Source organism: Anopheles ziemanni, chromosome 3 (assembly GCF_943734765.1).
Source record: "Anopheles ziemanni chromosome 3, idAnoZiCoDA_A2_x.2, whole genome shotgun sequence".
NCBI lineage: Eukaryota > Metazoa > Arthropoda > Insecta > Diptera > Culicidae > Anopheles > Anopheles ziemanni.
Window position 1 is genome coordinate 63,416,499 of NC_080706.1, and position 72,089 is coordinate 63,488,587.

At 43.3% G+C, this 72,089-nt stretch overlaps 1 protein-coding gene and 1 pseudogene across 1 annotated transcript; one reads left to right on the top strand and one right to left on the bottom strand.

Annotated features, from left to right (window-relative positions):
* The first annotated feature begins 11,862 nt into the window (after positions 1–11,862).
* On the top strand, positions 11,863–23,762 carry LOC131285225 (uncharacterized; annotated as a pseudogene).
* Positions 23,763–62,190: 38,428 nt separating this feature from the next.
* Positions 62,191–63,713, bottom strand: LOC131287414 (GDP-Man:Man(3)GlcNAc(2)-PP-Dol alpha-1,2-mannosyltransferase). Its single transcript, XM_058316463.1, has 2 exons — positions 63,694–63,713; positions 62,191–63,616 (listed from the first exon to the last, which is right to left on the bottom strand). Exons 1-2 carry the CDS (start codon positions 63,711–63,713, stop codon positions 62,200–62,202), a joined length of 1,437 nt encoding a protein of 478 aa, XP_058172446.1. The 3' UTR covers positions 62,191–62,199.
* Positions 63,714–72,089: the final 8,376 nt, after the last annotated feature.

Consider the following 72,089-nt stretch of genomic DNA (forward strand, 5'->3'; position numbering starts at 1 on the left):
CGACATCGTCCAACACATTGGGTCCAAGATTTTGCTCTACGCCGACGATCTAAAAATGTATGTTCCCATTGACAACGTTTCGTCCTCCGAACTTCTACAATCTTTCCTTGACGATTTTAATGTATGGTGTTCCCAAAACTGTACGTAGGTTGCTTTTTAAGTTTCGGGATTTGAAAAAACTGGTGATGCAATCTACCAACTAACAATTTTATCGTAAAGTTTGATGTTTTTTAGGTTATACGTACTAAGAACGTTTTGACATACGAGCGGTTTTTGTGTTGTTAAAAAAATGTTGAAAGTGTCAATGTCCACCAAATTGTCGAATTGGGTCGTGGACATTTTCGTGCGATTATTTTTTGCAACTTTCAACGTGAATTGCCACAGCAGTAGTGCATGAATGAACTTAATTCAACTTTTGGCGATGAAGCTCCATCAATGATCAGTATTTATCGATAGTTTTGAGAATTAAATCGTGGTCGGAGTTCACTCCAAGATTGATTTCGTGAAGGTCGTCTAAAATCAGTTGTCGTTCCGAAAACAATTGATGCTGTGTGTGAACGGATATTGCAAGATCGTCATGTGACTTTTTGTGAGATAGAGACAACCTTAGGTATTACTGGGACCAGCATATACTTAATATTGCATGAACATTTAACTGTCAAAAAAATTTGCTCGTGTTAGATTCCACACAATTTGTCAATCTCTCAAAAAAAGACTCGTGTCGATTGGCCGGAAGAAATGCTCTAAAAATACGATTGTGGTGCTTCAAAACTCGTCTTTAATATCGTGACAGGGAATGAGTCGTAGATTTACGCGAATGAGCCCGAAACTAAACTGCAATCGACTGTATGGGTGTTTCAAGATGAGCCGAATGCAAGAAAAGTTGTTCGCGCACGAAGCACTTCCAAGCAAATGGTCGCATGTTTTTTCGGAAAAACTGGATGTATCTCAACCAAACCTCTAGAACGACGCAGAACAGTCTATTCTGAGTGGTACATAACAATTTGTTTGCCAGTTGTCTTCCAAGAAATCAGGAAATTCAACCGCTGTCGACGGATCACCCGTCACCACGACAATGCGAGCTCTCACACATCGGCTCAAAGAACTGCATTTTTGAGTACTCAAAACATCGATTTGATGAGTCATCCGCTATATAGTCCTGGATCTAGCACCAAATGACTTCTTTTAATTCCCGTACGTAAAAAAATAAACTGAGAGGTCAACGTTTTTCAACACCTGAAGAAGCGAAGATCTCTCAAAAAGGACTCTTGTCGATTGAAACTTTAAACATTTTTTTAACAACACACATAGGGTAACTGTACCAATAGTGGTGCACTTAGTAATGTAAATACCAATTAGGTGTTATTAATGAGTGTTAAGAACACAATATTCTACATATTTGAATCAATTATGATAGAAACATGACTTTTCTTCTGAAAAACATCTATTTTCACCGTAAACCATACAAAATACAGGAAAAAAAGCGTATTTTTCTCCCTAGTCGGTTGCTCCTATTATGGTGGTATGGTTCCTATAGTTGTGGTATCGTGTTCCTATAGTGGTGGTAGTACGAAAAACTTGAATATATTTTGACTATTACTTATTTTTGAAGCATATTTCAAACAGAACGGTAAAATACTCCTTGACCAATGCGTTGTCATTGAAAAGACTGTATTGTTTTACCGAAATATGTCCAATTTTAATTCATAAAAAATGCTCCGAATATTACAGCTAAAACTATAGTATATGCTTTATAGCGTATCCTTCGCCCGCTTTCTTTTTTCTGTCCTCTGTTTCTTCTGCTGAGCCTTCTCTCCAGTTCCGTTTTGTTTATTTTGTAGAAACAGAATAAAATCACTAAATTTACCTGATTATATTGGTAAAAAACCGGAATAAAACTAAAATATACTTGTGAAAAAATCTATGGCTACTATAGGAACAACTCTGGTTTTTGTGCCTATAGTGGCACTATGGTAAAAACTATAAAAATATAATAAAATTTTGCTACAATGCACTAAGTTCGTGTAAATCAATTATATTGGAGTATGTAAGTAGCGAAATCATATAGTTTTAATGATTTTGCAGTGATTTATAGCCTTAGGGAAATCATGATATTCGTTATAGATTCTTAAGGAATGCAGCATGTTGGGACAACCTGTTTTGAAAATATGAATTTTGGAGCTTCTTTATTACGGAATGAGATGGTTCATCTTTTGAACACTTTGCAGAAGATCAAAGAACATTTCATAGAAGAACAAACAAATCCATTGTTTATATATCGGCGTAGCGCTAGGATTTTATTCCACTAACACCACTATAGGTACTAGCTCCACTATGGGTGCACTTACCCTAGCGTTCGTATGTCAAAACGTTCTGAGAACTTCAAAAACATCAAACTTTACGATAAAATTATTAACTAACAGATTGCATCACCAGTTTTTCCAAATCCCGAAACTTAAAAGGAACCCCTCGTACGTCCGTTAATGTATAAAGTGTAGTATTATCTCCCTGACCAGAAAACGCAATCCGATTTTGTTCCAATATACAGTAAGCCTGTTCCCCGTAGTGAATTAGTTCGTGACTTAGGTGTTCTTTTGGACAGTAAGCTTAATTTTGGACAACATTTAGATGCAACCATTGCCAAAGCTCTTCGTACCTTAGGATTTGTTCTCCGTGTTACTAAAGACTTCAAAGATCCGTTTTGTCTCAAATCTGTTTCCTGTGCGCTGGTTCGCATCTATTGTGTGGTCTCCGGACCAACAAGTTAGGATAGATAGGATTGAAGCTGTTCAAAAAAAAAAAGCAACACGTGTGATGTACTACCGTATACCTTGGTCCAACTCACAGCCTTGTCCCTCCTACCAGACGCGATGTCTTCTGTCCGGCTTGGAGTTTTTGGAAAACAGACGGTACACAGCTCAATGTATATTTATTCACAAGTTAATGAGTGGTAATATTGATTGTCCAGTTTTACTTAGTTTGCTAGATGTATCCGCTCCTACGCGAGAGCTCAGGCCTAGAGCCTTGTTTAGACTCGGTTTTCGAGGAACCGTATTTGGAGCCCACGATCCGCTCATGCAGCTAACAAGAGCCTATAATGGTCTAGAAGACCTAGTAGATTTTAATTCTTCTGTGAGTGACGTACGGACGTGTTTCAAGAAACTTTTCAACTTAGGTAGCACGGTCAGGGAATTCTATTGTAATTAGCTTAGTGCAGGGTATATTATAAGTTTAATTATAGTTATGTAGGCCAGCTGGGCCAGATAATTTAAAATCATAAATAAATCAATAAAAATCGAAGGTATTCGTTTTCGATGGATTGTGCAAATTTGTTCTAAAGCAAAATGAAAACACACCTCTATGTCCATGTACCGGCCACCCTTGCTTTGGAAATAATCAATGCATTTATTTTATATGCGAAGTAACTGAGAATCAAGCAATAATCTCGGAATAGAATCGCTGCTGCAAGTTGGAATCTTGTTCTTATGTTTTTTTTTTGCTTGCCGTACTCCTGACTCAAGAGTTCTTGATGAATTCTTTAACAGTTCTTCAAATAAACTGAACATTGAAATAAAAACCAAAACCTGTGATATGCACAACAACGTATCGGCTCGTTTGATATTTATCTCATCTCCTACAATGCCAAAAACCGGCATATCCCTTCCGGCGACGTACTTGCTAAATTGTTTGATAGATTTCCCTGAATTTAAATACATAACATTCATATGTGTTTAGCAACAAAGCTCTCAGCTGCCACTCAATAAAATACATTCAACACCTATTAGAACCAAATATACGTGATCTAGGCGATCACTTGTTGATTAACCGAGATGAAATTATTCGATGATCTGTGAATTCGTACTCATGATTTGTCACAATCGCTATTGACAAGAAGGAAATAAAATCATTCCAGAACTTCGTGGTCAAGTGGTTTCTTAGTTTTAGTTATACACCGTATATTTGATTTGATTGCATGGAAAATGCAATTTTTACTAATCTTTCCATTTTCCAGCTTTTCCTTAGGGAATATTGAAGTTGTCTTTTCTTTAAACGCCATATTTAGTTGCTTTTAAATCGCTCATAAGAAAAAGTCAGTACGCATATCTGCCAAGGAAATAGCCAAATCAAAGGTTAAACCAAAAAGCTTAGCCCCAACCAAAACCAAAACCATGACCGAGGAAGGAATTACAATGAGGCCCAAATTGGACATTAACTTAGCTTTACAGCCTTTTACGATGGATAGCGTAAGCTGAAACGCGTTCATCGCCTTTGTGAACTCCGTTATCGCACCTTGCAACCGGAATATGACATCTTGCAATCCTTCATCGCGTTTGTGACCTTCATTAATGATTCTATGCACTCGAATATGATATCCTTAAACTTCATTATCGCCCTGTCAGATTGCAGGCCGGTTTGTTTTGGGTTTCATAGATGCAAATTGTGTACACATACATATATAGTCAACCATTCGGAAAAGACGCACAGAGGCGATCAGCTTTTTCTCTTTATTGCTGGTTGGTATCTGTATTTTATATTTTGTCAAGTCACCATTATAATGTACCTGTTGTTATTTACCGTCCTTGGCAGCGGACCTACCGTATCAAATGAAATAACTTCCAGTTGCCAATTTCCATCCATAGTGAATAGACGCCAAAAATCACGTGAAAACATAACCACAAAAACCACACAAAACATACACAATTCATACACCAAAACAACAGTAACCAATAGAAACCAAAACTAACCCACAAAACTCACACACATTAACAGAACCCACTAACTCAAACCCACTACATTCTATCGGACAAATCCACTACTTTCCATGTCCACAACGACATGGACAACGACACAACGACATGGAAAATGAGCATCCGTGCCAATACCATAAACATTAACCAGGCCAACGTCCCGAAACCACCTTTTCAGATGATTCACGAGATGGTGGCAACCCAGCTAGGACTAGGGCAAGGCTAGGTAGTCATGTTACAATGCTGCCGACTCGAACCGGTAATATATGTCAAAGTTACCAACCTGGACATCGCGAACAGGGCGGTCAAAGCGGGCCAGGGTACAGCCCTAACAATAGCAGGAGAGACCTACGTAATTCCGGTGTCCTTGGCTGATGGGGCAGTAAAAGTAAAAATCAGTGACGCCCCGGACGAGGTCACCGAGAAAGAACTTAGGAAGCTACTGGGTGCGTACGGGGAGATCAAAGAGATGAAGGCTCTAATGTGGGGCAAACAATGCTTATGCATGCCTTCCTCACAAAGACGGGGGAATATGCAGTGCAGATGATCGTAAAAAAACAAATCCCACAAACGTTAATTATAAACAAAGACAGCAAAATTAAAATTGAGTACTGTGGAAGAAAGGTGCACATCGGACAGTCGTGTGCATAAACAAAGACTTTTGCAGATGTGACCAAGGATCAAGCAACAAAAACACCGATACAAAAACCCAAACAAAAAGTCAAGCTGACGTTCCCATCAGCGAAAACCATAATGAAAATATCCGGGGGCGGGGGTGTAGCCCCGGAATCCCAACAAGATAGTGAAATGAGGGTGATCGAAAGCGCTAGACCGAAACCCGCAAGACCGTTCCCAACCAACATTGAGGAATACACTAAAAGAGGGAAAGGATCGGACAACAGAAGAAGCAATAGTCGATCGAACAGTAGGGAATCGAGCAGCGAAAGGCTGAAAAACAGAAACACTCACAAAAAAAAGTCTGTAAAACAGAAACTCCCAGCCTCAATCGCACACTACTACACTCAGGCTCCCTCACTCCGTCTTCGCCGCGCGCTTCTGCTCATCCCGATATCAGTGCGACCATCACAAAGAGACGATCCCCACCTCTGCCTAACGCTCCGCCCAGCAAGCGACAAAGGATGCTGACTCGCAGTCTAAATGCACATGAATCGAAGAAACCCTTTCGTACTTAATGTGGGCCCACGCGATGCGCTAACACGCCCGGAAGTGCACCTTTCCTACCAGAATGTGCGCGGTCTCTGGACTAAACTGGATTCTTTTCGCCTGGCCGTCTCCTCATCCGACTACGACGTAATTATACTTACCGAGACATGGCTCGATGATGCCATTCCATCCTCGTTGCTGTTCGACGATGCTTTTGTTGCTTTCCGCTGCGACCGTAGCAGCGCAAACAGCACTCGCTCCCGTAGCGGCGGAGCACTTATTGCCTGTTCTTCATCGCTCGTCGCAACCGAAGCCTGCTCTCCTTTCCCGTCACTCGAGGCTCTCTGGGTACGCATCACCTGAGCGCTTCACCGACGGGATCACCGCATTTACTGAGCAGCTCAGCCCGAACGACTTGATTATCAAAGCCGGTGACTTCAACTTGCTGTCGATTGGCTGGGGCCCCGACCCCACCGCACCTTCGTTCTTCCGTTCAATCTGTTTTGCCCAGCGTGATGCAATGTTCGTTGACGGATTAAACTACAATGGGCTAGCGCAACTATCCGGGATTCATAATACTCATAGACGTTAACTAGACCTGATACCCCGGCCACCGCTGCCTGCAGCACCATATCTACCGTGCCGCCTCCCAATTGCTGCCGGAAGACTCGCATCATTGTGCATTAGACCTATGCCTCACAGTCGACCTCTCCTTACCTGGACCCGCTAGTCGCCCTGCACATCCGCAAGCTCGACCGTGCCAAACTTGCTCGTCTCATCTCGGAGCACGACTGGAGTTCCCTGCTCCCATGCCTCCGGGTTGAACACCACAATGCAGGCTTCTTAGTTGATACGTTTGCAGGCACATATAAAAATTAAACGCAAAATAGTTCAAAAATACATAAGAATAGCTTTAAAGCATAGCAAAATATTTTTTATTGTTCTTGGAGCTCTACAACGTATCATGATTACTTTGGTTTTTCCTTATTTATCGGCTTGAAGCAAGCCAGATGCGTTAGAGACATAAGGGCCTATTACGAGACTCGAACGTTCGAGAATTTCCGATTCGAACGACACATTTGCATTATGCCTCATCTTTGAGTTTCCGTTCGGCTCCCGTTCGAGAACTTTTTTGTCGATGAAAGTAATCTGTCGAACAATTTGGGAAAAAATGGCATTACTGTTCTCGAACGGGATCTCGAATTTGACAAATTTTTATCCGTAGTGGTCTAGTGCTACGGAAAGTGCCAAAAAGTTCAATCAAAGAGACCTCACGGGAGTTCCAATAGTAAATTCCGATACATAAGATATACTTGAAGTAAAATATGGCGTTTTCATAATGCGAAGGTATCTTTTCGCTTTAAATTAAATAAGAAAAAACACGTACCGAACTCTTCACAAATTTTTCATTGTTTACAAAATGCAACAGTCGATTCACTCCACTTTGACAGTTGTGCTTGGAAAAAAATCGATGAAACTTTCATCGACTCGAACAAGTGACCGTAATGCAATTTTCTCTAACGTTCGAGTCGGCGGTTTCCGTGTGATGAGAGAGTTGTTCGAGAACCGTAATAAGCCCTATAGTCAGATGAGTTAGAGACAACTGTCAATGAGCTATTTCAATACCAGTTCCTTTAGAGACAACAGTTGATGAGCTATTTCAATCATCGGTGGGTTAGAGCTGAACATGGGTGGCAAACCCTGTATCCTCCTGTGACAGGTCACCCCTTCACATTCAGAGGCTTACTTGCTCTTTGATAGCTTTGACAGTAGAGTCATATCGCTTGGTTGTGTATATTGTGTCTTTCTATTATGTTTATAAGCATTGTTGGAGAGGTTCAGGGCTCGCCCGTTTGAAGTGTGCTCTGTTTGAGTTATGTTCCGAAAAGGTTTCATGCATCCTGCATTAGATTTTTATGTTATTACTATCCATGAAGTCAGTTATTGCTCTTATCGTATCTCCGGATTTGTCCTTGCAGTGTCTTGTCAGTCTATCGATTGTGCAGTATTTGTTATTTGCTCTTTCTGGTTTATATTTTTTGCAGTAGAAAATCAGATGTTCTGCTGTTTCTGGGGTTTGGCATATGGCGCAATTCCCTTGAGGTATGATGTTCATTTTTGCTAGTCAGTAATTTGAAGTATCATCACTTGTTGGCTCTAATTTTTAAATAAAGTCGATATTGGCCTACATGTCCCCCTGAAGGTAGCATGTGAAAAGTTCTTAGGATTTCATTAATCTCTTCTCTTTTTGTTACCCACTTGGGTGGAATAAACGCGATAATTTCACAACCGGAAATGGCTCTATTAGAGATTTCCTTTATGGTTTTATTCGCATAGTTATTGAATATTTCGTCTTATAGAGAGATGGCAACTTTATTTCTATTAAAAGCAACTATTATTTCTATTCTGCCGACCACTGCTTTATTGTTTTGGCCAAAACGGTTTCAATGCTTGATAAACTTATCAAAAGAAAGTTGATGGTTTTCTTGAAGTTTTATTAAAAATCATTGTAATCAGTTCAGTGTTGCAATGCATATATTGTTCGAGGATGTTGGGAAAATAGAAGTAAGTTTCATTGGAACCTTACCTAATGGCTGTTATTAACACTACATAGCAGATAGAAAGTTTTCGTCATCACAGTGTCCATGCTTGAAATACTGCCGAAATGCATTCGCGTAGGATAAAAGCGTTTCTCAGAACGGTCCATTCATTCAGAGATTAGAAAGTGAAGATGAAAAGACCTACGGTTCTTAGGTTTTCAAAGTATGGTTGAATGGATAGTAACCTATGCTATTTTTCCCATGATTGTGTAGATTCAGTTGGTAACAAAATGTTAAGTTTGAACCATTTATTAACATATTGAACCGTGTAAAAATATCTTTGTATATTACACTAGCTGACCCGTTTGATGTTGTTAAAAATTGGTTCAACGGTCACATTATATTTCTTAAGTACATTAATTTCGTTGTATTTACACTTTTTACGTCGTAAAAAGCTTATAGTGAGGCTGGTAATGATTATCATCCTTATTTTGTTATTAATCAAGCAGACCAATTGAATGAACGATGTTTTATGTACGCCTGGTAAGCCATGTATGACGTACATGTTAGTTTTCTAAATTGGGTTTCTATTAGAGCTTTTTAAGAATCTGCTAAGGTGTATTGCCGATGTCTAATAACTGTTTGGAGAAAGTAAAAGCTGATGGATCCTGTAGCATTTGGACGTGCCTGTTTATGCTTAGTTAAAGTTTTTCAATATTGCTCCACAACACCGATGAGTAAGGCAAGTTCAGGTGATCTTATCAGCATAGGTGGATCGTGGCACTACGGGAAGAGTTTGCCTGAAATCACCTGAGAGGAGAAACACAGTACAGTTGGTCTCCGCAGTACGCGAATGTTTGGGACCGAACGCAATAGCGTATATCGATTCGCGTATTGGGGATTTCCTCTGCCATATAATTTATACTTCATATTGAAGAGTTGACACTGAGAGGGAACCGCTTATTTAACATATCTTTTATCCAAATAACTAATAAGTGTTCCATTTTTTCCATTGTTTCATTATATCTCTGTTAAAAAGTGCATATTAAAAACTTCATTCTACCAAAACAAAGTAAAACTGACTAATAGAAGTCGAGCAACCCTATGGGCTGTCAGTTGTAAAAAATTGCGTATTGCGAATTCGCGTATATCGAGAATAGCGTACTGCAGGGATCTACTGTATTACTGGAACAATCTTTATTACACTTCACGTCTTTGAGTGTTCTGTACAGCGCCTCAAGAGAATGCTTCTTTGCCATGGTGCATTCTTCCCAGATAATTATTTTTCACTGTTGCATGACCTAGGCCATGAGTGATTGATTTTTGTTGTTTCATACGGCTTTTGTGTTCCTATTGATGTTTCGAAGTAGCCTAAATGATGAATGCGTCGTTCTACCTCCATTTCCAGCTACAATTCCAGATGAAGCAACTGGTATTGCAATGTTATTGTTTGCTCGCATTTTGGAAAGCAAGAGCGATATGAGAAATGTTTTGCCAGTTCGGACTGGGGCATCCAAAAAAAGATACCACTTTGTCCCGTTGATACTGCCATGATAATGCGTTCGTAAACATATGCTTGTTCATCAGTCAACATTGATACGTTGTGAGAAACGATATCCAACATGACTGCAATATTATGCTGCAGTTCACGACTTATTTCAGTGTCCATCAAATTAAATGCACTTCGATTCGGCGAACCTAAAACATAACAATAACTTAGCGGTAAATTTTTAATTACCATGCAACGATCCTCGATACTAATCATAGCTTGTCGGACTAAATTCAGCGACATTAATGTTTGAACACACGTTTTGTTCTATCATGACTATACGCCGCATTTTGTCCTGGTAACAGTAAAACTTACGCCACGTTGGATTGCATGTAAACGTGACGAATAAGCATGCTCGTCCCTACTCGCGAGTTCATAGCCTCGCTGTAGTAACTATACTGAAATTCGTTTTCACAACACTGGTAAATGAGAAGGTTTTCTCACTGCTCTAAGCAACAATAATTTGAACACATATTCTACTACCACCAATTAACAACATTAGTTATTATTACCAAAAATTAACAAAGATTTTACTATCGTCACTTATATGAAACGACTTGTTTGAATTAAATTCACCACTTTTGTATTAAACTCACCACCACAGTATGTCAAAAGGCATGTTGCTGTGTCCGTTTATACTTGTTGTAGTTCACTTTATGTGTCATTGCTGAATGTAAACAAAACAAACAAACCAATGTATGACGATAGAAAATTGTAATTAATTAAAAAAGTATAAAATTTACAGATATGAGACATAGTTAAAAACCTATTCTCATACCTAAGGAACGTGTGTGCAAAGTTTGAGTTTAAATGGTTCAGTCGTTTAGGAGGAGTTTGAACACTAACACCGTGACACAAGAATTTTATCGATATAGATAGATTACACATGGATGTTGATAGTATCATGTTGGGGATTGTGTTTTGGCGCTTTAACTTATCCACCATAAACTGACCTGCAGTAAACCTGTGGTCACAGCTTTCCGCAACCGCATGCGGTTGCGTTTTTGATCTGTCAAACGAGCACAGCTTTTTGCCAAAAATAATACTTTAATGTTTGATTATACCACTTATATGAGCATACAATCTCATTAAAGTCTACTAGGAACATTATTTACTGTTGACATATAAAAACGCAAGAGTCTGCGGCAAGAATCAAACTCGTTTGATTTTTTAGTACAGAAACCGCAAGGTCTTGCGTCTGCGATGACAGCCCATGACAGCTCCTATCTCTCCCATGGGAAAAAACGCAACCGCATGCGGTCACGCTGCACGGGAGGTGGCAACCGACGAAACCAACCGCAGCCCTCTGACTGCAGCGGAGGAGGCGGCGGTTTCGGAGGCCACCACGTCTAGTGTTGGGTAATGTGCGATTGTGCGCGCTGTGCGCACCACACACCTTACTGTGCGCACTGCACTTCGCGCATAGTGCATCCTGCAATGATGAATCCGACTTCTTCGACTTTTCCGATTCCGTTGGCAGACAGCACCCTCTCAGTAGGCAATGGCGAGGAACAAAAATCCGAAAAGCAGACAATCGTCATACCGGATGATGAAGTTATCAGCATAAGCAGGGATGAGTCGGTGGAGGAACGTGAAAAGTTTATAGCATTTGTCGAGGAGCAATCTGAGGATGATTCCAAATACGAAACGTTCGAAGTAGGTTCCGAAGACGAATTTGCCCTACGATTATGAGGATGGCCAATACCTGAATTAAGCTGTGCTCGGTACTCATCCACCAATTCCAAGCGATTGACATCGGGAAAGCGATATAATTACGAAAAATGAAGAACAACAACTTCTGCACCAGAAGAATGCGATCGCCAAAAAATCGAAAAAAGACACGTGCCGAGCCATTGCCAAGATGTCACCGCTGCATCAGCAACAAGTGCACAGGTAAGCAACTGCGACTAAACGAAAGAAAAAACAAAAAACCGCGCGATTGCATATGCCTAACGAAGATTCAACCACTAAGGAGCTTAGGAGAGAAAAAAGGAATGCAATCTAAGTGTAACGTAAAGCAAAAAGTAAAAAAAGGGTTTGAACGAAACTGGGCGTCTCCATTGAAAAATGCTTCCAACATAAAGCACCTGGCGCCTCCATCCCAAGCGGAATTGCCATCTGTGGTAAGCAAAATCGAGAGGTTGTTCATTCCGCTCTGCGGCAGTTTTGCACGAGACTAAACGTTCCGCTCCCACAATACTGAGATAATGCCAAAAAGAATACTCATTGCATATTCAAATGCTCTCGCCCGCACAATGTTGAACTAGTATGGAACAAGCGAACATTTGAGGTCATTATGATTCATGATCTGTCAGTTTTCTCGACGCTGTCCCATACAAAAGGTAAACAACACGTTTAGCTTCGAACTCACCGGTGTTCCAATATGATTTCAATTTCCCATATACTTTGGACCGACTTATCGATCGATAAAGTTACACCCGTTTTCACTTAGGGTGGAATCGCGGCCGACTTCTGTGCAATGGTGAGCTACAACGGTGGAAACGCGAGTACCGCGCGCATGATGAGCGAATCGCGTTTGACTACTGTTGAAATGCGGACGCGGACAGTCCGTCCGTGTAAGGGGGAAAATTTTGACGGCCGCACAAGGTCTGTAAATGTGGGAGGTCGGCTCATACCATGGTATAGCAAAAACCTGCCGAACTACCCCATAATCAACAAACTGACCTTCTTTAAATGATGGTACTGTATCATCAAAAATGAATTTTTACCTCGCTATCGACTAGTCCATGGCAGTGGATAGTATGTCGATCGATAGCGTTCGCGTTTGACAGCCATTGTACGTAGCCACTGATGTATCGATGGATTACTTTCAACGTTCGCGATTGCTTAGAGAACCAAGTATCCCGAAAATGAACACTTGTTGGTCGATCGATAGAGAAAAACGTATCCGATAGCTTCCAACAAGTCTCTTCTGGTCTGCATGACTTGTTGTTTTTAGTTTGCCGCGCAACTTCAGTCGATTATTCGAAGTGTTAGTATGGTTTCGCTGGGGTTTCCAGCAATGATGACGATGTGCCACGATACGACCAGCATAAGGTAGGTAATCCGACAACCCCGATCCCCGCGACGAGCGAGCACACTCGCTGTAGCCAATGGCGAGGAACAATTATCGGAAGAACAGGCAATCGTCATACCGGATGATGAAGTATGAATGATTCGCGATTCGTAGCTCGTAACAAAAACGACGTAGTAGACTTTTCTAAGCACCAACGAGATGGGCTAATTATTAAAATTAGGTCAGCTTGCCGCAAGCGTCGGTTCGCGAATGACCGAAATTTTGTTTAATTCTTTTATTTTTTATTCTTTCTGGATGCGCCAGGGCCATCTGCTGGTTTACGTTTGTCGGTGGATCGTCCGTCATCGACCGAACTCCATCGAACGTCAATAGTTTTGTCAACAAAAATACCAACAAAATTATTGACACTAAAACCGGCGAAACCGGAGGCTCTTTGATAGCGCCGAAAATTGTATCTCAAGCAACAGGTTTGGGGCGTCGATGTGGTTATTAACAGTTGCTATCGAGTGCTCAAACCGATCGGATGCGCTTTATCGGAGCTCCACAACGAAGCAACAGAAAGTGCCAGAATAAAGAAAAAAAACGAATGTGCCTATTGTGCAGAAATAAGGCAAACCGATCGTCCGCCTCGCGCGACACACATCGAAAGTTCCGAGGTTTCGAGAATGCCCGTGCTCTGAGGTGCTACGGTAGCGTTATAGCGGGCCGGACGGAGCGTGGCCTTGAGACAACAGGCCCGGACGAGCACTTGAGGAGGTTTGCGTTGGAAAAAACAAAACGGAATACCCAAGCACCTGTTTTTTCGCTTTCCGTCAAGCTGTCCGTCTTGCTAACAGACACAGCCGGAGTCGGATAGAAAGATTCTCACTATGGCGGTGAGTCTGTTGGTTTGACGGAAAGCAGCAACTAACCGTCTGCCGACTAAAGTCGATATACCGGTTAAAAAAAAATTGCCGTCCAAGCTGTCAGAACGTGTGGAGGTGGGCACATACGCGCACCTAGGTTCGGACTCGCATCGGTACGGATCTGAACCCAGACCAAGTTGGTTTTTGCCACTATCATGTGGGTTCATTTTGGCTGCAATGTTGGTTCGTTCATAACCATATGATTTTGAACTTATGTATTTTTGGTGCCCCTCTCTATTGTCCCAATGTTTATGATGTGTAGTGCTTTCGTGATGTTTCCCTGTCTGTGTTATGGAGTATGTGAAAATTTATTGAATAAGTTATGTCGTGTTTTCGAACTACCGAGGTTATGGGGTATTTACGTGACAGCTGCAGAAGACCGGTCAACCATATAGGCCACGGCGGGTGCCTTGATTGACCTGTCTATTGCAGAAATATAAATGCAAGCATCTCGACACCAAGATGCCTCAATATTTATAAAACGGTGTGTAAAATGTTTACTACATGGTGATTGCACCAATTATGATTTTATTGTTAGTTTCACCAGTCTAACTTATAACAACCAAACAATTAATTTTTATAAATGTGCATGTTTTCCCGGTTCATACCAATAATTCAATCAATAGCACCCCATAACCATTGTGTAGTTTGCTGCGATCAAAAAAGTGCATTTGTAAAAAGTTTAGTTTAGCGAGAGTCGTCGATTGCTCAACGATAGGTATCCACGACGCGCGGATGGGCAACGGCGGGTGTGCGAACGGTTTAAACACGAACACTTTCAAATTCTCTATAGTGAGAAGAATTGCTCGAGTCGGATAAGCGTCTCACCAAGTGCTTGGGTATGGGATGGCAGATGTTAGGCAGACAAAGGAAGAGGTGACGCGAGTGTTGCGGTCCCGTTGGCACCCCATCTATGCGGTCCCCCCGCACGCTATTTTCGCAGTAGTCCAAGTCATCCTTCGCCGCAGCAGGGCGCCAGTTGGCGTGGGAGAAAAGGGTGGACGTTGCCCTACTCTCGGAAGTTAACAGATGTCCACCGAACAATGAAAACTTGGCAGCGGAGATGGCGTTACTACCCCATCCAGCGAACGGTGAGTATCGTGGAAGGGATGGTGGCAGTCGTAATAAAGGGGGTACTCTACATAAGCTGCTACGCACCGCCATCCTGGAGTCTCCAGCGGTTTCACGAGCTGATGGAGGCGGTAATAGCGGCAGCGCAGGGGTGCCCCCAGGTCGTTCTGGCTGGTGACTTCAATGCCGCCTCGCAGGAGTGGGGTAACAGGCGGAATAACCAGCGCGGAGCTGAACGTTCGCCAGCCCTGGTATAAGCGGCGCAGCAAATTGGAGAGTCCTGACGGAGGTGACCCTGAGTGAACATCGTGCATCGTGATTATCCGGTCACAACGCAGCATCCGCTACCTGGGCGTGCTGGTGGAAAACCATCTCTCCTGGACGCCACACGTGAAACACGTCGCGGAAAAGGTCACGAGACTGGTTAAAGCACTTCTTATGAGGAATCACACGGGACCGACGAGCGCACGGCGACGAATGCTGGCCAGTGTGGCGACATTGACTATGCGATACGCAGCACCTGTGTGGCACGGGGCGCTGAAGCGGCAAGTAAACCGTCGGTTGCTGAAGCAAGTTGATCGCCCCTCCGCAAAGATAGTGGCAAGCACGTTCAGGACGGTTCGCTATGAAGTGGCCAGTGTAGTAGCCAGCATGCCCCCGATATTTTCATTGATAGAAGAGGACCATCGCTGCCACGAGCAGCGGAGAAACACCAACGTTGCTCCTGGCGAGGTAAGGAAAGAACAGCGATCGGAAACCATAAGGAGATGGCAGGACGAATGGGACAACCTAGCCGACCAGCCCGACGCCAGCAGGTATGTGAGATGGGCACACCGAGTGATCCCGCAAATAAAGCCATGGGTCGCACGGTAACATGGAAGGGTGAATTCTCATTTGGCACAGGCTCTTACGGGACACGGATTCTTCCGAGAGTACCTGTTCCTTAAGGGGTTCACCCAATCCTCAGACTGCACTCATTGCGTGGGCGTAGTAGAGAACGTGGAGCACGTGCTGTTTTCCTGCCCGCGGTTCGCAGATGTACGGCAACGACTCCTTACCGACCAACAAGACCTCGTACTCACTGCCGAAACGCTGGTAAGCCACCTCCTCAGTAGTCGCCGAAACTGGGACAGAGCGCTCCTGGCGAGCGGAGCAGCAGCACCGATCAACGGTAGCAGCAGCGGAAACGAGAGCGAATGTAGCGGCAGCAGAAGCGAGGCGAGTGAGAAACAGACTGCGTCGGCCGGACGGATACTCGCGCCGTCGCCCACCGCTCATCGCCAGACTCAACGCCATGACGCCCGGGAATAGATCGAATTGGCTTCGGGACTTGCGCAACATTCGTGAACGAATCCGACGCCTGAGTAACAGGTCTGTCCAGCGAGCTACGCACCACGCGCTCGAGGGCAAGAACGACGCGATGCTGAGGCGACACGAGGCTACTAACCAGCAGGACGCAGACCCTCGCTGAACAAGACCTCGTAGCAGCGGAAGCAGAGCTCGTAGAAATCCGAAGGACCCAGCGCAGACTGTTGCAGCAGGAAAATCGGTCCCGACAACGACGCCATATATACACAGGAATATCTAAATTCGATGAACGATAAGAAACAACTGGCCTTTGATAAATTAAGTCATCCTCTGCTACTGTCGAAGCTGCAAAAAATGGCTTTTATCCCGGAATGGTCTCATGGATTGAATCCCATATAACTGGCAGGCGCTACAGCGTCAATTGTTACAAACGCGTAACGTTTGTAACGCTCCGTCCCACGAGTTACCAAACCCCGATAATCTCCGGGCTAGCGGCCAATTTCGGCCTAAGCCAGGTGCTGGGGGGCCGTCGTGCGTCGGCCGGTATAAAAGGATCGTGCGCGAAGATAAAACCCTCTTTCCCTGTAAGCAATCTCTTAAATAAATAAAAAAAAAAATTCCCTGTAAGCAGACGGAATAAACATAGTGAAAGTTTTAAAACGTGCCACTAAGGACGTTTACGAAAATCACCGTTTTTTATTTCTTCAAACCACCAGCAGGAAAGAAGCTGGTTGCGTTTGCAACACAGACAATGTACTTTCTTCTCCGTTCACTAGTACGTCAGGCGTGCCAAAGGGCAGTAATCTAGGTTCATTGCTGTTTATCTTATTTATTAACGATCTTTCATCCGTCCTCAGTAACGTACCTCACCTGATGTATGCACGTTACGACACCGGGTGTTATGTAAAAATTAATAGTCGTAAGATAGTATAAGGTATAAGTTTGCGTAACGTAACGATAGAAATAGATTGTATTTAGTCGAGAAGCATTCGGAAATATAATTAATTGATTCTTGAAACACGAACGAGCAAGGTCGATCCCATAGCTAGCAGATGATACAAAAATCTTTAGTGCCATAAACGACGCGTGCTTGCGATGTGGTCTAACTCTTTCTCGACGAGTTCACCGTATGGTGCTCTAACAACCTAATGAGTTTAAATGAAAGTAAATGTCGAGTTATCACGTACCATTGCATTAAATATCCTATACAACACATATATACTCTAAATGGAAACATGGCGGCACGTTGTACAGTGATCACTGACCTCGGACTCGCAGGCAAACATAATGCTTGGCTTCATTCTGAAACATACCGCCTTCACAGATCCTACTATCAAGAGCTGTTTGTATCGTTGGTCAGGTTCAGTCTAGAATTTAATTCAGCTGTGTGGGCACCTCATCACAACATTTAGATAAACAGACTTGAATATATTCAACGCCGCTTCACTAACATCGCTATTAGGCGTCTTTACTGGCACAAAGTTGAGCCCTTAGACTACAATCGTTGCCTTTTGCTGGGTCTCCAAACATTGAAGCATTGCTAATTTGTTTAGTATGATTCGATTCAATGCTCCGCTACGTCCACTGCGCCACACGTCCATTCTACGATTTCCTTTTAGTAGGACAGCGTTTGCCGCTAACAAACCGTTACGTTATGGCCTTGATATTTAATAACTATGCTGAACATTTTGACTTTATCTAATCAGCTTCACATTTTAAGGATAAGTTGTTGTCGCTTCGAACGTAACGCGTCTAAAGTATGTTATTTTTGTTATTCCTGCGTCTCTTGTGCGTCTCACGTATTTTTATACTCTGATATAAGTGAAAATTGTGAATTATTCTTATGTTACTTTTAAGTTCTCAGGGCTGCCAGACAAATACTCAACTAATAAATAAATAAATAATGATTACAGACCATCTGGCAAAGGTACGACGTAGGGTCGACGAAGACTGTTCTATTAGTTTAAAAACAATCAATGACAGATGTAAGCGAGAGCTAGAGGTTAAAAATTGCTGATAAAGGTTCAGCTCATACCAGTGCGACATAATACAGTGAAAATAGAAAATCTCAGCATTGTTTTCCATAGCTTTCCTCCCGATCCTACGTTTTATATTGAATGGGCCAAGTTTTGCGCCCGAGCTAATTGGTCGCCAAACAAAAATAGCCGAATCTGCTCGCAACATTTCGCAGCAGATTGTTATTAAATTGTTGAATAAATTCAAAAAGCTTCAAGCTAATCGTAAGTAATTCCCACAGTTGAACTTGCACCCATTGACGTTAACAATAATACTCCAATAAGTGGTAAGATATTCTTCCCGTATGTGAATGATAATTGTCTGATGTGTTTTTTTTCTTTTCTTTTTATTAGAAATCGGAGCTGAACAGTTAAGTTTAAATTTGGTGTGAACAAAGTGTGATGTATTAGTTAGGAAGTGTGCCCTGTTAGAGTTAAAGTATAACGAAATATCAATCCAAAAACAGTGCTTAAGTTTAAGTTTTGTTTAGCCCATAAGTGGCAGACAAAATAAATGAATAAATCATAAATCATCATAAATCAAAAAAGAACAGGTTATTAAAGTTAATTAAGGTTTGATTTAGAAGTTCCAGGAAATAACTATAAAATCTTATCAACTAGAAAAAGAAATATCTACTCTTAAACGAGTTCTGTAAAGGGTTGGATCCGACGCCTCCTGAAGGCTACTATAGGCTCTCCTCCCCAACTCCTACTCAATACGTCCGCGACGTACAGAACGGTAACTTGTCGCCTAAATATCCAAGCTTGGGTACACGGGGAAACCCACCCCCTTGGGCGGATGGGCGGCAAGGCTGAATTGAGAGGGGGAATGGACTACTACTTGCTAGTAGTTCATCCCCGAGCGTCTGTTCTCCATGTTAGGAGCGGCTCGAACCAGCGTCTGTTCCCCATGTTAGGGGCGGCTGTACACCCTGTCCTGGCATCCTACGGGACGTAAAACAGCTAGGATGCGTTGTTCCACCGACGAGATAGGAGGCGGGGGGAGAGGCCTTGCAAGCCACCCCCTGTATAACCGCAACGAAAAGTCACTACGAAGAAAAACCGATTTGGACCAATCATGCCCGACCCTCGCAACGGAAAAAGGACTATGATTGGAAACTCGGTACATGGAACTGCAGGTCTCTTACATCACCCGGGAGTACTAGAATACTCACAGAGGAAGTGAGAGCCCGCGGCTTCAAGATAGTAGCGCTTCAAGAGGTTCGCTGGAAGGGAGTTTCGGAGCGCCGCTACCGCAGCGATTGCATGATCTACCAGAGTGGTGGAGATAAGCACGAGCTCGGTACGGCGTTCCTTGTTATGGGTGCTATGAGGAAGCGTGTGATCGGATGGTGGCCGATCAACGACAGGATGTGCAGGTTGAGGATACGTGGACGCTTCTTCAACCTGAGCATTATAAATGTGCACAGCCCGCACCTTGGGAGCAGCGATGACGACAAAGACGCGTTTTATACGCAGCTGGAAAGGGAGTACGACCGCTGCCCACAACATGATGTGAAGATCGTCATCGGAGATCTAAATGCTCAGGTTGGGCGAGAGGAGGCCTATAAACCTACGGTTGGTAGCTTTAGCGTCCACCAGCTAACCAACGACAACGGCCTCCGGCTCATCAACTTCGCATCCTCGAGGCACATGAACATCCGTAGCACCTTCTTCCAGCACAAACCTCGTTTCAGCTACACCTGGAGATCACCACAGCAGACATATTCCCAAATAGACCACGTTCTCATAGACGGAAGGCACTTCTCGGACATCATCGACGTACGTACGTACAGGGGCGCAAACGTCGACTCGGACCACTTCCTGGTTATGGTGAAGCTACGGCAGAAGCTCTGCGCTGTCAACACACTGCGTCACCGGCCTACCCCACGCCTAAACACGGATCGGCTGCGAACACCTGCTGTTGCCGAGGGCTACGCGACAGCGCTTGGAGAAGCGCTTCCGGACAACATCGCGACCACCACAATGTCCCTCGATGACCACTGGCGTATGGTGGAGCGAGTCATCAGCAGCACAGCCGAGCAGACACTGGGCCATAAGCCACGTAACCAGAGGAAAGAGTGGTTCGATGACGAGTGCAGGCTGGTACTATCCAAGAAGAACGCAGCACGCGCCCGAATGCTGCAGCGCGAAACCCGTCAGAACGTGGAACACTACAAACGACTGAGGACACAGTAAACCCGGCTCTTCGAGAGCAAGAAGCGCCGCTTCGAGGAGTCTGATGAACAACTGATGCAGCAGCTAACTCAGTCGGGGGAAACTCGCCAGTTCTACAGGATGTTGAAGAAGACACGAGGCGGCTACACGCCAAACGTCGCAATGTGTCGTGATGAGGAGGGCAACATTCTTACGGACGAGCGAGAGGTGATCGAAAGGTGGAAGTGCTACTTCAACGGACACCTGAACGGAGCGGAATTAGGGGAGTCCAGCAGCGGCGCAGGCAGAATTGAGCAGCACATTAGCCAGGAGGTACACCAGGAGGTGTAGATGACGATGTGCTCCCACCATCCTTGGACGAAGTCACTAGTGCCATCAAGCAGCTGAAACAGAACAAAGCAGCTGGCAGCGATGGGCTGGTGGCAGAACTATTCAAGATGGGTTCGGTAGAGCTTGCCGTCAGTATGCACCAGCTAATTGTGAAAATCTGGGAGCAGGAAAGGATACCGGATGACTGGAAGCTGGGTGTCATCCACCCAGTGTACAAGAAGGGTGACAGAATGGACTGTGCCAACTTTCGAGCCATCACAGTCCTCAATGCCGCCTACAAAATCCTATCCCAGATACTCTTCTGCAGACTCGCGCCCCTTGCTACAGATTTCGTCGGAAGCTACCAAGCTGGGTTTGTTGGAGGCAAATCCACCATCGACCAGATCTTCACTCTACGGCAGATCCTCCAGAAGTGCCGGGAGCACCAGATCCCGACGCACCACCTCTTCATCGACTTCAAGGCGGCCTACGATACCATAGACAGGAAGGAGCTATGGAAGACCATGTGACATCGCTCTGGAAGGTGTCATGAGGAGCGCGGGCTTCGACATCCGTGGCACGATTTTCACCCGCTCTCTCCAATTCCTCGGCTTCGCGGATGACATCGACATCATCGGGCGGAACACAAGGACGGTGTGCGAGGCGTACACCCGACTGAAACGCGAGGCCGCAAGGATTGAATTGATGATCAATGCGACGAAAACAAAGTACCTGCTCGTCGGAGGCTCTGACAGTGACAGAGCCAGGCTGGGGAGCAGTGTATCAGTAGACGGCGACGAACTCGAGGTAGTAGAGGAGTTTTGCTACCTTGGCACTGTCGTAACTCCGGACAACAACGTAAGCTGCGAAATCCGGAGGCGCATTGTTCAGGGGAATCGTGCCTACTATGGGCTCCACAAACTCCTGAGGTCCAGATGGCTTCTCCCACGCACTAAGTGTGCCATATACCGCACGCTGATTAGACCGGTCGTCCTTTATGGGCATGAATCTTGGACTCTGCTCACGGAGGACGCTAACGCTCTCGCAGTCTTCGAGCGGCGCGTGCTCCGGTCTATCTTTGGCGGCGTGTATGAGCAGGGCGTGTGGAGGAGAAGGATGAACCACGAGCTAGCTGAGCTATGGCGAGCCGGACATCCTGACGGTGGCGAAGGCCGGCAGGATTCGTTGGTTGGGGCATGTCATGAGGATGCCGGACTCATGCCCCACCAAGAAGGTGCTCACCAGCGACCCGCCCGGCACGAGACGACGAGGAGCTCAGCGAGCTCAGTGGATGGACCAAGTGGAGCAGAACCTGCGAGACATCGGATGCGACCGGGGTTGGAGGGCTGTATCCATGGACCGAGCGACCTGGAAAGCGATTGGTGACCAGGCCATGTCAGCACGACGTGCTCAACTGCGAGCGGGCCAGTGAAGAAGAAGAAGACTCTTAAACGCGGCACAGAAAAAGCACGAAAGTCTAGTTTTTCGTCCGATGAATGCCCGGATAAAATTAAATAGGAGTTTTGATTGTGCATGGTGTAACATACGACCGGAAAGATGGCTGCGAAAAGAATTCGTGTAACAGGATCACTGGTAAAAAAATTAAGCGGTATGAAGATGCTCTTGAACAAGCATTATTTGGGGAAAGCAGCTCATCAGGACCAAGCAGCATCGAAGTTGAAACGCTTGTAGATCTTTCTACATCTAATGAGGAAACCATAGACGAAGAATCAGTTGCAGATGAATGTATAGACTATATTCAAAGAAATTGGATCAACATCGACGATAGAGAGGCCAATAAAGATGTCGATAGCAGTGAAGATGAAGGAGACTTCATGGAGCCAGTGGATCCAAACAGTGGCGAAGGGAGGCTATTAGACTGGACCTTGGAAACAAATCAGAAGCTCAGAACACTAAGTAAGTTATTAAAAATTCTGCGCGTCGTCACTGATTTAAAGCTGGCGAAAGATTCCCGTAAATTCTTGAAAACTAAGCAGTGCGGTAAAGAGATCGTCAAAATCGAGGGAGGTACACTTTGGAATGCGTGAATCCAAAATTTTTTACAGCGAAATGTTCGGTAAGTGAAGGAACAATATTGTTATCACTATTCTATAATATTATCAAACATTTATTAAATTGTGGTTTACCCTGATTTCCAGTTATGTTCAGCCATCGTTGAACAACTTTTCGTAAAACTTCTCGATCGAAGGTCTGCCTCTCTTCGACAGTGACCCAAAGCAGTTTTGGCCTATTTTAATGACTATAAATGAATTGCCTGAAATTCCTGTCCTGATGGTTGCAAATTATTGTGGAACATCTAAACCAAAAAGTACAGAACAGTATCTACGGTCACTTGTAAATGAATTGAACCAATTAATGGACTCAGGGATTAAAATAGGGAATAAGTTGATCCGAATTCGTGTTCGAAGTTTCATCGCTGATGACCCAGCTCGAGCATTTATAAAAGGTAAACGTTGGTTGTTAGATTGTTACAGTTTGTAGAATATTGCATTTATTTTTATGTCATTTTCTTTTATTTTTTAGGTGTTACCTATTTCAACGGCAAAAAAGGATGCCAGAAATGTACCGTTGAAGGTCCATTCAGAACCTTGAGGAAGTATATTGGGCATTATAGAGAAATAACGCCACTACATGATCTGAAAAACGTGAATATGGTCAAGGACTTCGTTGTGGCGGATCATCTTCATCTATTGGAATTTGGAATAACCCGTACTGTGCTACAAGCTTTAAAATCAGGAAAAATGGGGATACACGGCAAGTGTTCCACCGAGACATGTCAAAGGGTGACCAATATTCTTTTGAATGTGGAAATTTCTGCCGTAATCTTCGAAACGTAGATTTGCTTGGTGATTGGAAAGCTAGTGAATATAAGACGTTTTTACACTACGCTAGTTTCGTAGCACTACTAAACCAATAACCTTTATCTCAATTCCAAATTCCTTTATCTCAATTTCAACGTGCCGGCAAAATGAGCATCCGCACTAATACCATTAAACTAAACCTTGCGAATGTCCCGAAGCCACCATTTCAAATGGTGCATGAAATGGTGGCCAACCAGCTAGGGCTGGGGCAGGAAGAGGTCTTGATGCTACAGTGCTGCCGCCTCGAGCCGGTGATTTATGTAAAAGTAAAGAGCCTCGAGATCGCGAACCGAGCCGTCAAAGCAGGGCAGGGAACTACTCTTACGATAGAAGGAACACCTTATTTAATACCGGTTTCCTTGGCAGATGGGGCGGTCGAGGTAAAGATCAGCGACACCCCGGACGAGGTGACGGAGGAGGAGTTAAGGAAAATCTTCAGCGAATATGGTGAAATCAAAGAAATAAAAGCCTTAATGTGGGGCAAACAGTATTTGTTCCCCATCAAAACGGGGGAATACGTGGCCCAGATGGTGCTTAAAAAACAAATCCCCCAAACGCTAGTGATTAAAAAAGCCTGCAAGATAAAGGTGAAGTACCTCGGCCAAGAGCCGGAGTCTAGATACTGTGGAAAGAAAGTGCAAGTCGGGCAGTAGGAAGGAAACCAACTACCACCCACATTCCGCCATTACAAAAACCGAAACAAAAAACAAAACTTACATTTCCGATATCAGCAAACGTCCGGATGGAGAACATCCGAGGGAGTGTAGCCTCCGAACTCCATCAGGACACCGAGATGAGGTCGGTCGACCAAAAAAGCGAAAACATGAGACAAAAAGTAATAAGGCCTTTCCCGACTAACAGCGAGGAAAATACAAAAAGGGGAAAAGAAACAGAAATTAAGAGGAGAAACAGTCGACCGAACAGCAGAGAGTCGAGCGGCGAAAGATTATACCTGCACCGGTTCAATCATGCCAGCGCCCCGTGGTGTTGTTGGTGTAGCAAGATGGTGGAGGACGCAGAACATGTCATGTTTGCTTGCCCGCGTTTCCGCGAGGAACGCGTCGAGATGGTGCAGAGCTGCGGAGTGGTGCTGACGGCGAGAAACCTCACGCAAGTGATGTGTGCTTCGGAGGAAAAGTGGAAGGCAGTTGCTGCTGCAATGCGGACGATGGCGACGAAGCTGCAGACAAGGTGGAGAGAGGAGCAGAGGCAGGGCCGTGTTGGGCATTGACGACGGATTGGAGACACTAACCAATCGCTAGCCGTGTGCGGGAGCACAACCCCCCTGGAAGTAAAGCCTTGCGGCAGTTCCCAGGGGATGTGGTCGAGGAGAGGTTTTAGTGGGTAAAAGCCCCACACAACCCTAGTGTGTGGGGTGTCTTACTGAAGATTTCCTCTTCGCGTGACAAATTAAAAAAAAAAAAAAAAAAAAACAGGGGGGAGTGGAGCGCTCGCTCGTCTAAGAAGGACGCCGTTCGATCGGCTCCGGTTGAAATCACGGTCGTTCTTAACACCGTGATTTTGCTATCGATTCTAATATTTTTGTTTTGATCGCGACCCGAGATAAGAGTGCTTACGCCCGCGGTCAACCTGCTATGCCGTTTACAGGCTGAGCGCAAATGAGGGCAACAATAATCCTTTGGGCGCGGCGATGAAGGATATTGGTGCTTTCTTTGGCAGAAGCAGTACAATCCAGCGAACGCCACCTGCGGACGCGAAGAGCAGCACGAAAGCAGCGGAGAATGCGTCAAGCACTCAGGCGGTAACGCATACGCCAATTGCTAGACCGCCAACGGTGGAGGGGAAGGTGGATGCGAAGCGAACTGATGATGGTAGGCTTGTGGAAGCGCTGGAAGCAGCGAAGGCCCTTCATGAGTTTGTGAAGGATCGAAACAATGTCCAAAAGGACATTAAGAGAATGACGGTGAAAATTGTGGCGGCGATAACAGCCTACCAGCGCGAACGCGTGGCGGCCGTTACAGTGGAAAGTGCACGCGTAGTTGAGATGGGGGCTAGCAGTAGTGATGGGTCGGCTGCTCCGAACCCAACTCCGGCCAACTCAGTAAAGAGATCCCGCGCGATAAGATCACCCGAGGAGGCGACTGGGGGTCAAAAGAAACCGAAGAGTGATGAGGTGCCGGTCGTGTCGAGGGAAGAAAGCTGGCAAACTCAAAAAAGCAGAAAGGAAAAGCCCAAGAATCCTAAAATGATCGATCCGGAAGAGAAAGTGAAAAAAGTGAGTCGCAGCGGAGACGCGATCCTGGTTGGGGCAAATGAGGCGGCGTCGTATGCGGATATTCTGCGAAGAATGAAGTGCGACCCGGAGCTAAGAAGCCTAGGGGAAAGTGTTTATCGAGTGAGGCGCACCCGAAAAAACGAGTTGCTCATAGAGCTCAACAGAGGCGTGCAAGCGACGGAATTGAAATGCCACGAGGCTTTACAAAAGTCGGTGGGGGATGGCGGGCAAGTAAAGATGCTCAGCCAAGTAGAGACAATTGAGTGTCGGTACATCGATGAGGTGACCTCGGTTGAGGATATTGAGGAGGCCCTAAAAAGGCAGACAGGCATTGGGGAGGAGGCACGGATGCAGGTTAATATGCGGATGGCGTTTGGTGGCATGCAAACGGCCTCCATCAAAGTGGCATCTAGTATTGCGCCCAAGATCCTGGCGGTAGGGAAGATTAGAGTAGGGTGGACCGTATGCCCTCTGCGCTTGGTCCCAAAATACAAGGAGTGTTTCAAATGTTGGGGATCCGGACATCAACAATGGAGTTGCAAGGGGCTGGACCGATCGAACACGTGCATGCTGTGTGGAGAAGTCGGTCATAGAGCTAAGGGCTGCAACAAGGAGCAGAAATGCGTCCTCTGCCCGCCCGATGCGTGCAACCACCGCATGAGAGGACTGGATTGCAAGGCGCGCTGGTAACGGCTAAGCACCTGGAGGTGATCCAGCTAAACCTCAACCTCTGCGAGGTTGCTCAGCAGATACTGTGGCAGACGATGGTAGATGCGAAGGTGGACGTGGCTCTACTTTCGGAGCCGTATGAGGTGCCTGTTGGGGACGGAGGTTGGACAGCGGACAGAACCGGAAAAGCAGCGATTCTGGCAGGGGGTAGGTACCCAATTCAGGACGTGATATGTAGCGACCACGAAGGGTTTGTCATTGCTATGGTAAACTCGGTGGTGTGCTGTAGTGTTTACGCTCCCCCCAGTTGGTCGCTGGAAAGGTTCGAGGAGCTCCTCAACACATTGTCGCTGGAGCTAGTAGGAAGAGCAGTGATAGTCGGGGGCGACTTCAACGCTTGGTCGGTGGAGTGGGGCAAGTCTACAAACCAGCGAGGATCGAGTGTGGCAGAGTGCTTTGCGATGCTGGATCTTCAGCTGCTCAATGACGGCGGTGCAAGCACATTCCGGCGGAACGGTAGATCATCCGTGGTGGACGTGACCTTCTGCAGCCAGCGGTTTGCAGCAGGAGCGGATTGGAGGGTGTTGGAGGACGATACCCTCAGTGATCACCAAGCCATACGTTTCTCGGTGGGACATAGCTATGGTTCACCAGAAAGCGGATATGCGGTCACTAGAGGATGGAGGACGCAGTGTTTTCACTCCGACACCTTCCTGGCAGCGCTAAGCCTAGGTAGCTTCGGTATCACACCAACCAGAGCCGCTAAACTGGTGGACGACCTTTCGGGTGCGTGTGATGCTACTATGCCCAGGAGGATGCCATGCAGCTCAAATCGTCGGCCGAAGTACTGGTGGACCCAAGCCATCAAGGAACTACGGGCGGCGTGTACCACGGCCCGCAAGAAGCAGCTGAGAGCCCGCTCCGAAGCGCGTCGGGAGGAGATGAAGCTGGTGTACAAAGCTGCCAGATCGGCCCTGAAAAGGGAGATCAAAGCCAGCAAAAGGCAGTGCTTCCTCGATCTCTGTCGCGAAGCCGAGAGAAATGTGTGGGGCAACGCGTACAGGGTCGTTATGGACAAACTGAAGGGCCAGCACCCACCAGAAAGGTGCCCAACCAGACTTCGTGGCATCATAGAGGAGCTGTTTCCGCAGCACGATCTCACGACCCGTGTCCTATCGTCGACACCAGCTGAGGAGCTGTCTGCGGGGGTGGTGCCGGTGACCAACGAGGAGTTGCTGGAAGCGGTTAGCCTGCTGAAGCTGGACAAAGCTCCGGGCCCGGACGGAATTCCGAATGTGGCGCTGAAGGCTGCGGTGCAGGCGTATCCGGAAGTGTTCAGGGAGTCGCTTCAGCGGCTTCTGGAAACGGGAGAGTTTCCGGCTGTATGGAAGAGGCAGAAGCTAGTCCTTCAGCCGAAGCCAGGGAAAGGTATGGGCGGCCCTCCCTCTTTCAGACCTCTGGGGCTGCTGGACACAACCGGTAAGCTGCTGGAGAGGATTATATTGAACCGCCTCAGCGTTTTCACTGAGGGTCAAAGTGGGCACTATGCCATCAACGCAGAGGTACCATACCACAGCAGGAAGAAATACATAACCACAAAAGAGATAGCAAAAGTCATAATGTACTCCCCAACAAATAGAACACAGCTAGAAACGCGCCGAACCCAGAACCGAAAACCAAGATCAAAAACATTCATGCAAAAAACATACGAAGCAAACTTTGATCTGATCAACAAAATGAACAATACCGTACTGAACGACCTAAACAAACAATCCAGATTACGACACAGCCTAGAGGAACATCTTAACAAAAAAAACCCGACCGAACAACGTCTAATGAAAACGATCTTCACACAGGAAATAAATCAAACCAAACGAACAAACCCACTAATCTACACAGATGGAAGTCTGTCGCAAGAGGGGAGTGGCATTGGCATATGTATAACAAATGCCCGCCAACCCAACTGATACATTGCGAGCAGCTATAAACTCACAAACCACACACCCATCACGTCAATAGAGCTAAGCGCAATTGAAAAAGCCTTAGAACTAGCCGAACAGAACCAAATACGAAACCCAATACTATACACAGACAGCCAAGCAGCCTGTAGAATCATAGACAAAGGCCAAACAGAAACATACCTAGACCAAACCACCTACAACATACTAAAAATATGCCAAAACATAAACGCCGAAATAAGATGGATCCCTGGACATCTGGGGATACCGGGCAATGAAAAGGCGGATGAACTAGCAAAAAAAGGAGCCATAGGAACCAAACAAATCACCAATAACCTCAGACTGGAGGACATCATCCACACAGCCAAACAAGAAATGATACAAGAAACAAAAATCTGGTACAAGGACGCGTGCAAGAAAAAGGGGAAAAAATTCGAGGCATACCAGCCCACTTTCGAAGCATCACCTTGGCACCAGAACATACCACTCACCGCAACCGAAATCAGATCCGCAAACCGAATTCTGGCAGGACATGACCTGGCCAAATACTGGCTCAGCATCATGAAAATAACCGAGGAGGGGGAATGCGAGAAATGCAACGTACCAGAGACAGTATCCCACAAAATCTTCATATGCAAAAAATACCAGAGAGCAGAGAACATATCCCTGACCAACTTCAAAAAAATATGGAAGGACAAGGATGGGAAAAACATAAAAAGCATAATCAAATTCGCCAGAGTCAACCAAATCGAATTCTAAAAAAAAAAAAAAACCGCCCCCTAACAACATAGTAGCAACTCTCCAGTACTACTAACAAGAAGTAGCGAACAAGCCTCACCCCCGCTCCCGGAACCGAGCGTACACCACGCCCCTCGCCTCAAACCCCAAGGGAGACCAGCGCGGACGAGGGAGGGATGTGGGATACGAGGGGGGTGGGGAGAAGAAAAAAAAAACTAATACCATACGGGGACAACTAACTATAACAACCTAAGTAACCAAATTAATCCCAAAACCAAAACCAACAACAAACCAAACACCCATACCAAAGCAAGAACATCACCCACGGGACTAGGTAATAGTCCGGTGGGCGATTTCCATTTACCAAATCCAAAACAAACCTAGCCCTAAGTCAGATAAACCCAGCTGTCACACAGCTCACGGTGGCCGAGTCTGTCAAGCTCGACACCACGATGCCTGTGAACTGACAAACGAGAGGAACCACTTCTCTCGTCGATGGCTGGTGGACATATGGCTGTCACAGCCGGTCCTACAGCACGGGCCCCTGCATAGAAGAAGAAGAAGAAGAAGACGCCTATAGCATAGAACACATATCTCAAAGCTTAAGGAACAGAAAGAGGAAGGGATTGGAAAAACTAAATGACTGAGTGTTTGAAATGGACAGAGGAGCGATTGAAGTCAAACAGTTGGTAAAAGTGGTTAAAGGATGCCAAACTTTTGGTTAACGGATCAGTCGCACCGTAGTTCGTTCGACGCTGTGGAACCGACAGCATTTCCCGTGGCCAAAGACCCAATAGCCTGCAGCGTACCGGAGCGAGTTTCGCGTTCTATTCGGAGAACATCGTTTAACCAGCAATGTACATAATTTATTACATGTGTACGATAATGTTTGTCGCTTTGGTCCACTTTACACTATTTCTTCCTATCCTTTTGAAGATAAGTTACATTCTGTTAAAAAATCAATTAGAAACGGACATAGGGTTTTGGTACAGGCTGCGAATAGAATATCGGAGCAAACAATTAAAGCTTCCGTCAGTATAGTTTTTCCATATGTAGAGTCAACAAGTAAGGGTATTATATATTAGTTCCGGATTATCATTTAAAGCAGGCTTTCGACGTGATTGGTTTTTAACAAAAAAATATTATATTGTCCAATATTGCAGCGCGAAACAAGAAGGTCAATATATAAAAATTTATGGTAAAGTGTTTAGTAAAATTGAAGAATCGCACACGTACTATTATTTCCCATTACTTACTACTACACAATTGTTCTGTAAAGGCTTGAATCCGGCGCCTCCTGAAGGCTACCATAGGCTCTCTTCCTCAACTCCTACTCAATACGTCCGCGACGTACAGAACGGTAACTTGTCTAAATATCCAAGCTTGGGTACAAAGGGGAAACCCACCCCCTTGGGCGGATGGGCGGCAAGGCTGAATTGAGAGGTGGAATGGACTGCTACCTGCTAGTAGTCCACCCCTGAGTAGTCCACCTCTGCTCGAACCAGCGTCTGTTCCCCATGTTAGAGGCAGCTGTACACCCTGTCCTGGCATCCTACGGGATGTAAAACAGCTAGGATGCGTCAAATCAAATACCTGAAAATAACTGGAGGCTATTCTTTTTACTCTAGAAACGTTAAAGCAGGATCCGAAGTGAAATATTGAGTTATAACTGGTATAACGGGTAGTGTCAGGTGTGACCCGAGTATTTGACATCTACTCTCCGTCAGCACCTGTCACTGGAGATCAGGAAGATGAAACGGCCTCTTCCAACTGGATCGTCAAGGAGAACGGACGTCATAAAGGATCATCCTAAACACGACACATTATTGGCGCAGCCGGTAGGATGTGAGTAGAGCGAATTTAACAGGTTCAAACAGTGCAAATAAGTGATACAGTTTTTTTTATAGTGACCCTTTGTGTAAGTGTACCCGAAATTCGTTTTTTTTAATTAAGCACGATTTCATCTCCGATCGATCGTCAAAGATCGGATGATTTGCGGTGCCGCCGTCCTGTAAGCACGTGCTCACATAAATTTCCTTTGTCCTTGCTATTGTCTCCTCTGACCCAGTTTGTTTTCTTTCTCTCTTGTGTTTGGTTGGAATTAGATTTGTGCGCACTGCTAGATAGACGCAAGATCTAGAAGTAAAATCACACTACCAGATAAATGAGTTTAGCTTTTCGTTCCAAACGAGCACATTTTTGACTTAACCTCGAAAAGAGAAAAGAACGAAGAGGATCGAACTTGGCGTTCGATACAGATAGAGCGCACTACTAGATAGACGTATTATCCACACACAAAACCGCAGTACTAGAAAGACGACTTCTGTGATATTTTTTTTCTCTTTGTTGCGTATGTGATTGTATGAGTGACTTTGATAACAAATATAGTGTCGAGTCTACAGATTTTAAAGCTAAAGAACATATTCTATTAGCAAATTTTAAAATTTTAGAATAACGTTTCATGATGAATCGCAATCACAAACGAAAACGACAGAAGTGTTAAATCAGGTGTTATCGCAGATTACCATGTTAAATGCGAAATTGCAACACATAACTGAAAAACAAGATTCATTATATGCGAAGAGGTCAGCGAACCCTGGTAACACGTGTTTACCAAGCAAATTTGTAGATTTAAACTTTCTCAAATCAATAGGATGGGGGACAATTTGCAAAACGAACTGCAAACAAAATTTCCGTGTTCTATAAATAAGTAAAACGAACCGACAGTTGGTTTTGAAACAAATTTTGTTTTAAAAGAAAGTTCAACCCAATTTTTCATAAACAGTACAACGCACCATATGCCTTCAAAAAAAAGTCGAGACAAGGCTAGAAAAGATCGTGGAAAATTAAAAGAGCAAATGAGGTCCCTGCCTCCGTTCGCGGTCGTGGCTCATCATCATTCAAACGATTTGAAAATAAACATGATCTAAACTGTTAAGTTCTTTATTCTACTATGTAAACACGCTTATCAGTCGGTAGTACATATGAAGGATGAGATACAAGAAACATATGTGCAGACACATAATATTTCAACTGTTAATTTGATGTTGTGTATTTGGGGAATGGATGGCTCTTCTGGTCGCCGACGATAGTGTAACTTTTATAACAGCACTTTCTCCGCTACATCTCTATATTATCGAAAATGATAATAACTATACTGTTTGGATTGGATTTGGTGTAATAATACTGTTTGGATTAACAATGCTACGCAAAGCAATCGTTTTTGTGGGCCGATTTCAATCGAATTCACTAAGGAAAGTAAAGAGTTAATCCAGAAAACGAAGTACAATATAGAGCAGGGATGTCAAACATGCGGCCCGCGGGCCACATGCGGCCCGCAAGAACATTGGGTGCGGCCCGCGACCCCTTTGAAACATTACATCGAAAGAAAGAAGATAACAAATGCGGAGCAATAAGTTAGCTATTGTAATTATATACCTTTACTTTTCTAAAATCTTTACCAAAATACACAATAGTGTTGAACTGCAACATATATTTCAATAAACTTGATTTGAATTCGTTAAAACGATTGAGCAACAAACCCTCTCTTTTACTCAAAATTGGTAAATTTTATAAGAAGTAATATAATATGAAAAAATGTGAAAATGTAAAACTGTTAAGATAAAACCACATTGATAAGAACATATTTTCATCACTCCAATCAATTATATGGTTTGGCCCGCGAACCTATTTTGGGAGAAAATGCGGCCCGCGAACCTATTTTGGGAGGAAATGCGGCCCGCAAGGTGAAACGAGTTTGACATCACTGATATAGAGCATTAAATCAACGCATTAGAAACAAAAACAGTGTTGCTCACGAGCGGTAAAATTGTTGATGATAGAAAGGTTTAGGAATATGTTGATAACCATAAGCTGCCAGACAGTTATAAGTACTAACAAATTTGACTCGTTTTTCAAAGATACATATCGTAACTTTTTATCGCTATTTAAAATCGGCGTTGGTTTAAAATACCGGCCACAGTACATAAAGTGTTGGCACTTGCCCGGGATATTATATTGCAGACCCCTATTCCTTTTCGGTGTTTAGGAGAAGAAGCATTAGAAGCGCGTCATAAATGTTTTAGGCAAGATAGGACAGCACATGCAAGAAAATCGTCAAGGGAGAATAACTTAGAAGACACGTTTATACGGGCAATACACGGTAGTGAACCAATACTAAGTTCGATTTCTTTAGGGTAAAGACAACATAATAAGAAAAAACTTTGCTTTCCAGCCATCGTCACCGTCTTTTTTACTATAACGGACAAAAAAATGAAGATATGTTAATTGACCATGCATTAAATCAAGTAGATCATATTGAAATAAGCTTGAATGACGAAAGAAATGAACTCATTTGATAAATATGATATTTATGTTTTGTGATACACATTAGTTCTTTGTTTTTATAAAAAGTTTGTAGGTGAATATACATTAAAAGAATCACAGATTTCTTTGTCATAAAACTACTGTACATTACATACCTTCAAGCGCCAAAATATGATTAAAAACGAATAATTAATTATTCACACAAGCTAAAAGCTTGTAGAACGGTTAAAATGATGGCTTTGAGTAAGACACGCGCCTACAATAACAAAACATCGCGAAATGTCCACCGATTCTCGTTAAATCTATTAATGTCCGCATGTTTCATATAAGCTCCCCATAGTGCATCGCCTTACCAGTGATGGAGCGGACACTCTACTAAGTGAACACAACGGCCAGCAGAAATATGTAGGCGATAGTAGAGTGGATGAAGGGAGCCGATCTCCAGGTGGCAAACAATAAGACCGGATACCTCGTCTTCAGCAGCCACCATCAGGCGAAGATAGGAAGGCTGCGTATTGGGGACCAAGTAATCCAATCGACGGAATCGCTCAAGTATATGGGCGTGGAGTTGAGCCAAAAACAGTACCACTTTGGACATCTGGAGTAGATCTGCAAGAAGGTGTATCGTATAACCAACGTTCTGACTTCGCTTATGCCCAACGTTGGCGGACCGCGGAGCAGCCGAAGGCGCCTCATCCTTAGCATCATTAACGGGATCATCCGGTAGTCTGAGATCTGCAGCGAAACCGCCTGAGACGCGTTCACCGAGTGGCGACATTAAGAGTGGCCAGCGCTTTCTGCACGGTGGCGTACGATGCGGCATGTGTCATCGCAGGTACCGTGCCGGTCGCACTGCTCCTGGGGGAGGATATTCGATGCCGAGAGAGACGAGCGGTGGCAGGACTGGCGATTGCCAGAATAAGAAAGGAGGAACGAGAAGAGAACATGCGTAGGTGGCACCTACAATGGTCAACAGAAACATCAACCGGGGCAAAAACGAGGCGACTGATACCGAATATCTCGATGTGGCTCGGCCGCAAGCATGGGGAGACGGACTTCTAGCTCACATAGTTTCTCTCAGGGCATGGTTTTCTGCGGAACATCCGAGAGGACGGCAGACTGCCCAGCTTGCCCGGACCGAATCGAGGATGCCATACATGTCCTATTCGAATACCCTTGTTTTCATCACACCCGTCAGGTAATGCAGCAATCCTGCCGAGACCCTGTCAGTGCGGACAATCTGACGGAAGAGAAGTGCGCCAACAGAGAGACCTGGAAGGCGGTTAAGACAGCAGCAAGGAATATCATGCGCCAGCATCTGCGGGAATGGAAAGAAGAGCAGAACCTCAACCAAGCAGACGGCGGAACCGACCATCGTCAAAAGTCGTCAGGATATCGTTGCAACCCCTATCAGGGACACAATAGGAGTAGGAGGCTGGCAAGTGTGTAATGGCGATATGACCAACCGCGCAGCTTCCCCGCCCGCGCCAACGCACCGCAACAAGGATATCTGCAGAGGGCTGAGGCCAGGCTGTACGCGTTCATTTAGTGAAGGTACGCCTCCACCCACCCCCAAATTCGGTATTCAAGTTTATACGAACCGTGGTGCTGTTTTGCCGCTTCGTTTGGTTGAGCCTACTGCGTCGATCACCGCTTCGTTTTATCACATCCCGCGAACTGCAGTTTTCCCCGGCCCGTTTCACGCGCCTCGTTTAACTATGGCGTCTGTGTGTTTTGCCTGCGGGGCTCAGAAGCGACGCGGTGCGCCATCTGTGAGGCTTGGTTTCACCACGCACCAAGATTTCGGATTCAATCCTGTGGCTAGTGTCAGGCAACTCACAAACCTACACTGGAGCTGCCCGAAGACCCTCTCCAACCCCCCCAGACTCCCCTCCCCCGCAGTAAGGCTCTGAAGGAAATCGGGTTGCAGGCAGGCTTCCATTCGGCACTTGATGCACTTGTTGAGTCGTTGAAGGAAGCCATCATTCCTCCGCTCACCAATGAGATGGACGCTCTGGTGAAAGCCAGCTCATCTCACTCTGCTACCGGCCCGAACGTCGACACAAACTGCCCCGACCGCACCTCAACATCTTCTCAGCCCCACTTGCCGGCTTCCTACCCTGCAACTGTGGGTCGTGCGCCTGTTCCGGAGCACGTCACGATCACTGGCTCGAACACTGCATCGCCCAACCTAGTGGCCGCACAGGGACGCGTCCCACAACTTTTCTGGCTGCACCTCATGGAGCTTGCGAACCATGCCACGGTTGACCAGGTAACTGCATCAGTGAGCCGCCGGCTTGCCACCGAGGACGTGCTTGCCTTCTCACTTCTAAGAAAGGGAATCGACCCGGCGTCACGGCGCACGCTCTCTTTCAAAGTGCGAATTCCTGAATCCTGCCGTAAGAAGGCCCTTCGCTCGGATTCCTTGCCGGCTGGAGTGCGCGTGAGAGAGTTTATCTTTGCTCCCCTTGAGGTATCCAGCCAGGTAACCCGCGCTCGCGCTGTAAGCTTGGCCCAAACTCACGCTCCCGCACGAACTCTCACCGACAGTACACGCAACGCTGAGTCTAGTCACAATCGCACACTTCTACACTCAGGCTCCCTCGCTCCGTCTTCGCCGCGCGCTTCTGCTCATCCCGAAAGAAGAGCATCCACCGCGCCGAGACGATCGCCACCGCAGCCTACCGCTCCGCCCAGCAAACGACAAACGATGCTGACTCGCAGTCAAAATGCACATGGCTCGAGCCAACCGTTTCGCACTTAATGTGGGCCCACGCGATGCGCTCACACGCCCGGAAGTGCACCTCTACTACCAGAATGTGCCCGGTCTCCGGACTAAACTGGATTCTTTTCGCCTGGCCGTCTCCTCATCCGACTACGACGTAATCATACTTACCGAGACGTGGCTCGATAATGCCATCCCATTCTCGCTGCTGTTCGACGATGCTTTTGTTGCTTTTGTGTGCTACAGCTGAACGAGCACCTAGAGGACTTGGAGACACCTCGCCTATCTTCCAACCAGTATGGGTTTCACCGGGGACGCTCGACGGTTCAGGTCAATCAGCGGGTGGTAGACGCAGGAAGGCTTTCGAGGTCCCACCGAGCGACGACCAGAAATGCGGATCGATGTCTAATGAAACATTAATTAGACGTTCGAAATGCTTTCAACTCAGTCAGCTGGTTGGAGATCTCAAAGTCACTACAGGAGAAAGAGATTCCAAATCTGATTGTGAGGTTGATTAAAGACATGTTCCGGGATCGTCACCTAGTATTCGACACCGAGCAGATCGCTGTCAGCAGGCGTTCCACAGTGTCCTACCCTGTGGAATTGCAAGCACGACAGTGTGTTGTCGGTCGATCTACAGGAGAGGACGGAAGCAGTCGCCTATGCTGACGACGTAGTGCTGCTGGTCCCTAGCCCGACTCTCGAAGACGCCTCACGCCGAGCAAATGAAGCCGTAAATACCGTCAAGCAGTAACTAGTAACAAACCACCGTCTAACCCTTGCACCGCAAAAGACGGAAGTGGTTATGGTGTCAAGGAAGCAGACAGGACTCCGGAATTGCGCGAGCCCCAAGCGGGTCGCAGCGTTAAAGCTCCAGAAAGGTGTCAAACCCCTCTCCCAGTAACGACTCGCGGCACTAATTGGGGGACATGAGGGTTGCGCTCGTCAGGTGGTTTAGTCGTTAAAAATTCGGCATACGGAGTAGCGCCCGTATCTTTAGACGATTCCCCTGACGTAAAACAAAAAAAAAGTCAATAGGTACTGTCCAACGAGACGAACACTGCTCGAATTTTGACCCTCGGCGCACCTTTTTTTGAATGAGGTAATGAATCGAGCAGAGTTCGCGAACCTTTTTCGAGCAGATAAGGTTAGCCGACTTTGGTGGATAGCACGAACCTTTTGCGCGAACCTTTTAACAAATACCGTTTTGATTCACCGTTTGTTTGCAAAACGATACAGTGAAAAGCGGCGAAAGATTTGTTACGTGTGAATGCGAAAACTTTTTTTTGGCATTAGTTTGTAATCGTGTGCGAAAGGTTCGCCATCAAAGGTTCGTCTCGTGTGACCGTACCTAATGACTTATACCTCGCGGTTACGGTCAGCGGCGAAGAGAGTGTAGTGTATATCGCAATTAGTAGGCTAAGTAAAATATTATAAATCAAGATGACAGCGGACGCGACCCATGCAGCAGCGATCGAGCACCGACACCAGCCTTAGCCGAAAGGGGATAAAAGAGCTGCGCGAGTCACCATTAACTCTCTTCACGATAAAGTTGGCGTGATAACTAGTGAGAATAAACACTAATTTGTGGTTCTTTCACCGAAAAAGCTTCGACAAATTTTATTCGAAATATCACAGCCAACAGCCAGTATATTGTCGACCGCGCAGTTTACCCATCGAAAAGCTTAAAGCAGCCAAAGCCGAATTTCATTACCTCGTAGAACAAGGAATATGTCAACCATCTAAAAGTAACTGGGCCAGTCCATTGCATATGGCTAAAAAAGTCATAAAAAAATGGACAGTGGCGTCCATGCGGTGATTATCGTAATCTGAATGAAATTACGACTCCAAACCGACATCCCGTACCTCACATTCAAGAATTTCGAACATTTTACATAGAAAACGCATTTTTTCATGCATCAATCTGCAACGTTCATACCATCAAATTCCTGTGGCTCCCGAAGATATACCGAAAACAGCGATCACAACACCGTTCGGACTCTTCGAATTTAAATATATGACATTCGGATTTAGAAACGCAGCTTGAACGTTACAAAGGCATCTTCATGCAATACTCGGCGAACTCGATTTTGTTTTCCTATACGTCGACGACTTGTGCATCGCATCTGAAAATCTCGAGCAACACGAACAACATCTGGTAACGGTCTTCGAAATTCTGTGGAAACATAACATCCAGGCAAATGTAAAAAAAAAGTGTGTCCTTGGGACGTTCGTAACGACAGAACACAGCAGAATTGGGATGAAAAAACGAACAATGCCTTTGAAAAGTGCAAAGAAGAATTAGCAAACACTGCTCTCCTAGTTCACCCTTGTCCTGACGCAAAATTGGCTCTAGACGTTGATGCATCCGGCACTGCAATAGGAGCAGTTCTTCATCAAATAACAAGCTCAGGCCCGCAACCACTTGCATTTTTTTTTTTTCCAAAGCGTTATAAGAAAATCAAACCAAGATGAGCACATCCGATCGAGAACTCTATGCAGCATACCTAGCCGTGAAGCATTTTCAAAACATCATACAAGGTCGAAGATTTTGCATCTACACAGATCACAAACCGCTTACTACTGCATTTGAGCAAAGGCTCGAAAAAGCCACACCGACACAACAACGTCGTCTATGTTTCATAAGCGAATTTACAACCGATATAAGGTATGTGTCAGGCGAAGAAAATAAGGTCACCGACATGCTTAGTCGAATAGAAGCCAACGAATCCGAACAAATCGATTACAACAAGCTCGCCAACTTACAAAGAAACGATCAAGAACTTTCAGAACGAACTTTGTGAACTTTTCATTCAACATCCACCTACGAACACAACCGTACAGTTAAAACTTCTGGATTGACCGCTATCTTCATTACCTGTATACTGTGATATATCAACTAAGAACGTACGACCATTTGTGCCGAAATCTCTACGGAATGCCGAAAATCCAGGGATTTGTGCAACAACACGAGCCGTTTCAGAACGATTTTTGTGGCCATCCATTCATCGTAACTGCAAACAGTTTGTCACCCACTGCATTCCATGCCAAAAATCGTAGGTGCAACGCGACAACAAACCCCCAATTGATCGAATTATAGCAAACATTTCGAAGGGGGCAGTAATGTAGTGTACATAACAATATTACAATAAGTAGGCTAAGTAAAATATTATAAATCATGCAAACTGTACATTAGAATTTAAAGAGGAAAACGCCAGCTTGCAAGCCAGTTCAATCTTGGCTTCCAACTGGGAAACATTTCAATCAGTAGCGTCTCGTCCACCTGAGCAACCTGTGCACTGCACAGTCATGAATTTATAAAATGAATCACAACATTATTTGTTTATTTATAGTATTGTTATTTCCACCCGTAATAGTTGCGTTCAAAACCTACTTAACGCTTTACAACGTTGCGCTGAGCACTTCTGCTGGTGCACCGCTGCCACAAACGAGCATCTTTAATCAAATTAGAACAGTTCTCTTAACCATAGTCTCATAATACCATTCTCATTAAGAACGGTCAAGAAGCGCTAGTTTTCTTATTAGCAAGAGTCAAAATCCAGTTGGAAAGTCGATCAGTTTGTTTGCGGGTGGGCACTTCTGCCAGTGCACTAGCCAATCGTATAAGTACACATTAGTTCTCTCGTGCATGTGTTGAATGCGTCCATGTGAAATTGTCGATGGCTTGTGCTATCATCTCCTACAATTGTGATATTATCTGCCACGATTGTTGTATACATCCCTCACTTGGCTTGTCATCTGTCACGTTTGCGGAATCATCTACTGCGTTTGTGGTATCATCTGATTATTTTGTGCTATCAAATGGAAAACCCTGTAAGATTTCAGTGTACACAATACCTCTGTGCTGTTTTTTTACAGTAAAACAATCAAAACAACACTGAACGCGCTTACATCTGCATCGGCTCACGAATCGAAACGTCTGCACGAAGCGAAAAAAAGTGACAGAAAAAATGATATTTTCGCCTGTATTTTCAGCGTTTTGCGCCTCGTGTAAACTAAGCATAAGAGCAGTGCCCGTCAAGTGGTTTAGTCGGTAGAAATCCGACATTCGGAGTCGCGACCGTATCTTTAGAAGATTCCCCTCAAATAAAACAAAAAAAAGCAAATTTTCCCTGTGGAAACTTTTCTGACACCTCTGGCTAAAAACTCGTTACGCCTTTTGAATAGCTTTGCAAACATTTGCGCACCTGGTATAGAGTGCCGGTGGATGGAAAATAGTTGTTTGTTATGATGTACAGTGGTTGTTGATAAGATTTCGTTGCACACACTACCTCTGTGGTGTTTTATTTACAGTTAAACACCCAAATCAACACTGAATGCGCTTACATCTGCATTGGCTCACGAATGTTAACGTCTACACGAAGCGGCTGAGCTTACGCTTTCTTGATGTGTACTGACTTTCAAGCTCAAGCCAGCTTATGTCCTTATGCTCTGCGTGTGGTTTCTGTTCACACTTATCACTGCCCACCAGGCGGATCTGGCGCCGTGTGAAGGCACGCATTGAGCCAGCGTTGTATGACCTCTTTTTCTTTTTCTTTTTCTTCTTCATCTTGGCATAACGACCTCTTGGTTATGCCTGCCCTTTAAGGACTTAAGAGACTTGCTTCCCTGTTGTACGTGGATAGTCAGTTCTCTCGTACAGGGGAGGGTCCGATATTAAAATGGTGAAAAAACAATATGAGCTACGTTATGCGTTATGTACAATCGAAAGCAAACGCAAAAGTACTCGCATATCAGTCCCATAGTAAGCAATGATTACCTGGCACGTTCAACCATCAACAACATTGTTGTTCGGGTTTTCATTCGATACGGATGTTTGCGCTTCAATAGCGACTAAACGGTTTTAAATATGTCCCTTGAATGATTAAACTTTAGGGTCGCCGAAACTTTACTGACGCCGAAAGTGTGGATTTAGAGGAAGATCCGGATAATCCGAATCCGTATGAAAACTGTGAGAAGTTAACGGAAGTTGACCGCACCTTACGGGATTCATTTTTAAACCGCTGCAATGTTTTTGAAACAGCAGCCTTGTGGTCATGCTAAAGACGATGAGAACAAAGATTTTCTGGATGCAGGCATTCCTCCACATCTGGTCAGCATCAAATGTGGAGCATACGAATGTGACACCAGAACTAATTCAAAATCAGCCCGTTGACGGAAATGCGATACACTTCATGTTGACATCCTCCAATCGATGCAGTAAATGCAAGCCTTCAATCAGATGAGGATATTGGAACATTGGATCAAACCTAAATCGCGGGGAAAGTATCTACGGAGTGCTGAAGGGAGGAATGCTGTAAAAGCACATATATTTCTGTACAACCCAACAATTTCCCATTATCGGCGACAACATGCCCCGAACAGACTCTATCTGCCGAAAGATGTCACCCAGAAACAAATGTTCGATCAGTACCAGGAGACTCACACAGATCTGAAAGTAAGCTACACGTTCTTCAGCCGAATGGTGAAGCAATTCGAATTTCAATTGTAAAATTCGGGCATGAAGCATGTGAAACGTGCGAGTCGTTAAGGCTTGGTTCATTTAGAAATGGGGCAGTTTGTGTTGCGTGTATTTTTTATACCATTGGATGAATCATAGGTTTTGATATAATATATTTATAAAAATATTACAAAAATCCTTCGGTTTCACCAACTTTTCTCGCACTTTTCTGTTGATACCGCCCATCAACTGGCGCACAGCAGCCTAAGTCACTGTTCTGGCCAGTAAATTATACCAATTCTGTATTTGTATTATGTCGTTAATTACTGCTCCCTTCTTCTTTAATTTGTGTATTATTGCCTAATATCGTCCTATTGAGTGGATCTGGGGGGAATTCGGTGGATTCAGCGTTTTTGATATGAATTTCACACCATTATCGTTGTACCATTATAGCACATCCTTGTTAATATGGCAGCTTGCTAGATAAGGCCAAAACATGACTGGACCATGATGAAACCTAACAAATGGTAAAATTTGTTTCTTAAGGCACTGCTTCTCATACAACTCCGAATTCACGTTCTTATTCGTCACAAACACGGTGGTCTTTTTGCCACATGTGCAGAATCCTTGCCAAATCATATTTTTTAGCGAATTTATCGGCGAAAAAAAGATTGAACCTCTTGGGGACGTTACCATAAGCATAAGCCGTATAAAATTTAACGCTCGGAATTTGCTTAAAATCAGCTTTCACGTTGCTTTTATCGTCTAGGAAAATGCAACCTTGCGGTTTGGTTAGCACCTGATCAAACGGGTTTTTGACCATTGTTTTTTTGTACTAAATTTCAATTTGGATGTTTACTGACTGGAAAACACATAAAGCCGTCTGTGTTTTCTTGTACTTTTTAATCACTCACGCAACGGACAGTACGCTCACAACTACCAAGCGATAAGGACATAGTTATTGAGAGATCTAAGACAAAATTTTGGAAATGGCAGGAGTGCGAAAGTGGGAGAATGCGCTAAGGACTAGCTTTGCGCAACTCCAATATAAGCCGTCTAAGGAGGAGATCTATGATCTCATCGCAAAGATGCTGATTGCAATAGAACATTTTATGCGAATGCACTTTGCGTTGATACACGCAACAGTGTATATTCAGATGGCCAATTTGGAACAGGTTCAGGAAGTGGTGGAACGGTGCCGAGGCAAGTACGGTAAAACGATTGACGGGAAGTTCCACCCGTACAATATTGCCATGGAGGATGGCGCCTCCCGGATGATACGAAAGAATCCGATTAACTCGCATATCATCATCGACGGTGAAATGACGCAGGCTATGTACCGCGGCCAAATCCAGACATGCTGTGTGTGTGGACAACGTGTCCATCACGGCGTAAAGTGTGCGCAAAACCGCATTGAAAACTCGTATGCGAGTGCCCTAAAGCAAAGCGCGTCGCCGCAAACACGTGGGAAAAAACAGAACCGAGGCACACACGTACCCAAAACCACGACGGTCCCTACCATGGCGAAGCAAACGAGCGTAAGGAACGGACCGATAGTAAACAAAGCACAAGAGCGGTTAGATCGTGTAACGAATGCGAGCGCTGCCACTACGATCGATACGGTCCCGCCTACACCAGTCGACGCACACTCGCACGCTGGTACTACTGCTCAACAAGCGGAGAAGGTAGTAGTAGCGGAGAAAGCAGTAGCAGCAGTGGAAGCTGCCAGCACGAGCGCAACATCGAGCGGCGAGACCTTTTTCAAAGCCCCGCTCGACTTCCCGCTTCCCTTCAATACTCCCGAAGAAACACCGAGTGCGACGCTTCTAGCTCGTCGGTGACAGTGGCAGCAAAGCGCAAGCCTGGTCGGCCACCGAAGCAAACAAAGGTAGTGTAATCCTTTCCTCGTTTTCTCTTCCCCTTCCTTACCACCACCCCTTCCACATCGATTTATTTGATTGCCTAGCGATGGACAACTTAAGTAACGTTATTTTTAACATTGCATCAGTTAACCTGAATGCAATTTCAAATCAAACTAAATTAGATGCACTACTTTCCTTCATCCGAACCATGGACTTGGACATCATATTTCTTCAAGAAGTATATGCCCCTGATATGGTCATCCCGGGTTTCACTGTCCTTTCTAACGTCAATGAAACCAGGAGAGGAACATCGATCGCCTTACGTGAGCGTCTAAAATTTTCGCACGTCGTTCGATGCCGGAGAAGAGCGGGCAAGCACCGCCGCAGCGGCAGCCATGCGTAGCGTAACACCGCAACGGGCGCGTACGGATCCGCCATCTCCGCTGGCTACGTCGCGGAGCACAACACTGTCGGCCCTCACTACTGGTGGCGGAACACCGACCTGGGAGGCTGAAACATCTCAGGAAATCAAAGGACGCGACGGGTGTCGAAGGTTTCAGCCTTGCTTTGCAGAACGCTATAAATAACATAAGCCTGTGTGAGAGCTGGGAAGCTCTCAAAGGAAACGATATTGAGTTTTTCTACATCACACGTGGTTCGGGCTCACGCATTGATCGTTGTTACGTGTCGAGGTGCATACAGGATCGTCTTTGGACAACCTTCATGAACGTGGTCTCGCGGCGTTGCCACGAGACCGCGGTGGTCTAAACCTTCACATCCTCACCATCACCACATAGGCGCTGCTAACAAACCGGTACCTTGCGGAGCAGGGATGCTTGGTGATCGGGTCCGAGCATATCGCCAATGCTGGGAACCCACCCGACACCAACGCCGTCCCGTCGTCCTACCCTTGCCTCCGCAAGGTTATCCAGCACCTGGTGTACGTGCCAGAGATCCTCAGATGATCTCCTTCAACAAAAGGTCTGCGACACGCAGCAACAGACGCCCTACCGGACCCAAGGGTGGTTGGCGTTTCCCCACACACGTCGTGGAGAAGAGTGTGGTGAAACATAAGCTCCAGGAAGCTGACGTCAGCACAACGGTCCGCCCTATACCTGCTGGCAAACGGGAAGATACCACACGGGGAACATCTCTTCCGAGCCGGCAGAGCCGACACACCAGCATGCCCGTTTTGTCCCGCTGTTGAGACCCTGGAGCACAAGTTTGCAGCATGTCCTCGCGTAGCTCTAGCGTTAGACTCTCTCCGTTTTTTCAAGCTACATCATCCACATCATTGGAAACAATGATGCTGCGATTGATGTAGAAGTCCTCTCATGTTCATTGTAAATCTATCTATGTATATGTAACGTAATGACAGTCCAACATGTAGTATTAACAAATGGTGTATAAGAAAAGTTTTTGTACACACCTGAATAAATGTTTTTTCATAAAAAAAAAAATCACTCACGTAACGGTCGATTTAGCAAACTTAACCGTTTTGCCAGCTCCCGAGATGACACTGATGGATTCTGCAGATAGTTGTGCACAATTAGTTTTCGCTTTTCTTCTTGTATGTCGAATATCTTGGAGCAGGAATAATTGAATGGCGTGAAAATTTGACCAACGACCATTTTTGACCATTTGACGACCAAAAAGTATATACTTTTGTCACCAAATGCTTTAAAAATGGTCCATTTTTGTCCACGGGGAGTTCCGCTATCATTCAAACAAACTGTCCCATTTCTAAATGAACCAAACCTTAGGGCATAAGGAAATTGTTCAAAACTATATAACAATAGCTTTAAAACATACAAAAATAATAATGTTTATTGTTCTTGGAGTTTTACAATGTATCATAACCACAATTACTTAGTTTACCTGTTTTCGGCTTGAGATGCTTTAGAGACAAAGTCAGATGAGTTAGAGACAAAATGAGATGAGTTAGAGGCAACAGTCGATGAGCTACTTCAATACCACATTGCGTATTGTGATTGCGTGCCTATGGAGTGAAGCGATTTCAGGCCGGTCAGCAGTTGAAAAGGCCTTGCGTCAATCACCACCAGTAACTTACTCAGAGTTTGCTGCTACTGTGTCTAAAGTGAAGACAAAAGTTTATATTTTGGATGGATGTTACAAATTTCTTCCAAACTTCGTTCAATGTGCGCCAGTACACTTTGTACAAATGTAAGAAACGACCGTACATGGACCAAATCAAGCAGATTATTGTTCAGAAAAGCAGCTATGAACTGCAATACAACCACTCCATTGAATTTAAAAAATGTTTACTGTTTTTTTTTTAAAGCTGAAGCTAGTCACAGCAGAGGTATTCAAATTGAAAGAAACGTTAAAAATCTAGAAGAACTCAATTGGACTAGAATCAGATCGTAAAAAAACTCGGTTGAAATTAATTTCACCGCTTGTCCGGGAAGATCAGCAGGATTTCTGGAAATCTTTACCAGTAACGAAGGATACTAATTATTTCCATTAAATTCCAATTTTCCATTAAATACAATTGGTTTACAGCCTTTTGTTGTTTGCTTTACTTATTTTACATTGCAAAATTGTTGAAGCTTCAATAAATATGAACCAACTTTTATTTATGTAAAAAAACGTATATACGTGTTGTGGGTACTTTCAATATGGGACACCGTCAACTTGTTTTTTTTTACATTTGCATGAACTAAATGGCCATTTTCATTTTTTTTTTTTAAATATATTGGAAATGAACATTAGTCATGTGGGCAGCATAGTCAGTAGTGAAAATGGACAATACATTTTCATGTTTCTATGCTTTTAACAACTTCAGTATGAGTGAAGATAAATCGGTAAATATAAATACAGTAAATATAAATACAGGCGGCAGAGGTGCATTGCATCAGAAGTAGAATACTTTGAAGGAGATGACCTCCATTGGCCAGATTAAACAAACAGTTTAAGAAAAAAACGAAATGTCACCTTATTTTTTGGACGAGTCAATTTATGCGAGTAAGCATAAATTTAAAACGTGTCGTCGCTCGTGTCCGCCATATTCGTGGATGGAACATAAAGGTACAATTTTTTTTCATGCTTTCTAGTAGCCAGAAAGAGTGGGAAGCTATTTCAAATGGCTTTCAGCAAAAGTGGGGTTTTCCTTTTTGCATTTGAGCAATTGACGGCATGCATGCGTGTACAAGCCAAAAACGAAGAAAACTAGTGCTTTAAAACCTACAAGCAATTTCACAGTGTTACGTGGGTGACATCAGTCAATGCAGATTGTGAGGTCATATACTCCGACATTGGAGCTCCAGAGCAGATGGGGCGTGCTTTTCTCCAAAGCTATGAGCCATAAATGGAATCCATAAGCATTAGAAATGCAGTTCACTAGATATTCCTGTACATCAATTCGTTTATATTTACCGAAAACTACGAGTGTATATCAGTAGAGATGCAACTTTTCTTCCTCAAAAACTAATGAAGATAGGCTCTTTGTTTAGAATGATCACGACGATGATGTCAAAAGTATAATTACTTCAGTAAAGTTCAGAAAGTAAAGGAAATTAAGGATACAATAAAGAAAGTCGAAGATCAAAAGGACCTTGATGCGTCTCAGAGAGCAGATTATGATAGAACAGTTTCGACTACTGGTCAAGTTTTTTTTGTCGAAATGGCACCCATAAGGGAAAAAACCATCATTGCTACACGGACCCATATTTTTAAAATGTGTTGCCGAGAAAAACCATTACGAGAAATAGGTGCAGCCGTCGAGAAATAAGCATCACAGGAGGGCTGCAAAACATCACAGGAGAGAGACAGAGGACCATATCGGATTGGAAAAAGACGATCCAGGATATATGGAATAGTATCCAAGCATCGGTGACAAAGAATCTAGTTTAATGCCGAATGCCATAACGTTTGCTGACAATCCTGGATGCCAAAGATGGTCACTTTGTTGAACAGAAAGGAAGGGAAGGAATTGTTAAGCGGCGGCTAGACACAGCGGGAATCGCACGAATATTCCCGCCAGCCAGCGGGAATCCCGCTGGACGACGAGAAACTCCATATGAAAAAAACGGATTTCGTTCCCGCTTTGTTTAGAAAATGCGAAACCGAAAAATGCCAGGTCGTACCTGGCGGGAACGGACGCAGTTGCTTAATTGTGAACAGAAAGTCGAGCGGCCAGGCAGAATGGCTCCTAACGACTTTCACCTTAACTTCGCTAAAACTTAAAGGATTGCAACTAGCGGACTTAAAAGACCTCAAATGAAACGCGACGCGCGAGTTGATCTTACTCCTGGCACCTCCAGGTCAAAATTGCGAACCTTTATTCAACAGTTGATTGTTCTTACAGCCGCTACCGGCCAGCTCTGTCGTACGCTACGCGAACTTTGTCTTGTAAGCCCGATCGTTGGCTTCTGTGCCGCTCGTCTTGTTCGTTGCTGAACAAGGTGACTAAACCAAGCTAAACAACTGGCGAAGGTTTATAGAGCATCGAAGTCAAGGTGTATTGTTTTGGTATCAAACAAATAAAAAACCAAAGACCGTCGTGATGGCAGTAGAATTGACCAAATTGTGTATTTTTTAAAGAATTTTTCAAGTGATTAATAAAGCGTATGAAAATTATTACTTCGATCAATTCTACTGCCATTACGACGGCCATTATTTTTGCTATTGCATGCCTCATGCTACTCAACTAGGTATCTTACTTATTCTGCCTCATGCTACTTAACTAGGAAGGGGTTCTGGGAGTTGCACCCACTTATACACTCTTTGGTTCGAACCCGTTCAGCTTCCTAGGATTTAAGCATTTTACTATCCCTATCAGCAGAAGCGGATCAATCCGTTCGGGGGCCCCAAGCGGTTGGATAAACGGGGCCCTCCAGACATTTCCATTGCTCTAAGTGTTTCTATACTTATGGCCAAAATTGGACTTATTTTTTACAACAGTTAGCAATCCTTTATACATATTTTTAGCAATCCTTTATACACATAAAGGACGCATATTTGCTTATTTTATGAAATCAGACATTAGATCTTCATTATCTGAAAATAATCACTCTGAATTAAGCAATCTGAACAAGTTTATCGCAATCGCAATAGGGGTTTTTTAAATCGCTCTCAAATTATCAAATCTTTTTATCAATTTTAACAGCGATGACGAAAAAATTTAAATTTTTTTTTTGCTGGTAAACCGTAAATTGAGAGCATTTGAAGTCAAACGGACATTATTAGATGAGAAAGAAGATTCATGAAAACATATTCTGGCAAGGTTTTAGGTGAAAATTAACAATGGATAAGCAATATTAAAATACATCTGTACTAACTTTGATCAAAGTATGTGTACCGCTGAGAGAATAAATAAAATTGGTAGTTACTTTTGCGGTCTGGGGTTTTCATCACGGGCCCCCCTTAAGCTCGGGGCCCCCCGCGGCCGCTCAGTCCGCTTATAGGTAGATCCGCCTCTGCCTATCAGACGCTAATCTACTATGGGTGTCGAATGGCTCTGAGAGTTGAACCCATCACTAAGACAATCGTTGGTTTGAGCCCGTTCGATTCCCTAGGATTTATGCGCTGTCCCTAAATATTCCTAACTGAGCATCGTTGGCTCCTTCGCTATTTGCGGTATTTAAGATTTAAGATTTCTATCCGATGTCAATCAACTCTGGGTATCGAATGGCTCTGGGAGTTGAACCCATCACTAAGACTATCGTTAATTCGAGCCTGTTCGACTCCCTAGGATTTGAGCATCTCGGTCCCTAACTATCCCTACTTGAGCATCTTGGGTTTCTTTGCGTTTTCATTTCGAGTCCTATTGTGCCTAACTATCCCTATATGGGCATCTTTGGCTCCTTCGCTATGTTTGCGGTATGTAATTTATTTGCTCTGCCTCTTCATTACCTTAATCTCTCGTTAGCGGAGGATGTCTATTTTCTATTTTGTGTCTTTTTTGTCAACCTCATTCATTACCTTAAACTTTCATTTGAGGAGACTTCTACTTTCTATATCTACTTCATAATTCTTGCTATGCTATGTTTAAATTGTTACTATATTGTAATGGTGTATCTTCAATATTGTCTTAATGCAAACACCCTTTGAATTTTCTTTCCTAGAACTTAGTGGTAGTTAGTAAACGTTAATTTCCTCTAGTTTGGGCCCTTCTTATTTCCTAATCCACAATTGAATTGTTCTTTTTTTTCTACTTATATTTTTCCTCTCTTTTTTTTTCAAAACGATATAGAGATTATTATTATATTTTTTTTTATAAATATATATACAGTTACTCCCAAATATGAAGGAACAGTGTTGATTTGTTCGTTTAACCCCGATTCTCTTGGTCAATTCTCATCGTAGCCGTAAAATTCTAAAAGCATATGATAGAGGCTGTTATTGTGGACCCTCTCTAGTCGATTGTCATTTTTGATGATCGACGTTTGTTCGCTTGGCATATCCATAACTTTCGTCAAGTGGGAAGGTATCTCTAAATTATTGCCCTCTAAAACTACATGCCCTCTCGGCTTCTTTCAGCTGATGGCTGCGAAGCTGTCTGTCGGTCATCGAAGGACACGAAAAAAAAACAAAACTAATGCTAATGGTTCGCAATTTGCCAGAAGGAAGACGGTATCACCTCAACTCACCAGGTGACCAGTACCGTCGTCTTCATTCCGGTAGGAATCATCCGTGGTCGTTTCATGAAAAGTTTCATTCGCTTGCTACAACAACGTCGGTATAGGCAACGTATATGGATGCGGCCGATGTTGTTGGAAAGAAACCAAAATGCGAGTAATCTTCTACGCAAAATTTTGGAGGAGGAACTCAACAACACCATTCATAAACTTTATATTTGATAATGATTCACAATTCCACTTCTACCTGCCGCCAATTTCACTTTGACAGATCGGACGAATAAGCTCGTTCCCGCTGGATATTTTGTCGAAACTGGGCTACTTTTTCCCGTACCCGCCGCCACCGGGAATTCCAGCCGTTTTTAAACAGCGGTTTAGCAATATCGTTATTTTACATCTAAACAAAAGATGTCCCGTAAAGAAACAGAAACTAGTTTGAAAATGAGGAAACTGGTGTGGAAATGAGGAAACGAGTAATTTCTCATTATTGCAAAGGGAACTCAATAAGCACAGTAGGTGAAATTTTTTCAAGGTTCCACTCTAATGAACAAAATATAATTAACTGTTGGGGGTATGACGGCCGGAACAAAAATAACAATAGAAAAGGACGTCCATCGATTTTATCTGTACTCTGTGTCTGTAAAAGATCTATTGTTCGAAAAGTCACAAAGAACCCCAGCACAATTGTCCCGAAACTTGCGGTGGAAATATCTAAGATGCTTGATCGCTCAATAAATGTGGAAACTTTGCGAAACGTTTCCTGCTTCGTGAAGCAGATTTGCATAGTAGAAATGCTCGTAGGAAACCGTAAATTTCAGAGACTAATAGGAAAAAATGATTAGTATTCGTAAAACGCTACATTACGATAACGAATGAGTTTTGGTCAATCGTTTTATTTACTGGTGAAACGAAGGTAAACCTCTTTGACTCGGATGGCATACAAATTATGTGGAGAAGGCCAAAGAAAGCCAGCATACTGTAAAATGGAGGAGGAAATGTTATGCTATGGTGCTCAATGGCCGCCAAAAGAACAGAAAGCATTGCATTTATCAACACGAATATGGACAAAATGTTATACTTGGAAATTTTGAAGAAATACATGAAACATGACGTGGAAAAAATTTGGGATTTCAAATAATTTTCACTTCCAGCGGGATAACGATCCTAAGCACACAGCAAAAATAGTGCAGGAGTGGCTATTGTATAATGCAGGAAAACTTCTAAAAACTCTCCAGAATCTCCAGATTTTAATCCGATAGAGCACTTATGGAGAGTAGAGAAAATTTGGCTGCAAGGAGTCAATTGTTCGAACAAGGAAGACCTGCAGAAGAATATTATGGTAGAATGGAGGAAAATTCTATAAACCATAACGAAAAACATAGTTGAATCGATGCCACGGCGCTTACATGCGGTTATTGATGCATATGGCGACCAAATATTAAAAATACATTTTTTGCTTAATAAATACTAAAACACGTGTCATGTACGAATAATTTTGTGTCATCGATTTTGGGTGTTTTCATTGTTTTCTGTACAACAAAGTGACCCACGTCCCACTTTGTCAATGTTTAAAGATCTCATTCCATAGAATGAGAGTTTTTCTTCAACATGCTGTCAAAATGTTTGTGCTGAACCAAGTAAGACCACCGAGAAAATTAGACTTAAAGTTGAAACTGTTGACTGTACGGACACTTTATTGTCAGGCTGTATGTTAGTAACAGTCTGTTACGTATCGAATACGTTCCATTTGCAAATAATATAGTAGACGGTTTAACGAAGGGTGTGAATGGAATAAATATGAAATTTTGTGTGGACGTTTCGGGATATGCGCCACCCAATAAAGATGGATATGGTATGGTTCAAGTTGGCATGTTTAAATAATAAACGTTGGATACCATTTGTTGTTTCTGGCAGTACTTGAGCCAATTTCGATAGCTGAGCGACCGTTAAAGAATAATGCTAGTGAGTCAGTCACTCCTGAACTCTGAATGAATAATCGATATCCTGTTTGTTCGTCTAAGCTTATCTAATACTAGCTGATTAACCCGATTTCATCTGGGTAGAAATAAATTCCAAACTGAAGAGTGTTTGCATTCAGTATCAGTTTTCAGTTTTACAATCTTAAATTTTGCTATGTGCATTTAGTATTACGTTTAGTCGAGGCAACCATGTAAATATACATTTTGCATTCATTACTTAATTGTGCTTCCAGCTTAGTGCAAGCGTTTGAAATTAATCTATTAAAGCAAGTATGAGAAAAACTGTGAATAAACAACAGGTGATAGGTTAAAGAAAATATAGGAAAGTTATAGGCAGGAAGGAGGCATAAAAATGTTGGACATTTCACACTTGAAAAATTGGCTGTCTTATAGTTATGTTTGGTTGAATTGATTAGACAGATTTTGTGTGATTGAGAATATTTGTTTCGTAGGAGAAGATAGAAGAAGTCTGATATGAGATTGAGCACTCAAACTGTGACCATTCGAATAAGTGACGCCAAATTGTACGAAAATGATACCCATAATTCATTGTAATCATTGTTGAGCTAGGAGGTAGGATGGCAGTCCCCCTTACCCTTAAGTAATATGCGGTCCAATTTTTATAAGAACCCATTCCATAATTGAGGAATTATTATTATTTTTCACCATTTTATGCGATAGGTGTTCGAAAGGGGGACAGGGAAGGAGGGTTTTTGGAAAAATAAAATAATAGCTAAATTCCAGCCAAGTTTGGTACAGATAGTTGGTAGATTTTGCGTAATGCGGTTGCATACATGTGATAAGAATTTACGCTTTTTTATGAGCATGCTTATGGTTTAACTGCAGAGGAGGAGAGTAGAGGTAGTCTGGACTAAGATTGAACATTAAGAGTGAGGCGATTCGATTTAGAGATCATAAATAACTCGAAATAGATACCCATATTGCATTTTTACCATTTTTGGGGTATGGGGTAGTGGGTGAGCCCCCCTTTCCCCTTTCCCTACATGAATGAAATTTTAACCCATGATATGTCCCTAAGAAAGCAGTATTTGTACCAATTTTTGTGAAAATCCGTTCAATAACCGTTGAACTATAATTGTTTTTCATTAATTTTAGAGGGTAGGTGTTTGGGAGGGGTAGGGAGGTATGGCGATATCAACAAACGAAGTTCAGATCATTCAACCTTGGAAAATTAGCTACCTTCCTGCCAAGTTTGGTGGAAATCGGCCCGGTAGATTTTGCGTGCGTGCGAATCTTTTGTAAAATTTTACGTTAGGAAAAAAACGGTAACATAAGTCAACCACGTGCTTTAGGGTGTTTTCTACTCTCTGCGTTAAAACAATTTGGCATAATTTGTTATCGAGAGCAAATAAAAAAAATCCAAAGAAGTTTCACAAAACATGATTTGCGTGTGCTACAAAATCAAATTATTAATTGGAGCCGTTATTGTCACTTTATACTTAGATCATTCGAGGCTAATAAGATGAAGGTGATTTAAAAAATCACTCTTTCGTTTCTCCGTTTATCAAACTTTTAGTTATGTATCCGTTTCATATCATTCATGGCTATTTTGCAATCACTTCCATTATGTTTAGGAATCACTTTGGAATTGTGGATCCTACACAATTCATCAGCAGTACCAAAATTTCATAAGAGGTAACTGTTGCATAAATGTTAAAACTTTTTAAGATAAAATTTTTGACAATGTTTTATTTTCCAGATTTTAACAAATACAAGCTTACCAACGAGCTTTAAGATCAAGCTGAACGCCAGCGAAACAACAAGCAGACTATACCGATTTTTACATTTGGAGTAAGATTTTTTTTCTCTTTCAAAATGTTCTGTCTTCTGAGTTCTTTTTTGTTTTAGAAATGCCTGCCAGAAAGCGTTCATCGTCGGCAAAAGCCGCGTCCAGATCTCAAAATGCCAAAATGATGAGAGCGCAAGAGACTTCAGATGATCGACGCAGACGATTGGAGGCCCTGCGCAATTATTCTGCAAACGCTAGAGCCGTAGAATCTGAACAACAGAGGCTAAGTCGTTTGGAAAGTCTCAGACAACATGCAAGCACTTCGCGAGCTAATGAATCCATGGATTCAGGAGAAACTCGCCGCTATAATCTCAGAAACCGTGCAGTTATTTCTAGAGCCTCTGAAACTGATGAGCAGCGACAAGCTCGACACCGAAATCTTAGAGAGCGCGCCTCTGAGTCCAGAGCCACTGAAACAGAAGAACAGCGACTAGCTCGACAACAAAATCTTCGAGAGCGGGCTACTCAATACAGAGCCACGGAAACAGAGGACCAGCGCATAACTCGCCTCCGAAATCTTAGAAGTCGCGCAATTCAGTCCAGAGCTACTGAAACTGAAGAACAACGTGTCATACGACAGAGCTCTGATCGTCAAGCACACGCATCTGTAAGAGCTTCAGAAACTTCCCAGCAGCATGATTTAAGATTGCTATCTGCAAGGGAAAGAAATAGCCGACATTTTTTAAGAGAAGCTTTCCACTATAACCCGTGCATAGATTATGCAAGCAATTCGAAAGTGGCTATTGGCAATATGACTATGCTTTGCAGGTTTTGCAATGCCAAAAAGTTTAGCTCAGAACCTGCTGGAATCTGTTGCAAACAAGGCAAGATTAAGCTTCCTCGGCTACAAAATCCACCCGAACCATTGCTAGGGTTGACGTTGGGCAACTCAGCTCAATCTTCGGAATTCTTAAAAAATATTAGAAAGTATAATTCGTGCTTCCAAATGACATCATTTGGTGCTTCATCAATTATACGTCATGGTAGGTATCAACCTACTTTTATAGTACAAGGTCAAATATACCATAGGATAGGTTCGATGCTTCCTCCCTCAAAAGAGCCTCCGCAATTCTTACAACTTTTTTTTGTTGGCGATTCATTGTCCGAGGCTGAACAGAGGTGCTCATACATTAGTAATGCCAAATTTCCCATTGTTATGGATTTGCAAAGTATGCTGCACGAATGCAATGAGCATATCAAACTATTCAAAACGACCTTAGAAAGACTGCCCGATGATGAACATAAAATTGTGATACGGGCAGATAAAAAACCACCCAACGAACATGAACGTCGGTTTAATACTCCACAAGTTGATGAAGTTGCGGTGGTAATATCAGGGACTGAATTCGAGCAGCGTGATATCGTTCTTCACCGTCGTAGTCATTCTTTGCAACGGATCGCTGAGACCCATCGTTGCTATGATAGCCTACAGTACCCAATTATTTTCCCATATGGAGAAGATGGATATCATTTTAATCTTAGGCAAGTAAATCCGTTGACTGGTAGCTATACATCAAAAAAAGTGTCATCAATGGATTTTTATAGATATAGGCTAATGGTTCGTGAAGGGGAAAATAATCATATTTTGCATTGCAGGCAACTATTCCATCAGTTCGTAGTGGACATGTATGCCAAAATAGAAAGTGAGCGTCTTTTGTTCATAAGACGACACCAACAACAGCTGAGGGTTGATCAATACATCCATCTTAGAGATGCTGTACACAATGATGGAAATGTCTCCAACATTGGCTCTTTAGTCATTCTTCCTGCTTCTTTTACAGGAGGGCCAAGACATATGCATGAATACACTCAGGATGCCATGACATATGTTAGAATGTATGGTAGACCTGATTTATTCATTACTTGCACCTGTAATCCGTCATGGGAAGAGATTAAAAACGAACTTTTCGAAGGCCAATGTGCAAATGATCGTCATGATTTACTGGTTAGAGTATTTAAGCAAAAACAAGCCAAATAATTGACGTTATCACTAAGGGCCATATTTTTGGCAGATCTCGATGTTGGATGTATACCATTGAATGGCAAAAGCGTGTACTGCCGCATTCCCACAATCTCATTTGGTTGGTCGATAAAATTCAACCAACGCAAATGGATGACGTCATTTCTGCGGAGTTGCCCAATCAAATGACCGATCCCGTTTTGTTTGAGGTAATAAAAAAGAACATGATTCATGGTCCATGCGGAACGCTGAATCCAGAATCTCCCTGTATGAAAGACGGAAAATGTTCTAAAAAATATCCTCGATCATTTTTACAGGAAACCCAATCTGGAGAGGACGGATATCCATTATATAGACGTCGATCTTCAGCCCAGGGTGGATTCGTTGCCACATTGGAACGGCATAACCGAGCTGTTGAAATTGATAACCGGTGGGTTGTTCCATATTCTCCCTTATTATCAAAAATGTTCCATGCACATATTAATGTTGAATACTGTAATAGTATTAAGTCTATAAAATATGTATGCAAATATGTGAACAAGGGAAGTGATATGACAGTTTTTAACATTGACAATGGAACAAATGTGGACGAAGTGACTAGCTATCAGTTAGGAAGATACATCAGCAGTAACGAAGCTGTCTGGCGTATTTTAGGATTTTCAATTCACGAGAGGCATCCAGCCGTTGTTCATCTCAGTGTACATCTAGAAAATGGGCAAAGAGTCATTTTTGATAGGCATAATGCTTCGGCAATAGCCAATAACCCACCCAATACCACGATGACAGCATTCTTTCAGCTGTGTCAAACTGATACTTTTGCTCGGACCTTACTATATCCTGAAGTACCAGCATTTTACACATGGAATGCATCCAGCAAAACGTTTTGCAAAAGAAAACAAGGACGGATCGATCATGAAAGTGGGCAATTCATTAGTGACGCTTTAGGGCGCGTGTACACGGCCATCCAAATAATGCTGAATGCTTTTACCTTCGCATGCTACTTCACACAGTACGTGGGCCCCGATCATTTGAAGAATTAAAAACGGTAAATGGCCAAGTGTGTGAAACTTATAGACAAGCATGCCAATTTTTAGGGTTACTTGAGGATGACGATCATTGGGCCAAAACGTTAAAAGAGGCTGAATTGATTTCAACACCTGAACAAATTCGGAATCTTTTCTCTGTAATTCTCACTTCCGGATACCCGTCAGCTCCTCTTGATTTATGGAACGAGTTCAAGGAGGCTATGAGTGAGGATATTTTGTTTCGAATTCGAAGTGAAAATCCATCTATGGAAATATCTTTTAATACCGATATTTTCAATCAGTCACTCATCCTCCTTGAAAATAAATGTATGGCAATGAGGAATGAACCATTGACTTCGTTTGGTCTTCCTGCACCTGTTCGCGACAATGAAAATGTTTTACAAACAGATTTCATTCGTGAAAAAAATTATGATGTTGCGCAGCTTAATGTATTCATCGCTCAAAACGAACCTGCGTTAAACGAAGATCAGAAAGCGGCTTATGACAAGATATTGTCTAAGGTCGCACGTCAAGAAGAAGGCATTATTTTCCTTGATGCTTCTGGGGGAACAGGAAAAACATTTTTAACCAATTTAATACTAGCCAAAATAAGAGCGAATGGTGATGTTGCACTCGCCTTAGCTTCGTCAGGTATTGCAACAACATTAATGGATGGAGGACGTACTGCTCACTCTGCTTTAAATTTACCACTAGATATCGCTAGAAAGGAAACACCTACTTTAAACGTTAGTAAAGGAAGTGGAAAAGCAGAAGTGTTGAAAAAATGCAAACTAATTGTATGGGATGAATGAATGTTCTGTGGAGTCGATTTACGCGTTAAATTTTTTTTTCATGGACAATTTTATGTAGCATGTTCTAGAGTAGGATCTCCAAAAAATCTTTTCATTTTATGTCCCGGAGAAAAAACCAAAAATGTTGTGTACCATCAAGTGTTGTAGCGTTGATTAGCTTAGAACTATTCGTTTGTGGTTGTTTATTTATTAATTAATTAATTAATTAATTAATTAATTAATTTATTTATTTATATAAATAATTTATTTATTTATTTATTTATTTATTTATTTATTTATTTATTTATTTATTTATTTATTTATTTATTTATTTATTTATGCGTTTGTTTGTTTGTTTTTTGGTTTTTTCTTCTTTTGGATAGAGCACCTCCCATTCATTTACGTGTTCAATGTATAGTTAGCAAGATCTGTATGATAGAACGGATGGGAAAGAGTGAATCAAAATGAATGGATGAATGAATGAGTTGTTCTGCAAATGGATTGAATCCCTTCACCCTATCCCAGGGTAGTGTGAAGGCGGTATTCGCTCCTAGATCCTACTCAACACGTCCACGTCGTGCAGAATGGTAGCATTTCATTACAATGAAATGACTAAGTTTGAGAGGGCAAACAAACTAACATTCAGCAACTCAATATAATAACAACATAACATAAAACCATGAAACCCAGATGAAATCGGGCAAATCAGCTAGTTTCTAATAAACCCAACAGCGATCGATAGAGGAACGAAGTGTATACAATAGTGAGCCTTTCAAGTTTAATAAGGAATGTAATGTAAGGAACAATGCTTTAGCGCATGTGAATGGAATATAGATAACCGACAACATGAAGATGGTTATTCGCTACATATTTTCAACGTCGAACGTCTCACAAAGTAAAGAATCAGTCTAGTTGATATCTTGCTACCAAAAAGGCATTTTGACTGTGTTAAAGATGCATAAGATGAGATGTCTATTACATTGGAAATTAGTTAATGGAAATAAGATTCGATGAGCAAGGTGAATTTCCGACTCAATTCTTCGATATTCAAAGATGTTGCTCTTGCTTTACCAGATTACTGGTTGTAAACCAGATCATCTGGTTGTGTGATATCTTTCTGATAATGACTCCCCGCTTATAGCGACTACTATCGATGGATTTATTTCATTTTACACCAACTCACGATTTGATAAGATTCACAAGACATTGTTATGGTTCAAGACGCGCCCGATACTGAGACATTTGAGGCTCTTTCTGGAGCTGAAAGTAGGATGAGAAGCAGCGGACACCTGTGTTACCCTTATTTTTTGCGCATCTGGAATAATCACGACATAGAACTCGAATCAAGATTGAATATTACGGTTCATGAACGATAAAACTAACTCTATTGACACCTTGATCTTATTATTTCATCGACTAGTACAACTTATCTTAAAGAGCAAAATTGATGGACATGGGGATCACGTTTTGGTCACGCATCAAATCCCTAACTAAATTCGGTGCTACAAGGTCCAAAGGACATTGATTAATTAATTATTTTCAAATTCAACGAATTTCTGTACGACAAGTCGACACCGTCTATACGGACTTAAAGTCGGGTTTTGACGTACTTATTCATGACAAGCTTTTCACGAGATCGGGAAGACTTGACGATGCCTTCTGACTTTCTTGTTTGGCTTAGTTCTTACTGCATTTTCCGGCTTTTAATTCCAAAATCCCCCCAGGGTGGGGGGGGGGGGGGGGGGGGCGCGACAGCCGAGCGGTAGCGCCGGTTAGAAAATTGGCCCATGAGCGCGGGGCTCACCACCTCGACGGCGTAGGTTCAAATCCCAACCGAGACCGGACCCTCCCCTGTACGAGAGGATTGACTATCCACGTACTCATAGGGTAAAAGTTTTGTAAGCCCTTAACGGGCAGGCATGACCAACAAGGTTGTTACGCCAATAAGAAGAAGAATGGCAACAACATGACAACATTTCTGTTCTACTAAGTCACATTCAATATCTAACTTATTTCAATGCCGTCTCATACTTATCATTTTCACGCGGTAGATACTTAAGACAGGATGTATAGAAATTTCCCGATGGTATCGTCATGACTAACTAACTAGCAGCAGACGAGTCTATATGTATGCAGACGGCCTTAAATTGTACTGTGAAGTGTCCTACTTGGCGGATTGTTTGAGGCTTCATTAATCTTTAAACGTGCTCTGCAATTGGTGGTAAGTTAATTTACTAAGGCAGCTCGGATGGTATTCACGTATTGGTTTGTGGATCAATGCCAAAATCTCTGCTGTTCAATGTATGACTTAACTGTAACCCTTCACAGCAAAATTACGCGTTTTATAATGATTTAATTAACAAGGCAAGCAGGAGGCTAGCAATGTGCTTAAAATAACACCTCATGTATGAAATGTTAGGTTGGCCCTTGTATTCAGGGGCAAAACTTGATCACCCCACTTTAAGCTGTGGTTCAGTACGATGATCCACTACATTCGCCATTCAGCCACTATCGGGGTAAAATGAAAATTTGCTCTCTCCCTATCAATCGCGTCGAATGCTTCCCGGGCCACAAACCCTAAACGAACTCGTAGGCTGGTAGCTCAGGCGGTGTTTGTGGCAAGACTTATTCGTGCAGCTCGTGCAGCTAATTTTCTAAGAATTAGATTTACCAAGACGCGTGCAATTTCGCATCTACGACCGCCATGAGTAGAGTATTTAATATGAATTATCATTGTTTTGTCTTCAAAAATTGCATAGCATTTTTTGAAGCTACAAAACTCGCAGACCTGCACTTGATGTTAGTTAGGTGTTAGATTTAATTTTTGGGTTCATTGCACACTTGTTGATAAAAAACCTTGAGGGACCTAGTATTGTCCGTCTGATTTTACTGAATAAATAAACAGAAACCAACAGGTAATTGTTTATATTGAATCTAAACTACAATGTACATAATCGGTAGTTTTAGGGATAAAAACAAGCGTAGCTCTGCGCATGCTTAATGAAACTCTTTCTTTCTTTTCCTGCTGTCACGGTAAAATCCCAAATGAAGCCCCCTACTCGCCGCATCTTCGCCATTTTTTCTACGGTTGCACCTGAAAGATATGCAGTAGGTACATCAATTTATTTTGAATATATGAACCGTTGAATTTCCGTTAGAAGCTGTAATGATTTGAACTAATCGGTTAAACTGGGCAAGATGGACAGCATAAACCAATGAGTTGGACTGAAGAAATGAGTTTGAAACGGCGGCGCGCCGCAATCAGACTGCGCTAAGTCTACCGAAAAAGAGAGTTTGCTATAAATTTGTGAAACAAGGGGGGCCCGTGGGACCCCCTCATACCACACCCCTAGGTTGATTGCGTAGCCGAATTTTCATAAACTCATACAAATAATGCATTTCATGTTGTACATCCTTTCCAGTATAACAAATCACACATTAAATTCAAACGGTTCAAACGACGGCATTTGTTTCACCCATTGCATACATCTTAGGTACATCCGCTAACAAATGGTGTAGCCACGACAGTGATTTCGGCTGGGGGGGCTTCATTTGGGATTTTACCACTCATGTAAGTAATGCATGAGGGAGTTCATGTCCTGTCCACTATAATCAAACGATTCATCCAACAGCATTTGTTTCACCCATTGCATACCTTTTAGGTACAGGTACGCTCACAAATGTGTAGCTACGACAGTGATTTCGGCTGAGGGCTTTATTTGGGTTTCTACCAAGTTTAAAAACTGTCATCGTTGAAGAGAGATTATTTTTGTGCAAAACACCGTCTTAAAAGCCAAAAATGTTTCATCTATGTTAGAAAAAAATGTCGCTAATGTATAAATAATCCTTACCCCGTTCGTCTTTCGAATAACCACATTTTTTCGATTTTTTGTAGCAACTTTCCAATTGTTTCTAACGCCACAATTGGAAAACTGAACACTTAACACTAAAAATAGAAAAAAAGAAGTCAATAATTATACAAATGGAATCTTTAAAAGTGCCTCTTTATATTACCTTAAAAGATATCTAACGATTCATGATTGAAGAATTATCTTCTTTATCCACAATCAGACGATAGTAAATTGTATACTTCTGTGGGGTTGTGTTCTACAGGGCCATAACAAGAAAAGAAATATTTAAGATTGAAATAATTGTACCCTGCGACATTAAACAAGAATGCACTGAACATACCTATATGATTCATGATTCATTTCCAACCAAATAAAAGTCACTGAACGGGGTTCACTAATGTTAATCTAAGAAGCAATGAAAGGAAAGAAAAATAAATAATTGAGAACATGTGTAAGAATTACTTCACCTAAACAAACAACTTTCTTACCTGCATGGATTAGTGTTAATCCATAATAGGCGAGATGGCTCTAAGGAATCCGTTCTCGAATTCTTTTTCTGAAAATCGATCTACAGAAGCACGTGCTGCTTCCCGAATTTTGGAATTATACTCGGGAGTATTGTAGAGAATGGTAGCAATGCATCTCGCATAATCGTACGCATCAAACGCTAGGTACCCATTTTGACTGCCTTCGGATGTCTCGATGATATCCATCAGCGGGCCACCGGATCGATTCGCTACCATAATGAGACCAGCTGCCATACAATCGACCACACTAATGCCAAAATGTTCGTTCCACATGCAATGCAATCCAATCTTAGCCCGCTGGTAGCACTGCAACAGCTCCTGGTATGGCACGTTTACGCGGAACTCGACCGAGTTTTCTAAAGAAAGATGTTTCGCAAGATCCTGCATATTCTTCACTCGAACGCGGTCTTCTTCGTCACGACACGACCCAACAATAAGTAATCGCAGGCGATTCCATAGTGCTTCATCGTTATTCAACAGAGTACGCAACTCATACATTGCCTGCAGCTGAAGCGGATGATCCTTTTCCGGACGGTACTGCCCGACTGACAAAATGGTGATTCGATCGTCTTGTTCATCAGCTAACGGTTCTAACCTCTTCAATTGCGAAACCTCACAAGGAGGATACACCCGATGAGTTTTATATGGCACGTCCCACAGCGAAACGATGTGATTCTCGGTCCAGGTTGAGTTGACCATGATGGTATCGGCGCAGCGTCCTACCCATCCGTATACCCGTGAGAATAACCGATAATAGGCTATTTTGAGCCATGTGGCGAATGGATTTTTAGCAACGTACCCGCGATTGTTGTAAGCTTGCGTGTGCGACTGAACACGTCTCAACATGTCCGTGCTGATGGTTGGATAGTGTGTGTAGCATCCGATCTTACAACCACCAAAAAACGCGAAAATAGGATACGTGAAGGCATATCCCATTGTGTCGATGAATACGTCCGGCTGAAGTTTTAACAGGGCTTCGAAACCAAGCACAATGGAACCGATACTTTGGCCAAGCAATGTGAAGTGAGCGTATCTGGAAGCTTCTACCCAGCATCGCTTGCTAAGATACACGAACGTGATACGTTCTGCGCTCAAAGTGAGATTGAAATTTCCTTCCGCTTTCTTCAAAATATCCGCCGGTGTCGCATCCGAATCGCCGGTATAAACGTAAACTGCAACATCCTCGTAACGATTTAGCAAGGAACGAATGGCGCACCACAAAACCCGTTCCCCACCGCCGCCAGCATTGCAATACGGATGAAAAAAGGCTATATGTTTAACATTGAGGTTGGATCTTTTACGCCGCTGAAACTTAACCAACTGGCGCAAAAGCACACATACTGTCAGCAGCCCGATCGCTAAAAACGATCCCAGGAAGAACAGAACGTAGATCCTACAGCATGAAACAACAATAAATAAGTTTTCTTCGGAAACAAATATCAAATTATCGCTTGTAATTATGATACTTACAAACTACACCAGCAGAACATCTTTTACTGTTTGAGACTGCTGCTTGTAGCCAATCGAAGGCTTCTATGATTATTGAGCAAATCACATAGAATTATACACTTCCACTACACAACGAATGGCCCGGTCTTGACGACAAACAAAATGCGTGTTCGCTTTTGACGTCTTCATTTGCCAGCGGAGTTGCATTTGCAGGTGGAGCTAACAATGTGTCTCATGACCAAGGTTACTAGACAAAGCCACGAACGCCAAAGGCTACGATAGTAAATAATTTCTCTCGGGGTCCACACTACAGCGTGACGTCGCGTCACGAAACGCGACGTCGCGTGACAGGCGGCTGAACTCCATATAAAAAAAAATGTCGCGCTAGGCGATGCTAGTTCAGATTTACTCCAGTATGGCTTTATTTACTCCAGTATGGCTATTGAATCCAGCTTCCTGGGCCTTCGCAAGCTAACCTGGAGACATACCGCGTGACTACATTAGGCGTACCATACCAAAAAACTGGTGCGGCCCAGGTGGTAAAAACCGTTTTTTCTCTCTTTCTAGCGCACCATCGGCTCTGGTACGCTGTCACTCGACCGTACCAAGTTTTTGGTATGGTACGCCTAATGTGGTCACGCGGATAGACCTCTATTGGTTAAGGACTGGCAACTAAAGGCCATATGTCCTGGTTTTCTGTGGTTTTCGATTTTCTGTAGGCGTCGCCTTTTGACTGCCACCATGCGGCCAGGAGCACTGCTAGCGGCCAGGAGCACGCGCTCGGGGTCCACACTATAGCGCGACGTCGCCTGACAGGAGCTGAACTACATATAAAAAAAACCTTGCGCTATGTCGCGCGAATCGCGCTAGATTTTTTTTGCATGGAGTTCAGCGCCTGTCAGGCGACGTCGCATTACGCGACGGTGCAGTCTGGAAAGCGTGTCGGGGTCCACACTACAGCGCGACGTCCCGTCACAAAACGCGACGTCGCCTGACAGGCAGCTGAACTCCATACAAAAAAAATGTCGCAATAATCGCGCTAGTGTAGAAACAGCGAAAAACGCGACGTCACGCTAGCTCTTGTTAAATGTCAATTCGAAACGTAAACAAACCGACAGCTGGACAAAACGTTAACAAACCGAATCACAAACGCGCAGTTCCAGTTCGGTAGTGCATCAGAGCGGATGTTAGCAGTGCACAAGTTTCCTGAAAGGGTTAGCGGAAAAGTAAGGTTACGGCACGACCGCGTGGTCACCCCGAGCTGGAGCTCAGGTCAGAAAAATCCTAGCTGCCGCACATCTCGTTCTGTTTGAGTCAATCAAGCGGACCACGAGTTCTTGTGTCCTGACAACGGAAGGAATTATCCCTCCCGTGGCCGGCGGGTGGACATATGGCTATTATTAGCCGGTCCTAAAGGACGAGCCCCTTCATAGGAGTTCGGACAGAGTCGGTACGCCTCTGATTACGAGTAAGGGAACAAACGTTCGACTTAGCGTAGGAGGATATACCCCGACTCGCATAGCGAAAGAAGAAGAAGAATCACAAACGCGTACAAAACGAGCAATATTCTTCACGAAACAAATGATGTTTCGTTGTACTGCTTATTTCTAGCCTTCACAAATGTAATTCAGTTATGCAACTCTGTTTTAATTGATTTTTTTACCAAAGTTTTTTCGGGTGCCGAAACGTAAACAAACTGCTCTTCAACAAGTAGGAGATGACAGAGAAATATATACCTCCTACGTTGGTGCAAAATATCGTCGTTGTTTGTTTTAGGTTGTTTTCTCAGTGAATTTCAAATGTAGAAGCGCCAAACTCACTCAGGGTGCATAAAATACGTAGATAAACAGATAACATGCATTACTACATCAACATTCAACAAAACAATTTCGCCAACGAGCGCCGAGTCTCGGGGTCCACACTGCAGCGGGACGTCGCCTGACAGACAGGAGCTGAACTCCGTATAAAAAAAACCTTGCGCTATGTCGCGCGAATCGCGCTAGGTTTTTTTTGCATGGAGTTCAGCGCCTGTCTGGCGACGTCGCGTTACGCGACGGTGCAGTCTGGAAAGCGTGTCAGAACATTCAGTCTAGTCTACCTAATTTAAATTTCTTGGTTTGGTATTGTCAAAACGTAAATGCAAAACATCAGGTGCAGCCCGAGGAAATTTTTTACGATTGTGAATAGTGTTCCGTTTAAAACTTACAACGTTTTAATATTATATTAGACATAAAACGTATTATTTTCTCAAAACTTCGTGTAACAAGTTTCTGTGTTTGGCAGAATGGTGAATTATAGTAAGTTGTTACAATATGTTCGAAGCTCATCTCATCTAACGAACCGGTTTTTCCCGAATTTATAGTTCTAAAACATGAGGACCTCCACTTCGTCGATGATGGACGACCATGGACAAATTCCGAGAAAAGAATGTCGCGATGGGACAAGTTGCATCAGCTGCAATGGGTTCGACTATCGAGCCAGCGCTTAATTCCACGCCATGCATTCGAGATTGAACGACGCGGAGAAACCAAACTGTACCTTGCCCGGGCGGAGCACCAGGGATCCTACACGCCAGGATATTTCGATGCATCGGAAAAGAAGTTTTTCATCGTGTGGGGAGGAAAACGACACGCTAAAGAATGCGGAGAAATCCTATGCATCACTGGACAATTTGTGCCGTTTAGTGATTCGAACACGTTGCTGCGTGCCACCCCGGCCGGTTTTTCGGAACAGGGTGAACCATTGCACTTTGGCCGAGTGAAACACAACGGACAGTTTTACTATGGAAAGGTACAACGATCCCATGATAGGGTGTGCTATGTCTCTATTAATGGTAAAGAACGCGCTTTCACTAATTATGATATATTCATGAGATCTGCAGTGAACCCGGAAGTTACAAACCCGGCACCCCTTTTCGAGCCACCATCAACTACGGGGTGGGTAGATTATACTTTTGATGATGTTCCACAAAATGCCGTCGTTGCCTACACCAATTTGTCTGAAACGCTGTATATTGGTCGCGCTAAACATAGAGGAAGTATTACTCCGGGTGTAATTAGTCCATTACAAAGAACGTGCACTATTGTTTGGGGCGGAATTGTTTGGCCTAAGTCCGAGTTCGAAGTGCTGATAAATGTAAATGGCATGTTTGTGCCGGTTGTAAACAATCGAATACCGCCCAATGCCTTCCCGGCAGGGCAATCTGAAGCCGGCGAAACATTGTATATAGGTCGAATTAAATTGGGTGATAGGTGGTCAGTGGTGGGCAAAGTACATCCCTCTCACAGAGTTTGTTATGTACCCTACAATGGTGTGGAAAGGGGATTTGAAAATTATGAAATCTTTGTTACTTAGTTTAGCATAATCATTATCAGGCTCTGTACCAAGGAGGCCATATTGCTTTTTTTTTATTTGACGCTCCCCGTGTCTAGTTATGGCTTCATGCTTGCAGAAAACACCCTTGAGGTTACAACTTCAATTTTCCTGCTGACGTGAAACTAAGTGTGACTTACAAGGAATGTTGCTGAATCTTGTAGTTGATGTGTAAAACCCTGTAATACATGCAGTGCTTCAATTGAAATAGATTTGTGATTGAGCAAAGTAGTCTGAAGCGGGAAACCTGCACCTTTCGACCACGTTCAAATCTTCTGTCATACAAAATGCATCGACTCGTATGAGTAAAGAACAAAGCACGCTAGTATACAGCCTTTTACGGTGGATAGAGTAAAGGCTGATTAGCACATCGGCAAGTGCAAGTGGTAAGTAAGCAGGCAAGTAGCAAGTAGCCGTTCGCACTGCAGGCAAGTACTTGCCGGTAACTTGATCACTCACACAATTACACAATAACGAATAAATTTTATTATACAGTCTGTTCTCGAGTTACGCGGTTCTCGACTTACGCGGATACGGACCCAGCGAACGGCGGTACACTGAAAATCGAGCAGTTTTTTGCCTTTTTCTTTCGGACCCCCCGATTTCCGCTTAACGGGGGGTTGGATTACACGCACACAACGTTGAGTCAGAGGTGGCACGCACACCAAGCGCGCGAGGCAAAAAAAGAACAAAAACATAGTTACTCTCTTATTCCGCTCTCTACTATGCCCAGCCCCGCTCTTTCTCCCAGCTCGTCTTCAATTCTCACCAATGCGTCTTTTTCTACTATTTTGTCGTCATGTTGTCTCGATAGGATAAGTCAGTGCAATAATCACTCTGGGCTATTTGTCAGTTGTCGATGCCCGAGGTTTAACATCCAATATTAACCTACGAGGAATGGACATCGTTTTCCATGACGTTCCATTCTCTCTCCCATCACGGCGCACGACTATGCTCCGCTCAGGTGTAAGCACGGATGGTTTCGCTCACAGCTGTTCGATGTCAATGATATGAATGGTGTATGTATTCGACACATGCATGGGATATTGTTTTGATTGCGGAATGAAATTGAGTGAAGCTGATGGAATGAAATTGCATACATGAAACTATGTAATTTCTTTATTTTTCGTTTAACTTCTTCTTCTACTTTGTTTTCCGTACTTTTCACTATAGAATTGAATAAATGAAAGAACAACATTAAAAAACGATTAAAAATAATGAATTGCAATGGGCTGAAATACGGTAGTAATGCGTCTTCACATTAACGCAACCACCGCAATAATGCCGTCAATCGCTCTATGCACGTGTCAGCATGAATAAAGGTCCATCGGATTTCGGTTCATGGAAGTGAGCCAGAGCCTTTCCGATAATTTTCGCCATTCACATTATTGAAACAAACAGAACCGTATAGCGATTGCCACTAATTTCTAACTTGATATTTGAAATCGAATTTAAATCTGGAGACCTCTACATTGCTCAGCAATCAGCTGTGCCAATAACATAGAAAACTCAGAGCACATTTGAGGCATGCTCTTTTTGCACACAGCAGAAAGCATTGAAAGAGAATCCTAAACACGCATACCATGCATATGCCTTCCGCTTAACCCACACCATCAACCGATTTTTATTCCGCGTTAACCACAAATGCATGACCCAATGAGGAAGAAAGAGTCAGGGCATAGCATCAATAGTAACTATCTTGTTCTTGTCCACAGTAGAGGGTCGTGGAGGAGGGATTCTCCCTACCCCTCGCCTGTAAAATGAACTGATTCGAGCAAAACCGTTCGCAGGGGAGATACGCGGTTATCAAAATTTGACAGTAGATTGGGTTTATTACATCGATTTAAATTCCTGGGATGTACAACTACACGAATAAATGTGTAAATTACACATTTGCATAACTTACGCTTTTTATTTCGTTTGTTGCAATTTATGTAGTTTGAATACGCTTGCATTGCATTCATATTAATGGATAAAGACAAATTTTGAATATTCTATGATACATGTACACAAGAGCTCGATCTCTTAACTCCTAGTATAAACTATGTGTCAAGCAATATTCGAGATACGCGGAAATTCGAGATACGCGGATTTCTGTGGAACGTAAAAACCGCGTAACTCGGGAACAGACTGTACCATTATTTCATCATCAATAAATGAAAAGATCGATCAACGATACGATCAAATAATATTTCTTGCACATTAGTCGAAAATTATCCTAAACAAATCACGAAAATGAAACAGTTTTTGTTTGACATCTTGTATTTACACGAGTTGTCAACCAATACATCCAGCTACTTGCCCGAAAAATAGACTCGGTTCTATTCCATGTCCTGATTCGGACGGGGTAGGTACCCGGCAACTTGCCACTTGCCGACGTGCGAATCAGCCTTAAGCCTAAACGCGTTGATCGAACCCCGTTATTGAACTTGAAACCGGAATATGACATCTTGCAATCCTTCATAGCATCTGTGACCTTCATTAATGATTCTATACACTCGAATATGATATCCTTAAACTTCATTATCGCCTTGTCAGATTGGAGGCCGGTTTGTTGTGGATTTCATAGATGCAAATTGTCTACAAATACATAAAAAGTCAACCTTTTGAAAAAGACGTTCCTGTTAACAAATAACACCCACGATAATTACTTCATTGATTAATAAATTATTGTTAAATAACCAGCTATACTAATTGCCTACAGTACAACCTTTTCTATGCATCGCGCCTATCGGTATCGGATTGTGTGACCGGAATATTTAACCAGTAACGTCTTTTTCAAATGGTTGACTATTTATGTATGTGTACATAATTTGCATCTAAGAAACCCAAAATAAACCGGTTTCCAATCTGACAGGGCGATAATGAAGTTTAACGATGGCATATTCGAGGGTATAGAATTATTAGGGGGTCCGCAACAGCCGAGCGGTAGCGCCGGTAAGAAAATCGGCCCATGAGCGCGGGGGTCACCACCTCGACGGCGTAGGTTCGAATCCCAACCGAGACCGGGCCCTCCCCTGTACGAGAGGATTGACTATCCACGTACACATAGGCGATCAACCCATTTAAGCTTATTCTATCCATCATAAAAGGCTGTAAACTAGCTTCGACCGATTTGTCAAACGATATATTCCGAGGTCGACATAAACCGAAGCCAGCATGTAATTATGTTGCTCTTCCGGAGCTTCTATTTACATCTCTAGTACCGACACACCCGCTTCAGCTACAACTTCACAAGCTATTACCAAGGCTACTTAAACTCCAGGTTTAATAAGATAACCTATGTTTCAATTGGGTTATTCTTTCAAAACGTTTGTTATATTTTATGAATTACATATTAGATTTACTACTAATTGTGTTAAAGTGTTCAACATTCACTTTACTGATCGTGCATCTCATACATGGAGTAACAATTCTATCTTCTATAGCCAAGTGGAAGTTGAACCAGATTTGCGATATAATTTACAATCAATCACAAGCTTTGATGCTATGGATTTATACCGAAAGAATACACAAAAATATTATTTACAAAAAGATTCGTGCATAAATACAATAAATACCTGTTTTGTCGACCCAACTGTTCGATTTATTTTGGATTCCATCGTTTGAGTGTGGTACAATCGTTTAATTTTGTTTACCGTGAAAACTTCGTAAATGCTTCGCGAACGCGAACATCGTTTCAATGGGTTTACTGATTCCTGAACTGCGCTGAAAGGTCCAGAAGAGCTTGTACCACTTCAGGAAATATAAAATGGCGGCATCCGGGACAGCCCTCGAAATAAATTGACGAACAACTTTTGTCCATCCCATTGCAAGCAGACAAGAACAGCAGCTTCTTGAAATGACTCGCCCCATGGACCACCTTTACTAGCTCGGTTGATTTGTACTGGGGAAAGCAACTGCTGTACGTTATGGGATGAATTGACGGGTTGGAGGCAAATCTAATTACGTGCACCTCTTTCTTGAACGCTGGTGAGCGGAAACGGTGCCTGATAAGTCCACCGGTGCGCCTAATGGTGAGGAAGACGGTTGGCGCTGAATGTACGCAGTGGCTTGGCCAGCGGTTCATTATGGCCACCAAACGAGAGTTTACCTACGCTGGAGGTGACGCTAGGTGAGGTAAATTTAGGAATGTAATTATGGTCAGCCGCGAGTCAACGTTGCGGAACGTTTCCACCAACTCTATCTGAGGTGTGATAAACTCGTTTTTCTTAGAGGTTTTTCGTGCTGTCCGTTTTTCAACCTCATAGACAAGTCATCAATTTATCGATTAGTATTTTTATTTGACTTTAAAAATGTTGAGTTTTGAACAATACTCCGGTCCGTCAGGATATCTATGCACGTATTGTAGATTCAATACGGTAGAATATCGCAAAACAACATAGTTTGATTTTTTTTTTGGTTTAGGCTGAGGATGTTGCTGCTCAGAATCTATGCCAAAACTAGCTATATAATATGAACTTCTTTTAGATGGGAAAGAAGATGCTTAACTTTTCTTTAAAGAGAACATTTTGAAAGTTGTATCCTACAGCTTATATAAAATAAAATCTAACTCACTAACTTCACTTTTCAATATTCCATGACCGATAACATAAACGAGGGAAATGAAATGGAATATTCCAGTTTTAGCACACAACGCGTATTATTCACAGATCAAATACATGCGATGCTTTATAACAAACGAGGTTTGGCCACAACAGGGAAAACATAGCCATCATATAATTTATGAAACCAATGTACAAGGTAGTATAATGAACCAAAAAGAACTTCGAAAATTACATTCATATTTTCTCCATTCCCCATCGTTGAGTCCAGGATTAAATAGGATTTCTTATTTCCAGCTTACCGCCTATTACATATATGTGTATTTTTTATACACATACCAAAGGCATATAACCTTCAAAGGTCTTAAAACTAGGAAAACATTTATATCATGGATGTTTAACATGCTAGGCGAATAACTACATCTCTACGAATCAGTAGAAACCTAAATAAATTATATTCGTGACTTTTTTTCTTCAACTATTGGTTGAAGCAGTTGTTTC

Excerpts from the sequence above, each read along its gene's own strand:
- LOC131287414 (XM_058316463.1), bottom strand. The coding sequence starts at position 63,713 with ATGTTCTGCTGGTGTAGTTT. Across the intron at positions 63,617-63,693 it reads ATGTTCTGCTGGTGTAGTTT|GATCTACGTTCTGTTCTTCC; the intron begins GTAAGTATCATA and ends TTCATGCTGTAG.